General features: G+C 33.3%; 6 protein-coding genes across 6 annotated transcripts; 3 read left to right on the forward strand and 3 right to left on the reverse strand.

The window, feature by feature from the left end:
* Nucleotides 1–9776: 9776 nt before the first annotated feature.
* LOC110816551 (NAC domain-containing protein 43-like) lies at nt 9777–11734 on the forward strand. Its single transcript, XM_088223518.1, has 3 exons — nt 9777–10072; nt 10195–10466; nt 10661–11734. Exons 1-3 carry the CDS (start codon nt 9889–9891, stop codon nt 11516–11518), a joined length of 1314 nt encoding a protein of 437 aa, XP_088079644.1. The 5' UTR covers nt 9777–9888; the 3' UTR covers nt 11519–11734.
* Nucleotides 11735–27595: 15861 nt separating this feature from the next.
* LOC110816498 (uncharacterized protein At5g39865-like) lies at nt 27596–28916 on the reverse strand. Its single transcript, XM_022044713.2, has one exon. The coding sequence runs from the start codon at nt 28752–28754 to the stop codon at nt 27759–27761; it is 996 nt and encodes a 331-aa protein (XP_021900405.1). The 5' UTR covers nt 28755–28916; the 3' UTR covers nt 27596–27758.
* A 2366-nt stretch (nt 28917–31282) lies between these two features.
* LOC110816497 (protein IQ-DOMAIN 16-like) lies at nt 31283–33772 on the forward strand. The gene is made up of 5 exons (XM_022044712.2): nt 31283–31890; nt 31978–32289; nt 32368–32625; nt 32710–32850; nt 32928–33772. The coding sequence occupies exons 1-5, from the start codon at nt 31762–31764 to the stop codon at nt 33684–33686; spliced, it is 1599 nt and encodes a 532-aa protein (XP_021900404.1). The 5' UTR covers nt 31283–31761; the 3' UTR covers nt 33687–33772.
* Nucleotides 33773–43819: 10047 nt separating this feature from the next.
* LOC110816496 (PQ-loop repeat family protein / transmembrane family protein) lies at nt 43820–47063 on the forward strand. Its single transcript, XM_022044710.2, has 12 exons — nt 43820–44304; nt 44384–44426; nt 44703–44729; nt 44995–45093; nt 45185–45288; nt 45392–45560; nt 45801–45905; nt 46104–46199; nt 46334–46354; nt 46484–46542; nt 46680–46770; nt 46868–47063. Exons 1-12 carry the CDS (start codon nt 44081–44083, stop codon nt 46967–46969), a joined length of 1140 nt encoding a protein of 379 aa, XP_021900402.2. The 5' UTR covers nt 43820–44080; the 3' UTR covers nt 46970–47063.
* A 2547-nt stretch (nt 47064–49610) lies between these two features.
* LOC110816488 (putative galacturonosyltransferase-like 2) lies at nt 49611–51174 on the reverse strand. Its single transcript, XM_022044699.2, has one exon. The coding sequence runs from the start codon at nt 51050–51052 to the stop codon at nt 49994–49996; it is 1059 nt and encodes a 352-aa protein (XP_021900391.2). The 5' UTR covers nt 51053–51174; the 3' UTR covers nt 49611–49993.
* Nucleotides 51175–57814: 6640 nt separating this feature from the next.
* LOC148253234 (uncharacterized) lies at nt 57815–59351 on the reverse strand. Its single transcript, XM_088223141.1, has 2 exons — nt 59211–59351; nt 57815–58821 (listed from the first exon to the last, which is right to left on the reverse strand). Exon 2 carries the CDS (start codon nt 58810–58812, stop codon nt 58135–58137), a length of 678 nt encoding a protein of 225 aa, XP_088079267.1. The 5' UTR covers nt 58813–58821; nt 59211–59351; the 3' UTR covers nt 57815–58134.
* Between the last annotated feature and the right edge of the window lie 12738 nt (nt 59352–72089).

The raw sequence follows: 72089 nt of genomic DNA on the forward strand, positions 1-72089 counted from the left end.
TCACTAAACGACATCGTTTCCTCCAAACGACGCCGTTTCCTCATCATCTTCTCCAAACGACACCATTTCACTTATATAATTATCACTTTATACCCATATATTCATACATACAATTTTTTTTTTACATCCAGTTACTACATACTTCCCCCCCAAAAAAAGAATTTGGTCCCTCAAATTTTGTTACCTTACCTCCAAAAAGTTTCGGATAATTTCGTCTCATCTCGTCCTCTAGTTCCCACATTGCTTCTTCATTCGCGTGATGTCTCCATTGTATCTTTACCATAGGTATCACCATACTTCTCAACTTCCTTTTTTATCGCTCGAGAACCCAGATCGGTTCATCATCATAAAACAAGTCCTTTTCCAATGGTAACGATTTATACCTTATAATATGATTCGGATCCGGGTGATGTTTATGTAGTAGGGATACGTGAAATACATTGTGAACCCCACTATATCGAGGAGGAAGCGCTACCTTGTACGCAACCACCCCCACCTTCTCCAGAATTTCAAACAGCCTTATGAAACGGGGACTTAACATCCCTTTATTCCCAAACCTCAATAAACCCTTCATGGGAGATTCTTCAGCAACATATGATCCCCTACTTCAAAGTTCAAATCTCTCATGTGATTGTCTATGTATCCCTTTTGTCTACTTTGGGCAGCTTGTAAATTCTATCGTATCACCAACATCTTAGCCGTAGTTTCCTCCACCATTTCTGATCCCAACAACTGTTTCTCTCCCACTTCACGCCAACACACCGACGACCTACAGGGCCTACCATACAGAGCTTCATAAGGAGCCATCCTGACGTTAGTATGATAACTATTATTGTATGTAAACTCTATTAAGGGCAACATATCCTCCCAATCTCCCCCCATGTCGATGACACATGCTTGCAACATATCCTCCAATACTTGTATCGTCCTCTCCGTCTGCCCATCTGTTTGTGGGTGAAAACCTGTGCTAAAATTCAATTTAGTACCCAAAATCTGTTGTAAACTTCTCCAAAACCTAGAGGTGAATCGGGAATCCCGATCAAAAACAATCGATATGGGAATGCCATGTAACCTTACTACTTCTTTGACATACATTTTGGCCAACTGCCCCACTGAATCAGTCACTTTCATTGCTAAGAAATGGGAAGATTTAGTTAGAGAATCAACTACCCCCCAAATACTATCATGCTTCTTATGGTTTCTTGGCAACCCGGTCACAAAATCCATAGAGACATATTCCCACTTCCACTCGGGTATGGGTAAAGGCTGTAACAAACCCCCATGCCTCTGATGTTTCGCTTTCACTTGCTGGCATATCAAGCACTTTGACACAAACTCGGCTGCATTTCTCTTCATGCCCTTCCACCAGAAACTTTTCTATAAGTTTTTGTACAGCTTAGTACTTCCCGGGTGTATGGAAAATTTGGTGTTATGTGCCTCACTAAGTATTTATTCTCGTATCGTACGATCACTGTGAACACACATTCTGGTTTGAAATTTGAGTACTCCATCACCTTTCACCCCAAAATCTCTCATTGTCTCCTGTTCTACCCCTTTCTGGATCCTCTGCATCTCGATGTCTACCATCTGCCCCTCTCTGATTTTCTGAACCGAGGTAGGTTGTGCACTTAAATTAGTCACATACCTTCCATTATCCTCTTCTTGAATACATAGTTATTGCATGGCTTCTTGTAAACACCACTCAAACACCATTAAATGAGCCAGCACCCCGGTACTCTTATAACTGAGGGCATCTGCCACAACATTTCCCTATCCGGGGTGATACCTAATTATACAGTCGAAATCTTTCAACAGGTCCATCTATCTCCTCTGTCGCATATTCAACTCCTGCTGTGTGAACAGATATTGTAAATTCTTATAATTCATATAAATTTCAAAGGTTTCTCCATACAAATAATGTCGCCACAACTTTAAGGCATAGACTACTGTAGCCAGCTCTAAGTCATGGGTTGGATAATTCCTTTCGTATGCCCTTAATTGTCAGGACCCATACGTTATAACTTTCCCCTATTGCATTAATACATAACCTAATCCAATATGAGATGCGTTGCTATACACTGCAAAATCACCTTCTCCCAACGGAATGACCAATATTGGGATGGTAGTAAGTTTGCATTTCAATTCTTGGAAACTACTCTCACACCTCTCATCCCATTCAAAATTCACATTCTTTTTCCACAACCTGGTAAGAGGTGCTGCAATACTCGAAAACCTTTAAACAAACCGGCGGTAATACCCTGCCAACCCCAAAAAACTTCTGATCTCTATTATAGTCTTTGACATTTCCAACTTTACAACTGCTTCTACCTTTACTGGGTCCACCGATACCCCATCTTTCGACACAATATGGCCCAAGAATGCTATCTGATCCAACTAGAACTCATATTTACTAAGCTTTGCATACAGTTTGGATTTTCGAAGCATCCCTAACACAGTTGTCAGATGTTCCGCATGTTCCACTGAATCTCTTGAATAAATCAATATGTCATCTATGAAGACAATGATATAATGATACAGCAGGGGTCTGAACACCTGATTCATCAAATCCATAAACAGTGCGGGAGCATTCGTTAACCTAAAAGGCATCACCAAAAATTCATAATGCCCATACCTAGTGTGGAGCGCCGTCTTAGCAATGTCTTCTACTCAAACCCGTAGCTGGTGATACCCCGAATGCATATATATTTTTGAAAATACTTGTGCCCCTTGCAACTGATCAAACAAGTCGTCGATCCTTGGTAACGGATACATATTCTTTATTGTCACTTGATTAAGCTCTCTATAATCAATACACATTCTCATAGTCCCATCATCTTTCTTAACAAACAATACCAGGGGCCCCCACGGTGACACACTCGGTCGGATGAATTTCTTATCCAGTAACTCTTGTAACTGTTTACTTAACTCTAGTAATTCTAACATCGCCATCCTGTATGGTACCTTGAAGATAGGCTCGGTGTCGGGCTGGAGCTCTATGATGAACTCGACCTTTCTATTGGGTGACAGTCCCGGAAAGTTATCTAGAAACATGTTCGAAAAATCTCTCACCACTGGTATCTCCTGGAGTGTAAGCCTCTTACTCTCGTTCCCTATCAAAGACATATTGTAACTCATGCATATATTCTTTCTAACACATTATCTTAACACAAAACTTATTTATTCATTGATTTTCCCCATACAGTAAAAGGTTATTTGTTAGCGATCTTATACACTACCCTCTTACGAAAATAGTCTACATGAGTATGTTGTGTAGCAAGCCAATCCATTTCCAGTATTACATCAAAGTCTTTAATGTCTAGTAAAATTAAATCTACCTTTAATTTTCTCCCCTCTATTTCTACTCTACATGAGTTAAACATTACATCAGTACATAAAGCGCCATTAGTTGGCGTAGATATTACTAATACCCTATCGAACACCCGAGGTTTCATCCTTATTCTAGACGCGACCTAGGCGATACAAATGAATGTGTGGCACCAGGGTGGTCAATTAGTACTCTAGCAGGAATATTTAAAATGTAAAGTATACCTTGTATTACTTCTAAAGTAGCAGCTGCCTCCAGAACTATTATGGCAAACACCCGTTCTTGAACCAACGGTCTACAAGGCTCTCTCGACACAGGGCAATCCCCACAAAGTGTTGAGTGTTCCCGCATCGATAGCAGCCCCGACTGCCACCCATACATGGCCGATCCCCATGGTTCTTACTGCACCGCGTGCAAATCGGGTTACTCAGAGACATCTGATGACTTGGGGCTGCATCTTGTGCCATTCTCTGCCTCTTCTCTGTTTGGCCGGATGATGGTGGTGGTCTTCCATAACTAGAAGATCCTTTATTATTCTCAACATGTTCCTTATACAGTGCCTCTACTAACTGCGCCTTTTTGAATACCATCTGATATATAGGTAATGCAAACATAGCCACCTGGTGATACAATTCCGATCGCAACCCCTTCTCGAACCTTCGGGTCTTCTTTGCCTCATTCATCATAACCTCGGGCACAAACTTGCCGAAATCTATGTATCTCTCAGCATACTCAACCATAGACAATCTTCCTTATTTAAGTGAGGTAAACTCTGTTTCTTTTCGCTGCCTCAGGAAATCTGAAAAATACTCCGCACTGAAAGCTTCTAGAAACACCTCCCAAGTGAATGGGGAGATCAGAGCTCCTCTTTTCAATTTCCACCAGTGTTCGGCAGATCCTCTTAACATGAATGTAGCCAGTTGCACCTTCTGTTCTGTGGTCAGGCTTATCACTTCAAATAATTTTTCTATCTCTTTTATCCAATCTTTCACCACCAATGGGTCAGAACCCCCATTGAAGGCAGAAGGGTTTAGCCTTCGGTATTTCTCAATGTTGCTTGTATCCACTACACCTTGATGAATTCCTTGTTGTGGCACCGATGTTGTCTACGACCATAATTCTCTATCTCTGATCATAGTAGCCAGACTTTCAACTACTCTGCAAAGCCGGTTAAAGTCCTCTTGTTGCACGCCGGACTGCCCCGCATGGGTTGTCGATGGACCAGTAGCAGGTATTTGATATTCGGAAGGGGGCACAAAGTGGTACGGGCGCGACCCTTGAAATGCGGTGAGTGGCACCTGGTGGAACCCCGGTGTTTGTCGTGGGGCTCCCAGTGAGCCCTGTGCCCCCGGAACAGATTCACGACGGGGTCGGCCCCGTCCCTTCTTTGTCACCTCCCTTGATCTACCTGTAGAATAGTGACACCCATTAGTAGTATTCTTAGTTTACTCTAATACCAACTGTAACACCCCTTTTTTTTTCTTAATCGCGCAGTCTAAAATAATTTCATGACCAAATATGAAAGTTTCATTCCAAATCAATCACACACATAGAAATCTTACTGCAATCTATTATTCAAAGTCAAGATAAGATAAACCTGCAACCCTACATGTACATCACAGTGAAATACAACCTTATACATTTCCAACAGACACACTATCTACACAACTACTAATTTTTACACACTCTATTATGCCCATAAAAAAATCTTTACTCTATTGCTCTATACATTAGGCTCGAAAACCAGCAACTTCGATCTCGGCTCCATCCCTACTTCATCTATGAATGATAAAGAGTGAGTACATATAACTCAATATAGTAAAAATTAAGTTATAAGTATCATATGCAACAATAAGAAACCCAATATTTCTATATATACTATATTTCTATCTATATAACCTAAGTTATACCTTAATACCACCCTGGGACTACACAGGACTAATACTTACTCTTAGTAATTTAAATATTATGCATATCAAGTGTGACCGTCTCCCGACGTCACCCTAACCGTATAAATATTCTCACTCATCATTAGTATCGGCGACCATCAATAAACCTTCTAACTCTCAACCCCTAACAGGCCACAGACACACACAGATATCATTCTCTCCCATCACCAATATCGGCGACCCAACCCTTTGTCCGTCGGAGTCTCCCGACCATCACCACTATCGGCGATCAATTTACTCCTTCTAGGTAGCGATAACCAATATCAGCGTCCCCCTAATGCTACCAACTCAAAAACAATATCATCTCGTTCTCACTCCACCACATTGTCCTGAAGCTCTCCTATACCTTTAACCCGTATACCGAACCTACACGCGTCTCCCCATAGGACACACACTAACATTTAACACACACACACCAGTAATGTTCCCTCGCCAACTACTAAATTTACAGCAACTATACCAACATATATACAACTCACACCCTCACACCACATAGCTACACCAACACACCTCTATCCCGATACCTCACACCCACGCTCTACAGGTTTCCCTTTCCTACTCCCTAATTTCCAACATACACACACTCCACCCTTCCATGCCTACCTCTACGCACAACCACACAACACTTCTTCTCTTACACGAATCCCCTCACTCACCGAACTCCTCCTTCTCACTCCTCCCGTAGCCTACTCTAAGTATCCCCACTCATAATCACAAACTCTCCTCTCTCTCACGGACCTCACTCACACACCGTATTCCTCCTTTTCTCTCCTCTCGCGGCCTCCTCCATACACCCCACTCATACTCACACAAAATCTCCTCGCTCTCACGGATCTCACTCACTCACTCACCGAACTCCTCGTTCACTCTCTCCTCCCGCGGCCTCCTCCATGTAAAAAAAAGAAGTTAACTTTTAATAGAGTTATTATTATTATTATTAAATTTTTAATTGATATTTTCTATAAGTCGGTCCGTTTTATTCCAATTAGACTCAAATTAAAAGCAAAATTAGAATAGATCGAATTTTTTATTCCTCTTATTCATAAGCTAAGGATTAGACCAAACATGGTTGTGTTAATACTTCATATATGTAATATGATGATTGCTATATTTTGTTGTGGTCATCCAACACTTTTGTTTTTAATAAGCTTTTTACTCTAAAAAAATTCATAATGTTATTACAAACTTTGAATAATACTCAATCCTCATGAGCCTTATGATAATACTTCATATGTTTATAGTATAAAGAAATATGAGTGAGTCACACAACATATTCATAGCACTCTTTATACTTCGAACTCCATCACATAACATTCTTCCCCTCCACTATGCTGTGACAACTAAAGATGTTCATCGGTTTAAAATCAAATAGAATCATAATGTAATAGAAAATGAGAGAAAATCTAAATTAAGAACCAAACTATTCCTTCTTGATCCAAAGATAAGAAAACAATGATTTAGATATTGACGTGGCAGAGGAGACCAGTGGCCTATAAGTGTGAAAATAGTAATGTTGCATCACTGTAATATACTAAATAAGAGGTAAGAGAGGAAATAAGACGTATACTTAGTGAGTCGACATGTGAGAGGTAGTAGAGAATGGGTGAGGTAGTCAACAACATAATTAAGAGCTTGAGGTAGTCTTGAGCCTTAGACTGGAACCGAGATGCCAAAATTGAGTAGCTATGTGGCCATAATTCTTTATTTAGAGAGTTGTGGCCATGAGAACTTACTTAAGATTTACTTTTCGAATTTGGTTTCTAGTTTAGGGTTTTAAGAACTTTAATTTTTTTTATTTAACTTCAAATTAAAAAAAATTATTTAGTTTAAATTGCGATTGAATTAAAACTAAACTAACGTGAATAAGATTTTGTAGTTCTTAATATCATTTACAGAAACATCGAGTCATATTACTATTGATTTAATCCAGTATAGATCAAAGATCAATCCGAATTACTATTAGTCTAATTCAACCTAAATTAGTGTAGATTGGATAATTAATATCCTTAGCAACAAACATAAACATGTCATAGAAAGATGGCATGCAACAATATTAAAGTTAATTAAAAAGGATAATAAAGAATCAACTAAAAAGGAATGACATTATAATCAAAGTGATAAAATTGTTTTAATGGAAAATATGATCCAAAGTTTAGCTAATAATTTTATAAATAAAATATTATATTATTTGATTTACATATTATTAAAAAATTAACCTAATGTAATCGAATATAATAATATAATAATTTTATCCGCGAAATGCATAACAAGTTGAGGGACGAGATTCAAATAATATGATCATGTAAATTCAAAATTACTATTCATAATATCATCTAAAATAATCAATTTAGAACTTTTAAATCAAAAATTTAAAAAGATAACTTAATGATTAAATCTAGCTATTACGTAGTATTTATATTCAACAAATATATTATTCATAAAAGTCTCCAAACAGCTGGCCTCTCTCACCTTTTTTTTTCTCCCGATCATCTAAAAAGAGATTGATATACGTTGGGAATGGTGCTACCTAGCTTTAGGTTGATCCATATATATGTGTGTGTGAGTGTGTGTGTGTATATATATATATATATATATATATATGTAAGTGTTATGTATAAGTACTTGAGGGAGGAGCGCGATCATTGGGTGGCATTGTGAGAAAACACCTAAATTGGCAGCAAGGATTTTGGAAATTAGACAAAAAGATGAGTGATTATCACCTTTATTTTAGTGCTCTGTCACTTAAAGGAAGGGCCATACATTAATCGTGTAGGGATGTCTTATAATTCACTTTGACCCTCCATTCCACGACAAAATTACTATACTAAGATTCTCTCCCACTCCATATATATATATATATATATATATATACATGTATATAATTATGTAAGAACCATTCATCACTTATTATCCCTAAAAATTCGATCAATTATTTCTATTTTTACATGTTAAAATATTTGAAACAAATTTTAGAAGATATTATTTTGAAGTTACAATTATTGAAGATAAGAGAAAGAAGAATGAGAATTTAATAAAAATACTCAATTTTTTATTTATAAAAAATCCTCAAGTGTATGAAGAATATATAAATAATAATATAATTTTAAATATAATTAAATTTAAAACACGAATTACCCAAAAAAAATTCAAAAGACATATGTTTATAATTGTAACTTCTTAGTAAGATTAAAAAAAAAACTTTTAATTTGTAGATTATTATTTTAAATTTTTTATTAGCATAAAAAAATTTCTTAATTTATAAATTATTATTTTAATAAGAATTTAAGTATATAGTTATCAAAATTTGTCCAAAATTAGTTTTTAATATAAATTGAACAAGTAAATTTCAAATACTAAATTTTAACTTCAAAATTATTTTAAATAATAAACTAATCTAGTTATTTATATGAATTCTCTGCACGAGTGACCTAGCTGTGTCGTTTACAAAAACATTACAAGGAGGCTATATATCATATCGGTGTAAGTAGTAATATAATGTAGAGAAAGAGATCGTGTTCGACAAATGAAATATTCAGAAGTTGCCATGTAAAATCATGGAAGCAAAAAATTCAAAAAGTGCAGAAAGAAAGGAAAATTTGCAGAAGATATATATGTATATCCTTCATATATATATATATATATGTATAGGCGAGTAATGTGGACGGGATAGCTGTGGAAGGGCCAGGGTGGTCTTATCCAGTTATAATCTTCACCATGTAAACGGTCATGAATTCTTGGTGAGTCCTTAGTAGGGGCACGTGCACATATCCAGCTTATGTGTACAAGTTCCATTATATTATATATATATATATATATATATAATTAACAGAGCTTCCTGAAAGAGCATCAGATATATAGATATATATGTAAAGAAGGGGGGGGGGGAAAAAAAAAAAAAAAAAAAAAAAAAAAAAAAAAAAAGTCTGTCAAGAAAGCACATCATGTCTTTCTTGGAGAAAGAGTGGGGGCATGAAAGCTCAGTGCCTCCGACCCCATCATCCATTTCTGCGTTTTTGTCGTTGAGGTGGTTGCATAAGTTTTTTTTTTTTAAAAAAAAAAAATAAGAAGTAATGAATAATAAACATTTAAAATTAAAGAAGATTCTTTTAGAGGGAGGACTAGTAGAGTGGTGGTTTTCAATTAGATATTAAGGTCATGGGTCGTAGTTTTGGATGGGTGCCTGCCCCCCGCTCGCTCGCTCTCTTTTGTTTCCTCTAACGCATTTTTGCACTATCCTTACCCCACTTTCTTTTCTAATTAGTATTTTCAGAATAAATTTAGGGTTTTTTTTTTTTATTATTTGTTTGATACAAGTATATTTATGTTAATTTAAGGTGGTTGGCTTCTTCTTGATATCTCCATAGCTTTCTTTGATGACCCCACGATAAGTACAATAATGGCCATGATACCCTAATATACCTTTTCATGCAGATACATTTTGGACCCCTTAATTTTCTATGTCCTACCACCATTATAAATTATCATGACTGCATTACCCTTTACGCACTCTTAACCTCACTACTTTTTTTTCCTCACTTTCCCATCTCTCTCATCATTCTCTTCTTCTTCTTTTTCTTCTTCTTCACCTTCTTCATTTTGTCCTTCCTCACAATAATGCCGGAGGACGTAAATCTATCTGTTAATGGCCACTCTAAGGTCCCTCCGGGCTTTAGATTTCACCCCACAGAAGAAGAGCTCCTTCACTATTACCTCCGCAAGAAAGTTGCTTATGAAAAGATTGACCTTGATGTTATTCGTGAGGTTGATCTTAACAAGCTCGAACCCTGGGATATTCAAGGTAACTACTACTTTATATATACATATACATATACATATACATACACACACATATGTAGTATCCTTTTCTTAATTTTCATTTTCTTGGACGAATTTCTCATGGTTTTTGGTATACATATGTAGACAAGTGTAGAATAGGATCCACTCCACAGAATGATTGGTACTTTTTCAGTCACAAGGACAAAAAATACCCAACTGGAACTCGAACCAACCGCGCCACGATGGCCGGATTCTGGAAGGCCACCGGCCGGGACAAGATCATCTATAGTGGCTTTAAAAGAATTGGACTGAGAAAGACTCTTGTTTTCTACAAAGGAAGAGCTCCGCACGGCCAGAAATCTGATTGGATCATGCATGAGTACAGGCTCGATGATAATACTAATGAAACTAATAATGTAAGAACATATAAATATATAGTTATATATGTCTATATAAGTTTCCCAGCTAACTTTTCAAATCAATTATATAAATACATAGAGTTTGACTGATATATAATTAAATAATCAATGTTATTCTCTTATATTATCTAATCTTCTTTGTCTTACTAACTATACTCTCTCTCTATGTATATGTGTATATGTTTGTACAGGGTTCTGCTTCAATGGGAGAGTCCATGGGTGAAGATGGGTGGGTGGTATGCCGTGTGTTTAGGAAGAAGAACTACCAGAAATCTATGGAAAGTCCAAAAGGTTCCGCCATTTGTACGGACTCAAGAACACAGATGCTTTGCTCCGACAACGATGGAGTTCTTGATCAAATTCTTCTCTACATGGGAAGGAGTAACAATTCGAGTACTACATGCAAGACGGAAAACAACGACGTCGTTCCATTTTCAAGCAACAACAGCATGAGATCACTGCTTTCTGCAGAAAACTTGAGTTCCATTAATGGCGACGGGACAGTTTTACAGGAAAGGTTTATGGAGCTTCCGAGGCTAGAGAGTCCAAGTAGCCAGAACCAGCTTACTTCAGTACTTCCCATGGTCAACAGCTCACCAAACTTTGACCAGGAACAACAGCGTGTAAGCTTCAAGTCCTGCTACGATCAGTCGTCAATGGAGGAAATGTTGATTGCAGAAACAGATCAGTCGTACAAAGCAGCCGGGCTAAGCGACTGGGTGGCGTTTGACCGGCTGGTGGCGTCACAGCTGAACGGCCTAGCGAAAGACGACGTCGTATCCTGCAACGTTAATAAGCAGTTGTCGTCGTGCTTCGGTCTCGACTCAAATGCATGCTATGTTGTTTGCGGTGGTAATGATGAGCATGATCATGATGATGATGATGATGATACACATTTATCCCACTTATATGATCATAATCTGCAGAGATCAAATAATCATCAAGTGTTAGCGCAGGTATATAGCGAGAATCATCATTTATGGAGCTTCTGTACTAAGTCATCATCTCCATCATCATCTTCAGACCCATTATGCCATTTGTCCGTATAACACAAAGGGGTATATATATATATATATATATATATATACACACATCATTCTACGCAGACCCATACATATATTATATATTATATATATAAGTAGGAAATAGGTATCTTTCTTTTAAATAAATTACAATACTTAGTGATAATTAATTGAACTCATATATAATTTCAGTATGCTTACTGAAATTTTTTTTTCCATTTACTACACATTATCGTTATTTTGTAAGTAATATATATTATAATTAGTTGCCTATAGATATAAATGAATTTGCAAATTTTATTAAACATGATTGTTTTCTTTTAAATTTTTGCTAAAAACATTAATATACAAATTAAAGTTAAAGAAGAAAAAAAATAATGTGATATTGTATATATATATATATATATATATAATATGGGTGTGTGGCTGTGATAAGATAATATTTGTGGCGGTAATCATGCGAAAAGAATGGCGGAGAGGATGGTGATTCGTTAACCATATTGAAAAAGGTTGAGAAGGTAATTATAACACAATGCTGACTTTATAAAGAGATAGATATATATACATATGCATATATATATATATATATATTAGGAATCTCTCTCCCACGATTACAAAAATAATTACGCACAAAATGGGGCTGTTGGGTCGCGCATTGGCAAAGAGATCAAGACAGGATCGTCTTGTTATCCTGGTGTCGAGGAAAAGACTACTACTACTACTCTAATGGCCTGCTTTTATACACATACTTATATATGTATATATATATATGTATGTGTATATGTATATGTATATAAAAGATAGATAATCATATATCAGGAAAAGGTGAATCGGAGTTTCTTTTGGGAATCATGGATAAGACACTGCACATGCATGAGAACAAAAGCTATATAATGTAAACAACATATATCTCTTTAAGTATGCTAAACATCAATTGTTATAACCAATTATTTTTTAAACTTTATAGAAAAACTCATGGCTAATTATGCTAAAAATGTAATTAATTTTCAGTTAATTACGTATTAATTTCGATTTCAGGCGTCAAAAGTATGGTGGTGTAATTGTACGGAGAATTTAAAAAAAAAAACAAAACAAATAAAGACAAAACAAAAACGAAGCCAAAAATTTGAGTTAGGTGGGAAATTGAGACTCTTATATAGTTTTATTGCTTTACTTAATAATATTATTGACAAGACTGGCTAATCACATTTACATTGAATTTACATTTCAGTATTAATATATATTCCTAGGTTTATAATTATAATGAAGACGAGATCCATGGCAATATATAGACAATAACATATATGTATAGTTATAGTTATTTATTTGTACATAAGTTTTCTATATGTATATATAATATCAGTACTCTTAATATTTCCACATATTATATACATACATATATATATATATATATATATTAATCTAAATGGTTTCAAATACTATTGACAATTAAATTAAAAGGGTTTAAAAGGGTTTCAATTTCATTACTATATTTAAATAATAATATATATTTAAGAAGTGCATAAACTATATTAAAAACATATAAATCAAAGCTTCCGTAGCTGGACCAAGGAGGCAATTTGAAAAATTCCATATATATTAAAGTATTAATCATGAAAAAATTATATATAAAAAATTATATGTATCGTTTTCTAAATAAATACATGCATTTGATTTTCTAGTAAGGTGACGATGCGGAAAAGGAAATGTCATTCAACAACTCCAAACACACACTTTTCCATACTCTCAAGAATCTAATAAAATAAAGTAAAATACAACAAACGTGGTATGATTCACTTCTTGAATTTATATATCTATATATATATATATATGTCTGATAATTATAAATTTATAATTCATAAGTGCACACTAAAGAATTTATATGTATATATATATGTACATATGTTTATAAATATTTTTTAAAAAATTTATTCTATGTTTAATCTCATTTAATTTATATATACGAGATAATTGGCACGTTCATATATATATATATATATATATATATCTATGTTCGTGATCAAAATATGTATGTTTGTGTGTATATATATATATTTATAGAGAGAGAGAGAATAACTTACAAGATAAGAAGAAAAAGTACATCCAAATTAGGAGATGGACGGCATTGATTTAAAGAGTGTATATAATATTGGTGATGGGTTAATTTTCAATGTAATAATTAAGTTGCTACCAACTTGTTAATTAACTACAAAGTAGGAGTGCACACTTGTGATGTTGAATTCAACCAAACTTTAATTAAACTTATTTCATATTTTATTATTAATTAGTACATACATAATATATCACCTACAAAATAGACATATTTTAATTTATATCTTATGTAAATTAGGAAAAATAAATAAACATATGAAGTTCAGCATTTCTCTAAAATTTTATTATATACTGTTGTGTTCATTTGACTATTTTAAAAAAAAAATAAAGAAATTGAGATTATTATTTTCTCAAAGATCTGAAGTGTTTAGTTCACCTAATCTGTCAAAATATTTTGGTTTAGAAAAAAAATAAAAAAAAATTATTTTAAAATTTTAAAAATAATTAGATACAATCAATTTTTATATTGATTACTACTTAATTGGTAGTCATCCTCGAAGAAAATTTCAAATGTCTTACAATAAAAATATCTTCAGAACTCACTGTTTAAAAAAAAAATCTAAATCTAATCAGCCAACACTAAATCACCCAACAAGTTTAGGGTTGAGACCATGCTCTGACCAGAAGAGTAGCATAAATGTTTGTTGCATGGAGGCATAAAACAATAACATCTCCTAATATTTTTCAAATACTTCTTTTAAAAAACTACGCTAGAGTCTTAATAAATTTCTCACCCCTATATCTTTACATTGCTTGCACTATTTTTGTACATTATGAAAAACAAGACTTGAATTTCCACACCCCATAATTTCTCACATTTTTTGAACCTCCATTACTCTGGTTTTCTTTCTTCTACTATCTCTTCCACTAAAAAAAGTTTAGTTGAATCCCAACACCTCTAATTTCCCTTAGCTTTCTTTTTTTTTTTTCTTTCAGTTTCCCTTTATACAAGAATACTAAACCCAAAATTCTCTCCCCTTCTCAGCACTTTGTTTCTCATTCTTCATTCATTGCATACCCATAAACTTAGTTAAATTGTAACACCTCACACTCATATGAGGCACAATTTCTGCTCATACCATTTTTATACAATAAACTCACAAAATATATATATACACATATCAAAATTTATTATACAAATCTAGTATTCCATATGATATATACAATAATTATATATACAGAATATGAGGTCAAAATTTAGAGTTTAATAAAATAAAATAAAAATTTCTCGAATGTGCACAAAATATACATAAACAGAAACTCTTTTACAAGTTCTACTCGTCTAGCAGCGGTTCTAACTTTTCTTTCTCCTCTAAAAAATATCAAGGTGAAATTTAATGATTTTCATCAACTCAATAAGTATTTTCTTTCTTTCATTCTAGATAAAATTTAATGCAAAATACACAATATGAGACAAATAAAGTAGTGATATTTCAATGTAAAATTCATTTATTATTTTCACCATTTTACATGTTTCTGATCGAATTTCTGAATTCTCTCAAATATCATATATAATATTCAAGTGTATATCCACATACTTTCGAAAGAACGTAGATACACTCGAATATAAATCATAGCCTTAAAATATAACCACATATACATGAAAGATCACATATACACTCGAAAAGTCATTTCTGAGATTTCATTATGCGATGTCGTTTATGTCATTATCAAAGAGATGCGAAATGGATCTCCTCATATGATGGATAACACATACACAAATCTTATAATGGTTATAGTAGGTACGTTTACTAGGTGACCCACACTTACAAATACCTATCCACGTCTGAATTAGGTTTTAAACTATATCCATGTGTAGGTTCACCATGTCCGCTAAACTTTAGCCACACACACACACACACTCTCCTCCTCGATTCAGACTAAACGAAAAAGGCATTCAAAATCCATACCCTAATCACAGACTAAACGAAAAAGGCATTCAAAATCCATACCCTAATCATTCGCACCTACTTGTTTCTGATTTCTTATTTATTTTACTCTCATTCTATTTTCTCTAAAATTTTATTGACGGATTATTTCACAACCTTAATCATTCATTTTCATTTTTGTTTTTACTTCGTTATGTTATTTTTTTTTTCAACCTTCTAATTAATTAGTAATTTATTTTAGGTTTTAAATCATTTCTTACCACAGTTCAAGTATTCCTCAGTCCTTGGGTTTGTTTTTTGGTTCCATCACCTCATAATTTCTAATAGCTTAGGTTCACTTGTCATAGGTTCAAGTTTTATTTCTCATCGAAAATTGGGTCAATATCCATTCAAATTTTGAAATACTCAAATAAATAAAATACATGCAAAATTTCAAAAATTCTAATCTAGGTTTAGAATCATAAATACTTACACTTCTACACGACATTCTTCCTAAATCTGCTTGAACGTTCTAATTCCCTGTACGCGCACGACATAAATTAATTAATATAATTTAAATACTAAATAAAAGCTAATTTAACCAAAATCATGAATTTCAATGACAACCTGATGGAATACCTAAAAATATCGAGATCCGTACCTGAGGAAGACATTTCGACTTTCCGTTCGGTGGATCGAATTTTTGTACTCAAGAAAGACTTTTCAACTTCCTGAGTGGTGAATCAAATTCCCAAACGGGTGAATTTAGTCTCCATTCCCAAGGAATAACCTTTAACTTCAACGGGTGGGTCAGATTTATACTCATGAGGAAACTCCTCAGTTCTCGAGCGAGTAGATGGCCAGTCTGAGCTCCTGCGGCCAACCCGACTCCTGACCACCACTCCTCCTCGCTCAACAACCAAAACTAAAAACAAAAAAAGTTTTACCTTCCCAGCGTGGGACGATTTAGCCTTAGTTTGGCTCCTACGATTTCCTCTCGGCCACCACATAGCTCCCTTACTTGTTTGCAATTTGAAATGATGATTTTTACGCCTAAAAATCTATTAGTGTAAATGGAAAAAGAGTGAAGTTTCATAAGGGAAGAAAAGATAAAAAAACAAAATCGTTTTACCTTGCTCGCATTGATCTCCGTCGTCACATTGCGTCTTAGGCCAATTTCTCTCCATCCTCCTTCCTTTAGGCTCGATTCCACCACTCTCCTTCCTCCGCCTCTCTTCTCTTCCTTTTTCTTCCCTTACGGCAGCCTTTCTCAGCTCTCCCGCTTGGCTACTTTTTTTTTTCTCCTTTCCCTTCTTCTTCTCCAACCTCCCTCTTTTTTTCCTCTCTTTTTTTTCTTCCTCTCAACTGCCGCCCCAATCGACAAACCTTCTCCCTAATCGGCTCATCTCTCCTTCTCCCTCTATCTCATTTTTGGCAACTCTCACAAATGAAGAGAAACCCTAATTTTTTCCTTTTTATACTCGTCTTCCTAATCGTTGGATCTCCATAACTCGATCTGGGTCGTTCATTCTTCATAAAATCTTAACTATTTGATCTTCTCATACGGTTCGATCAGGATCGTTCGTTCCCTATTTTCTTTTTACTCCCTTCCACTTCCATTTATTATATTTTCACCCTTTTTTTTTCTTAGTTGTTTTTATTTTAGTCCTTTAAATTAAATAAACTCCCAAAATTCTCAAAACCCTTTCATTTAAATCCAAATTCTAATTTTTTATTTATTTTTCACATTTTTTTATTTGTTTAGGGGTGGATGTTACATAAATATCTTCATCATGAGCCCACTTTCTCTCCCATGTCATTTTCACATCAATGTCAAATGCTAACTTTGTCTTTACTAAAAAACTCAAAGCATCATAATGTAAATATGTGAAGAGTAGGTTTTGATTTACATATTGTTTTTAATTTTTCAAGCGCATAAGTTTGTTGATTCAATGAGTTTTAAGTTCATATTGATTTAATCTTTAAGTAGGAAATAAAGTGTCAAAGGTTTAGTAAAATTAATGATTTAATCTTAAAGTTTAGGAAAATACTAAAAGAAAACAATTATTCATTTAACTAAAGAGTATTTAAGTATATTGACATCAAACATTTTTTTTTTAAAATAAGAATATTTATTTTAGTTAGAAATAAAGAGTTTTATATTAAGAAAAATGGTGAATGAGAATGAAACATATTATATAGTAATAATATTGCAAAGGATGCTCGGCACCACTCTCTAGAGAAATGTAAGAGATAATCTCATGGAGCACATGATTAATTATACCATCTATACCATTTATGATAACCAAATAAAAAACAAGTAGCATAGATTGTGTAACAAAAACACTGACTATAAGGACAAACATCTCCGAATATGAATAAGATTACACTACAACTCCTAAGTGAGGCTCCTCATTTGAGGATGAAAATGAGGTATAAAACATATGCACCAACAACACAAGAAGACTGAGCTCCACAAACTGATGTTTTAGTCTATTATATTAATCTAGTTGGTTTTCATTAGCTTGTATTTCTACTCAACTAATAAGATTTATCTTTAAATATTTATTCACTATCAGCCCTCGAAACCACTCATAATACCAAATAATTTAGAAAACTCTTTCCTCTTCGCCAATCCGCCACGTGAAAAATTTTAAAGAAAATGAAGAAGTAGGACATGTGAACAACCCATCATAATCATCAACTTACCTAAACTACACATCTTTGTTTATAAAGGCGAAACACATTGTTAATAGTCTATGTTGATTGTAAGCAGAAACGCAATCTTTGAACATTTTTAGTCCACATCGATATTTAATATTATTAATTAGCCATAGGCTTAAAAGTCATTACAAATATAATATCAAAGTAATAACATGTGTGGCTATAATTTAGGACTCCTACAGATGTATATATGCATGACATTAATACACAAATTAAAATATGATTTAACATATAGTTTTCTAAACTATTGAAACCTTGACTTATTAAATCTACATATAAGTCCAATTTTTATATATGATTCTTTATCTTATTAAATCTATAATTTAGGATTCCTACAGTTGTATATATGCATGAAGTTAATACACAAATTAAAATATGATTTAACATATAGTTTTCTAAACTATTGAAAACTTGACTTATTAAATATACATATAAGTCCAATTTTTATGTCTGGTTCTTTATCTTATAAACTTAAGCTAATAGTAAAAGAATTATTTATATATTAAGATACCTCTTATTTATAACTTAAGGTTTAGACTTTGAACAATTCTAAACTCTAAGAAATATATACAAATAAATTAATAGCAAATAATACTATATACTATTTACGTATTACTTTTTATCTCAAAACATGTACGTAAATATATATATACATACTATTTATATATTAAAATATAAGATATGTTATTTTTTTATTAACAGTAACTATAAATTAATAGGAGGAACTTGTCATATATATATATATATATATATATATATAAATGGGACAAAGTGAGTCAATTCATATTAAAATTAAAAAATTACGAAAACAAATTCTCAATCTTATTATAAAGAATTTAATCATAAATAGATCCCTACAGGACCACTTTTACCGACAACTAATTAGTGATTAGTACATCTCCTATTTGAAATATTAATTATCATATCTTTACTTAATTTAATTAATTAATCAATTAATTAATTAATTCTCCTTCCAAACTTGTTAATTTGATGGTGCTTGGACTTGGGAGACTAGGCTACTAGCTCGCTTATCAGTTCATAATATATTATATATCAAATCATAGATTTAGATTTCTTACAGGGGGGAGGATTAGAAGTGTGTGTGTATATATATATATATATATATATATGTATGTATGAACTATATAAAAATTAAGGGAGAATCAGATATTAATGATTACTTTCCCAATGATAACTCACTTAGGCTTCCTACTACACTAGCTAGGCTGTATATTGAATACTAATTCTCAAGCTGAAAGCTGATATACATGACTGCAAATATAAATATAGATTGTTCAGGTTTATAAATTAAATGTAGAATTTTTCTTATAAGAAATGGTCCAATATGTTATTTAATTATATATACATGTATATATATATATTATATAATACATTAATGTTATATATTTATAGTATATAAGCTAATTTCGAATTTTACAAGTATACTTATATACTTATATAAATATTAATATAAAAATATTAGATGATGTTGTGTACATAAGTATTCCAACAAACTTATGAAACTCAAAAATTAATATTTGTGTACATTAGTTATATTTGAAATTCATCAATTCAATATGTATATTATAGATTTATAATAACTAAGTTATAATATTTTATTTAGAATAATTAAAAATTTAATTTATTACTGTATTTATGAGATTGCAGTGATCAAATTATATTAAATTAAATTATTACATTTGTAATATTTGAGTCAGAAATTTAGTTCGTAATAAATTTTCTTATTTATAAAGTATATATAAATAATTAAAAATAGTATTTCAATTTAATTTTATTAAATTTTTTATAAAAATAAGTTAGGGATGAAATTTAAATCAATTTTGGGGAAGAACGGTGAAATTTTGAGTTCGGTAAATATTTTTGAAAGAAAAATTAGAAATAAGAGGTTAACATATAAAAAAAATTCGACCACGTCACACGGTTCAATCAGCAACCACGCCGAACCAGAGCATGTCGCGTGGCAAAACGTGCTGACATCGGGGCCACGTGGGAGGCCCGCGGGCGATTCACGTGTCCAGCAATCAGACGGTCCAGATTTAATCTCGCGCGCGTGAACGGCTCAAATGTATTCCCTCTCTATGCGCGATTAGACGGATGAGATCAATCGCGATGAACGGTCCATATTCACCCACGCAATCGGCTTAAAGAAGCAACAATCAGACAACTCTCCTCGCTTTACGTCGACGCGAGATAGATATTCAAACATCACGTCGCAGGAGAACCCTAACCCTAGGCGCACCTACCCTCGCCGGAGAAAAAGGATCAGATGCCGAAGAATGAGACCAACCTCTGGCCGCCGCCGCATCGGAGCCATCATCGACCGCTGAAAAAAGTAAAATTTTCTCATCATCGCTCGGAATTCGATTATGATTCTCACTGTGGCCATATCGAAACAAAAAGGACGGCAAGTGAGCTGAAAACCGAGGACAAAGCTCGGCGGAACCACCGCGGCCGAAATCCTAAAACCTCTCCGATGAGCCCCTTCCCGTTTTTCGTTTTAGACAATTTTTCGACCACTGTGTTCACCGTTATTTTCTGTACAGATTAGTCGAAGAAAAAATATAATACCCTTAATTAATTTTTTTATAAATAAAATTTCAAATTAATGTATAAAATTTTATTTTTTAATCTATGAATTTTTAATTAATGTAAAAATTAGGAAAAACAATAGGTGGTGGATGAAATTGGAAACAATTTTGAAAAACAAAAGGCGAAAATTTGGGTTCTTATGGTGTTTTTGAAGGAAAAATCGGAAACTAGAGGTCAAAATACAATTTAAAAAATATGTGCCACGTAGGATCGCCTAGTCAGCAGTACTAACAAACCGGAGCGTGCCGCAAAGCAAGGCACGATGACATGGTGTCATGTGGGAGGCCACACTGGCAATCTGCATGTCGACGATCAGACGGTCCGGATTTGTTTTCGCACGTGTGGACGGTTCGGATCAGTTCCCTCCTCAGACGCGATAGGACGGTTGTGATTAAACGCGATGAATGGTTCAGATTCATTTCTTCTTTAAATGCGACTGTACAATCCAGATCAAATCGCGATGAACGATTCATATTCATTTCCTATTTAAACGCAATCGGACGGTCCAGATCAAACCCGATGGACGGCTCAAATTAAAAGGAGACAGATATAAATACCTCACTTCACACCAAACCCTAACCCTAGCCACCAGGGGGCCCCCCACCCCCCAGCCCACCGGAGAAGAAGAACCAGTCGCCGGAAAGAGAGTTGACTACCGCCCGCCGCCACGCCGGAGCCACTTCCGACCGTCAAAAAAGGTAAAAATTCTTCCAGTCACTCAAAATTTAATTTTTAACACCCTATGGCTAAATTGGAGCAAAAGAACTGATGGATAAGTCAGAAACTATGGGTAAAGCCTGGCGCGCGACCGCGGAAAAAATCGAAAGTTGCCTTCGATGAGGCTCTTCCTGATTTTTGTTTCGTATAATTTTTTCACCATTGTATTCTCCATTTTATTTTTCACATGTTGACCGAAGGAAAATGGCCAACCACGAAGGTGAGCCGGTGGAGCCACCACTCCAGAAAACTCTGCCACTGGTAAGCTTTTGTTTTTCGACTTTTTTGAACTAACCGAGGTCTTTTAACGTGTTTTCTCATATGGATGAGTACAAAATTAGCCAAAAATAGAAAACTCGAGACAAACCGCCCCTGCAGGCAGCGGTGTTGTTGCCGGAGCACGGCAGCACCGCCATGCTAGAATATCAAAATTGGTCGAAAAGTGTTTTTAACATCAATTTTGGATTTTTTCAGGTATTTCGAGATACTTAGAAGGTGTTTTAATCTCCAAAGAAACATTCAGGGAACTCGGAGACCGCCAGTAAGCATAGCTGAAAGTTTACCGTATCGAACATCAATTCAAGTAAGAATCTCTCACCCTATTCTTTGTTATGGAATTAAAGTTTAATTATAAATAATATGATATTTTGTACAACTTGAAAATTTTTAATAATTAATTATAAGTTACTAATGGATTCAGAACCGGTTATTATTCACTGTTGATCCTGTTTGCTTGATTTTAGTGTTTCAAATATATAATATTACACTGGAGTCGGTAAGATAATTAGTTATGCTTCCTTGATACATGTATTGCTTGTTTTGTGTGATTTACAGTTAGATTGTAAAAATAAAAATTAAATGTAAACGAAAAATTGTTTGATTAAGTGAGTGAATAAATGGGAGTCTCACTGGATATCTTAGGAGATGGTAGACAGACCGGGTATATAGAGAACCCTACTGTGAATGTTGCCTCATATCGGACGGGCTATGGAGGATTGGTATTTTGGCGCTCATACTGGACAAGGTATGGAGACGGCCCGTTTCACTCTCATATCGGACGGGGTATTGAGGGATGGTATGGTTGGCGATCATACCGGACGGGGTATGAGGACGGCCAGCTAATTGAAAATCTTGAATAAGGGTTTACACGTAGTGGGGACATCTCTATGAACCCCCATAGATACCAGTAGATAGATAAAAAAGGAAAGTTGTTATTCTAGTTAATTGAATATGAGATTATGATATTGTTTGTGCTATTGTCTCTACAGGTTAGTTTTGAAAATTTTGCTCAATAAGTGCACAATAAATTATTTTACTTATAATAAATGAATCTACTTAAAATAAGAGTTGTATTAGTTATTTTCATGATTTTTACTAATATTTATTTTTGTATCGGTGAGTAGTGTGACATTTTTGTTGGACTAGTGTAGCTCACTTTTTCATTAACCATTTCAGATCAAGAGGACCAAACTCCAGATCCCGATCCACAAGAGGATTACGAATAGGATGTTTAGTTGTTTATTTTTCATTTATTTCTTTGATTATTCGTTGTTCCTTTAAAAGGGTTTTTCCCGTACCTTTATTGGATATTCTAAATTAATGTGTAAAGATTTTAAACTCTTACGCTATTATTTCACTTCCGCATTTTATTTATAATTTATTTCTTTTTACGTTCTGAACCTTTAGAAAAGACCTCAGCTACGAAGGATAACCAGTAGAGCTGCCACATTCGGAGACCCCCCCACTGATAGGTTCGATTGTTTGTGATTTTCTGGCCAACCAAGTCCCCCTAATGTATTTTTTCCACATGGATACTTGTAAAATCGGCCAGAACTAGCCAGGTCGAAGTAAATCGCCGTCGTGGGCGGCAGAGTTGGTGTCGGAGTACGGCGACACCGTCATGGGCAGCAGAGTCAGTGTCGGAGCACGGCGATGCAGCCATGCCGAAACTCTAAAATTGGCTAAAAAGGATTTTTAACACTGATTTTATATTTTTTGGGTATTTTAATGTACGTGACGAGTATTTTGAACTCCTGCATAAAAAATTCAGAAAATTTGAGACCCGTTAGTAGGTGTAATAGATAGCATGACGTTTGAAAATACCAATTCGGATAAGGATTCCTCACTCTATTCTCAGTTATGATAAATTGAAGATTAATAATCAATAATTGTGTATTTTGTAAAAATTAGAAAAATTCTAAAAATATTTCAGGTCACTAGTAGAGTTAAAACTGGTTAGTTCACATTTGTTCTGATTCCCTATTTATTTTTTTGTACTGCCTAACTTGCTTACTATTATATTGTGCATATTTAAATTGATAGTTTTTTTAGTTTTCTCAATTATCTGGTTTATTTAGTTCCCCCTGCATTATTCATTCGATTATCTAGTTACTCGGTTATTGGTTATGATAAACCATATCGTTTGCTTAAATGTTGTTTAAATTGATCAGTTAATATGAAATGAAACATTGGTATATTTTAGTGGTTGTTTAGATGATGAGAATTAAAATAAATAAAAGCTTACTATCCATCCTAGGAAATGGTGGACGGAATTGGTACATAGAGAATCCTACCATGGATATTATTTCAGTCGAACGGAGCTGAAAAGTCCCATACCAGAATAATTTTGGGAGATATGGTTTACACTCATACCAGATAGGGTATCGAGGCAATGGTGTTTTTAGCGCCCATTATCGGACAAAGTATGGAGACGACTAGGTTAATTGTCAAATCTTGATACTTAGTCCACGAGTAGAGGGATATCCTTAAGAACCCCTAAGGGTCCCAATAAATAGGTTAAAAATAAAGAATTATTGATTTTATACATGAAATTGAAATGTCATTTGATTAATTGTTTTCATAGATTGATTTTGAAAAAAAAAAAACCGTAACGGTAAGTATCGAATAAAAAATTTTAAAGTTAAATGTATTCACTTAAAGTAAGGATTCCATTAATTGTTTTCTGATTTTTATCAATATTCGGTTTTCCATATCAGTGATTAGTATAATATTTTTACTAGACTAGTATAACTCATCATTTTATTAACTATTTCAGATCAAAAATACCAAAATCTAAATTCCGATCAGTAAGAAGGTTGTGAATAGTTCACTTTCCAAACTCCCTTAAAGTATTAGTAGAGGCTAACCCTTAAAATATCTATTTATGTATTTTTTTTATTATCGTTTGTCTTTTTATGAAATAATATAGAAGTAACATTCACGTAATCTTATTGAAAATATTAATTTATTATGTAATAAATGTAAAACTTGACTCAATTTATTATGTAATAAAATATTTTAAAATTAAATTTTCTTAATTAGATAGCCACAATAAGTTAAAAATAGAAACTTATCATTTAATGTTTCAATATATATACTCTCTCTCTCTCTCTCTCTATATATATATATACACAACAAAAGGGGGAAGAAATCACGTGTGCACATACTATTAGTCCACCATAGAGATTTATGCAGACAGCAGAAGAATCTGTATTCTGTATATGTATCTGTGCATATATATACAAGTACTTATTATATATATTATTTTCAGATATGCAAATATACTATTTAAGTAAGATTATTGTTTATAGCATATAGGAACTTTCATTATTAGACATAAAAATTCTGTTAATACTAATGAGAAAATTAGACATAAAAATTAAGATTATATTCGCAATAAATTTAGAAATAATATAAAATTAACTTTGAATTTTTTTTAGGAGATATAATTGTATTTTTCTTTGCAAAATAGGTACATATTATATTAGAATAACTAAAAAGAATAAAGTTTATACAGAATTTCATGTTAAATTTGAACAATATATTTTAAATTCGATTAATTTTAATGGAATTTGGAATGTACTATTTCATTTCATATAGAATTTATATGAACTTAACTTTAATCATTTTAGGCAAAACTCCTATAAATTTTTAGTTAAAAATAAATAAATTTATAAAAAAAGCCTAACTTAAAAAAAAGACCTAACTGCAATCTCAATATATATATATATATGTATATATATATGATCAAGACGTTCTTTCAAATATATCTATATATATATATATATATATGTATAATGAAGAAGAGGTTCAGTCAGTTCTTTTATCTTTCTATTTTTTATGAAGTTTGTCACAAACTGCTCAAACAAGAAATGATCTTGTTAGGTGCATAAGTAGGACAAGAAGTTAAGTCTAAAGTTAACATCTGGGAGATTGATATACAACTACAAGCACTAAACATTTAATTTTTAAAAAGAAAAATTGCAGAAGATCCAACCAGTTTCTCCAATATTATGTAGTATATATAATACACAAATAGGGATCCTTCTTCCTCATCTTTTCCAACTTAATGTCTCCTACTTACCAATGACTGAAAGGTAAATGTCACTGGTGAAAAAAGGGATTTGATTAATCAATCTAACCTCCAAGAACTTCCATTCTCCACTAATATTACACAAGTACAAATCAAACAGATCCACGATATTAAATGTCAATTGATTCACTTCCAAGTTCATCAATATATATATATATATATATGTATACATATGTAACTTCAGGACTATTGACCTCAAACTTGATGGAGCCAATATAAAGCAATTCCTGCCTTTACCTAACCTAATCTGCAGTTTCATAAAGCAGGACTCCCACTCTCAAATTGGGTTTCCTTGGTTCATCTATCCTATTTATGTCAATACAAAATAATCCAAGTAATTAAGAACAAAAATTAAGAAACATAATACATAAAAAGTTAGGATAATAATGTTTCTGATGTTATGCAGATATATATCTACATATATAAACGTGTCTATATATGCATCTTGGTTTGAAGAACAAAAACACCCACCTGCAATTGTCCCTCAATAATACCGTTAGCTAGACTACCCATCCACACTCCACTGTAAGAATTAAGAAAGACATTTTTATGATAATCAGTTTTAATGAAATCAAAGATTTGTGCGCTTGAAATTCTATCTTTTACCTGTTCCTAGATATCACTTCCACCAGTCAAAGAATAATTATATCAAACCACTTAAGAGAGGAAAAAGAACTCATTTTATGGCCACAGGCCGAACTGGGCAACCCAAAAAATCTCTTTTGCTTACCGGTTATCATTGGATCAAATCAATGTAATGGGCCAACCCGGTCCAATTGCAATTCAATGTCACCAATTCTCATATGGGCAAACACCAAAAGAACCAACATTACACAAAAAGATCTTGCATAAGAGTGCAGCTCCGGGGTCAGGAAGCTATTTTACACTTTGCTAGTAATTTCCATAAAGAACCTGGCCTGTGTCCTATTGCTTATAACCCATCATTTTCAGTTAAGTATGAAATAAAAGTATTCAAATTTGTCTTTAATTCTTATTTGGTTCATAAGTCATAATTTGTATAGCTTTCTTATTCATCTGGACTTGGTAACTAGGGAAGGTTCTCTATAAATAAGACTTAAAGAATTTAGGAACTCTGCTTAGGTGGAGAGAGTTTAGGGCAATGAGAATTCTAGTAATCCAAGAATATGATTGTCCTCACCGTTAATAACACCAACATCTAAGCCATGGCTACTTTATCAGGAATCACTGAGTATTTTTGGGACATAAATGATTTCTATTATTCAACATATGTGATTTATTCATTTGGAATCAAAAACTTCTAAAACAAATACTTGTACACTGATCAAATCAACGAAATCTTTTAAATCATATGGGTGCTTCATAGTTTTTCACTTTCATTATTAAGTAGTCTCGAGATTGGGTGACATAAACAAATTTATTGTATAATTGTTAAATATGAAAAATAAAATTTAGAAAATAATGATGAAAATAAAGCATGAGTTTTTAGAATCAAACAGCGCCATCCTCAATTAGCTATACAATTTACACAATTTGACTATAAAGATTTGTAAGAGTAAGTAAATAAATTAGGCAGGACTGATTAAAAAATAGTGTAAAAATAAATTAGCAGATTCCAGTGCACTTTAAATTTTGCTTCTATGTTTTTTAATTATTTGTTAGTATATTGTTTTTGGAAAGTTAATCATCAAAAATGAAAACCCAATAGATCCCAAAACATGATTGATCAGAAAAGCTTATATTCATATATATTAATATATATCAGCAAGAGTTGCAACAAGATTGATCATTCTCAAGGCAACTTCAGAGAGTGTAAAATGAGATATCTTACTACGAAATTGAAAAGAAAAGATCCTCATCCGAACGTCCATGGAGAATCAAACAATCAGCTGCAAATCGGACAGAGCACCAGCCCGTTCTCATTACAATCAGTACACCTGATCACAACAGTAGTATTTCTCCTCCCCTGAACCACCTTACAGCTTCCATTACAGGCAAAACACGGCAAGAACCCAACACCTCCGCACCCATCACAAGCACCTAGAGCTCTCTTCTTCGGCAGCCCATGAACCAGGTCGCCGAACCATCCCTCTTCCACAATCCTCATAACCTCCTCAGCCCCACCCACGTACCTCCCCTTCACAAACACCCTGGGTGGTACTACAGCTTCTATCTCTTTCCCTTTCATAAGATCCCGCAACTCCTGCTTAAACCCACGATCCATCGACACGTCTCTCTCACAAATCGATACCCCGAAGCTCTCCACCGCAGCCCTAACCGCATTGCAAGCCTCGAAGGTTCTACGTATACCTCTCAACGTTGTCGTGTAGATCACCACTTTGGCTTCTCCATTTGGTGGGCATAATTTCTCGAATCTTTCCAGTGAATTGTGGTTACCTTTCGAGGAAACCGATCTCAAAACGTTGTCGTTTAACGGCTTTGTTGCCAAATTGGGATTAGCGTTCTCCTTGTTGAAACCAACAGAAACAGTAACGGGTTTGGTTGGGGTTTTAGGAATTGGAGAGAATCGGAAACTGTCTGTATCGAGGCCAGACATAAGCTCCCACGAGTTGATCACCTCCGGCTCCGATCGGAAAAGCTTCGGTTCCGACCAGAGGGACCTGGATTCAGACCAGACGGACTTGGTTTCAGCTAGCGGGGTAGGGAAGATGGTGCCGAAGGTGAATCGCTGAGGTGGAGTCAATGGAGTCGTCTGATCGGAAGAAGGAGACTGTTTCTGTTCAGATTGTGGAGGAGGATCGAGCGTGAGAAGGCCATACGTAGTGGAGGTGAGGGAAACAATGTGGTGACTCAGTGCTGAGCTACCGAGTTGACCGAACTCGTCGTCTTGATTCAGCAAATTGGAGGAAACACAACCCATCTTCAACACCTAATCGTATGATCACCACCAAAAAATTCAACTCTACCTCGAAGATTTCAATGGAGTGAAGAATACATGGGAAGAGAAACGCGAGAGAGCGTGCAAGAAATTTCAGGCAGTAGAAACTGAGTGAGGACAAAAGCAATCTAAACAGGGCACAGCTTTTGTAATTAATGAAGTTTAATTAATTAAAGCGAGTAGTTTAGTATTTAATTAATTACGGTTCACAATTCACAGAGGATAGAAGAGTCATTTACTACGTTGGTTTCAGTTTTCAAATTTTGGTGGGGACTGTTTGGCTCACGAAGTTTGGGCGCTAAAATTTAATTCAAATTAACAGAGACATTATGATGAGGCCGCCATGGTTGTCATGTAAAAGTGGACTCAGAATTTAATGTTCAGACTCCTAGTTTAATTTTCTTTTTCCCTTTTTAACCATTAAAAAGATGATAAATAAAACCATAATTTGTTAGGTCCGAATGAAATCATCAATTTATGCAGCTAGCTTCTTAAGTAGTAATACTCTTTGTTGATTCTAAGAACTAAGTGATAGATATATTTTTACCGATAAATAATGTTCCACTTCTCACGAACATCCATGTATGTAAAGAGTTAATTGACGGAAAATTTCTTAATATTTTTTTTTCTCTTCCTTTTGACAAGCGAATTATGTAGAATTTGAATACGAACATCACTGTACATGATATTTACCAGTTCCAAGATAATTTTTTCAATAACTGATTGACTTCTATAAAAATAAAAATATTAAATAATTTTCAATAATAATAGTAAATTCACTTATTAAACTAGTTCAAGAAACATCAGACGTGTATTGGAGTACCAAAGTATCAAGAATCAACATTTCTTTTGTCATAATGATTTTATGAAATAATATTAAATTTTTTAAAAAATCTTCTATGATCGATTAGCACGATGTTAATAAGGATGATTCGATGCAGTAACATTCAAACTAAATGATTACACGAGATCTTGTCGGAATAATTCTAATCGCTGAGTGTCGTACTATAAAATTATTCTCTTATAATTATAAATGTCATATCTTTTATATTTATAGAGAAGACAATACGTATATTTGATCGTCTAACTTTCTACATCCACCACATCACTATGGGATACACTAGAACGGAGCAACCTCGATACGTCCTCAATCATTATTTATTCATAGACAAGTTTGTTAATTTCATTGACCGCTAATTGTTTGTTTCTTTTATTTCAATTAGAAAAAATATATTTATGATTACTTCATTATTATTCAATATTATTATCTTCATTGATGATTAAATTATATATCTTTGTAAATAAAATACGTATGAATATAGAAAATAAATGAGAGAATTTGTTAGCTGATAATAAAGTATATAAATATATATTGTCATGACCATGAAAATCTAAATATTAAATAGTTAGGGAATGTTAATATCAGCCCAAGAATTTGATGTTGATAATCATCCCAAGAAAAAATAATGCAACCTGCAATTTTCCAGGGAAAATAAATTCAAAATGTTGCAGAGAGACTAACACTGAAAGAGTCTCAGACTGAGGATGCGGGGCTATTATTGGGCTAAATGACACACCCCGGTGGGGACTGCATACACCACCACAACCTGAAACTGAAATCACCCTTTTACTTTTTCATCTTTCACATCCTATATCTATATACGTACATACATATATATATATATATGTATGTACGTCTGCATGTATGTGTGTATGTACCGTAGGCATCACCATTATGATTGTCAGCTCATTGAAATGTCTTGCCAATTCATGGGCTAATGCTGCCAAACCTAAATCCATACATCAACCATGCAATCATGTAATGTCCTTTACTTATTATGCATCGTTATATACCAACTAGTTGTAAGTTAGAGATTACTACATCACAGTAACTGTGATGTTTATGTTTTCCAATTGGGGATTGAAATTGAAAACCTTCTTCGATGCTAAATAAGTTAAAAGTCAAAACTCAGAACTCTTATATAAAAGAATAGAAACAGTCACCATACATAATTTAGTGTATATACCACCATTCACACAAAAGATTAGGGAAAAGAAAAAAAAAAAAAAGCTGATATGCATGAATTCAATTATGAAGCTTTTAACAATCCATGTAACATCATATCAGAAATGTATAGTATATTATTGTATAGTACACTTAAAACAACAAAGATTTTGGGACCCAAGAGGACTAATATATTTTTTGAAGGCATGATTTTTGTCCTATACATTTTTTTTTGTTTTTGGGAAAGTAGAGACATAAACAGTTTAGGAAAGTAGAAAGGAGAACATGTCCCAGTTTTGACTGGTCAACACAAAAACTGGATTCCTTTTCACTTTTGATGTGCCCTCTCTTCTAACTTGAATACTTCTTCGTCTTCGAGGATTAACCCAATTCCCAAAACTCTCCACCTTAATAATAACACGTGAAGCCGATTGGGTTTGGTCTTTGTATTTTTCACATTATATTTATATACATGTATAGGAGCATGCATATTGCTCAAAAGACAGATATCTATTTTCAAGAATACTTTGGATTCTTATGTGAACAATAAACACTCTACTTCTCTTCTTCTCATGTCATCTTCTTCTCACAAACGATTTTAATATTACAAATTTGTGTAGATATATATATATATGTAGAGTAATTACGAAGCTATTGACAAGTATCTGACACTTCCGCTGCTCTTTTTTTCTTATTTTTTTCACCATGCCACAAGCAAACACTCCTAACCCTTAGCTCATATGTTGGACCTTGTACCCTTAATGAGATTCTGCACCATTCCACACACACACACACACACATATATATATATATGTAAAGACCAACTTAGTCTGTCCATCTATCTCATTGATTTGGCTTCTCTCCTCTACAGACAAAGTTGTTCAGGAGCTTGTCATGAACATTACCATTCTCCACCTCTTATCTTCTTATCACTCCGTTCTTGCAGTAATTGACTGAGAAAAAGTTTAATTTCTTTTATTCTCCATGGGGAAGAAGACTAATAGTTCTTCCTGGTTAACAATGGTGAAAAGGGCCTTCAGGTCTCCAACTAAGGAGAATCAGAAGAAAAGTAGCAGAAGAAGAGAAGAAGAGGACCAAGAAGACGATGAAAAGGTATTTCTTCATACACACACACATATACACATACGGTGTATGTCTTAAGCTCATTTTATGAGAATTTTTGCGCACATTTTATTGCAGAAAAGAGAGAAGAGAAGATGGCTTTTCCGGAAGCCAAATATTAACAACAGCCACCATGGTCAACAATGCGAAGCAAAGTCAACGACAGGGCATCATCATCATCATGTTGCCTCACCAGTGAATCCTATTTTATGCGGGAATAATGATAACCATCATGCAATTGCGGTGGCAGCAGCGACAGCCGCAGCCGCGGAAGCGGCGGTGGCAACCGCGCAAGCGGCTGTCCAGATTGTCAGGCTCACCAGGACGCCCAGTTTAGTCAATCAGCATTGGGCCGCGATCGTCATTCAAACAGCTTTCAGAGGCTACCTCGTGAGCCACAACACAAAAATTTCACCGCCCAATAATCTGATTCTCTTGTATTATTAATTAAACCTCTTATTATTTCAGGGAAGACGAGCTCTGCGTGCGCTCAAAGGGCTTGTCAAGCTTCAAGCTTTAGTGAGAGGACACAATGTCCGGCGGCAAACCAAGTTGACGCTCAAATGCATGCAAGCTTTGTTGAGAGTTCAAGACAGGGTGTTGGATCAGCAACGTGCCAGGCTCTCGCATGAAGGCAGGATAATTGGTAGAAACTCCATGTTTGCTGAAAGTAATGGCTTGTGGGAGTCGAGGTATCTTCAAGACATTCGTAGCAGAAGATCAATGGTGAGTTATAATTATAGTTAGCTACAAAGTTTTAAGCTTTAATTTCAACATGGGTGCTTACTGCTTAATGTGAAATTGGGCCAGTCGAGATCAGATATGAGTTGGATGGCTGACGAGTGGGATGATCGCCCGCAGACAAGCGAAGAAATTGAAGCTTTGCAGCAGAGCAGAAAGGAAGCTGCCATGAAACGGGAGAAAGCTCTGGCTTATGCTTTTTCTAACCAGGTTTAATTTGGTTTCATCTCTCACTCTGTGTTTTGACTGTTAATCTGGTAGCTGATCTGTTTTCTACTGATGTAAAGATATGGAGGAGTGGAAGGATGAGGAACCAATCAACCGGAGATCATGAGAAGGAGATTGAAGAAAGAACCAGATGGCTTGATCGATGGATGGCCACAAAGCCATGGGAGAGTTACACTAGAGCTTCAACTGATAAAAGAGACCAAATCAAAGAAATAGATGTAGCTAAACCTTGCCCTTACACTACTCGAAACTCAAGAAAATTAACCCAATCACCCGAAATCCGCCACCAACAATCTGTTCCTTCTCCCCTCCATCACAACCAATCATCACCAGCCACGCCATCTCCCTTCAAGACCAGGCCTCTTCAAGTCCGTTCTGCCAGCCCAAGATGCCTAAAACTAGAAGAAAGAATCTCCCATTCTGCAGCACAAACTCCTTGCTTAAGCTCAATGTGTGGGCAGGGACTGAGCCAAGATGTGATTGGCAATGGTGGGGCTACACCTTTGCCTAACTACATGGCCGCCACGGCGTCAACCAAGGCTCGGGCTCGGTCGCAGAGTACGCCGAGGCATAGGCCATCGACGCCACCGAGGGAGCGAATTGGATCGGCGAAGAAGCGGCTATCATACCCTGAAGTCGGCAGAACTGGTGGTGGGTGCGGTGGTTTTAGCCAGAACTTGAGGAGTCCGAGCTTCAAAAGCGCTTATGGTGGGTACGTTGGGATAGAGCAGCAATCCAACTATTCTTCATGTTATGCAGATAGCTACGGCGGTGAAATTTCTCCATGTTCAACAACTGATCTTAGGTGGTTGCAATGAGAAAAATAAGCATGGAAGAACTTGTATTTGGATTCAGATTGTTGGGTTTGTGTTCTTTTTCAATAATGAAGGTTGCTGGTTATTTACTTCTGTTATAGAAATTTTTTGCCTTTGTTGTTAAGGAGACATGAAAAAAAGCATAGTAAAATTGATAGATTAAATTGGACCGCGAACCTCAATCCCATTTATGAACAAAAATAAAATTAAAAATTTTAGATTAGGGCAAATTTGATTTTTGTGTCACATAGTCAGACTATCTTTTCTAATAAAGTAAGGTTTAAAATAAAATATAGTCAATTTCAATTCATACCTTATACAAATTTACTATTTAATAATTCTCCTATTAATAACACATTGGTACGGAGATTAAAGTCTTTTACGTTTTATTCAAAGATTATGCATTTAAATCTCTACACCTTATTACTTAATAGGTTTATTATTGAGATTATAGTGATGGAGATGAGCTAAATCTCAACAAACTTTATGTTTTTAAAACAAAATAAATATTTCGTGACGATTCGTCAGGATATCCCGAATGGGTTAAGAACCCGACTTATATTTTTATTCAAAAAAAAAAAAATTATTACTATTTTAACAATTATTTTTAATAAAATGGATCCACAAGTTAGAAACAAAAGCCCACTTCATCCATTCACTATTCCTTATGCCACTTCTAATTTCTAACCCAATTCAATTGCTCAAGTCCAGCTTCACAGATTTTTTTTTTTCTTTTTAAAGTATTTTCAGGGAATAAGGTCAATTATTATTTTATATATATATATATATATTTTTTAATTTTTTATTTTTTAAAAAAAATTAGAGACTTTTTTATCAAGTGCTTAATTTTTTTCAAATTGAGTATTATTATTATTATTATTATTATTATTATTATTATTATTTTAAAAAAAATAGAAGTTCAATGAATCATCCCTATTACTATTAGTGCAAATTAGCTACCATACTTCTAAGTGCAATGAAATTGATGAGACAAGTTTTTGGAGCAAATAGATCATTCGATTCAAATTGAATTCGTACTTTTATAAAAAATATATACTAAAATTAAATTAAGTGAATTCGTATGTAAGTTGATATTCAAACTCATTTTATTATAATAAAAGCATTAACTATCTAACTTATAAATTATATATATATATATATATAATAATAAAACTTTATCGTGTTAATAATATGTTACAAGTTCTTGTGATTAGCATAACTCATTACCATTTCTCTGAAATTAAAAAAGAAAAAAAGCATGTAGCTCTAATTCACAACCTAATCTGCCATCCCACGTGAAGTACACCTTTCATGGTGTCGAAATGTATATGTTTTATATACTTGTAAATAATATTATAACACATACCATTTTAAGTAAACTTACCAATTAATTGGATACGAACATCACATCACATGGCTTTGCTGGTTTTGGATAACTTAATTAATCTTCCTTGCAATCAATCACTAGATAAGATTTTTCTTTTTAATAAAAAATAATAATAATTAAATACTAAATAATTTACAACCTATTTTAAATAAACCAAATTCATATGACAAATTATAATAAATCACTAAATTATTTGTTAAAATTCAATCTGATTCTCAATATTTTTTATTATAATTTAATTTTTGTTTTTTTCATATTTGTTTTAAATGTATAATTTTTTAATTAAAATACTTAAACTATCTTTAGATATTTTAGAAAAATGATTATAATTAATTAATTAAACTAATTCATTATTAGTTTTTTAATAAAAAAAAAAATGTTTAAATATAACTTTTAAAAATATTTTAAAGGTTTATATAAAATTGAGGGAGGATAGGGATGAAGTGTTAATAAGAAAGGATAGGGCATGGGGCCCAAATCCAATCCTTAAATACGTGCGATGATTGACAAACATGTGGCGATGCGTCGCCGTTTTTTGTCGCTTTCCCCTCAAAGGAATGTGAGTAATACAAATGTCTCTCTGTGTTTTCTTTGGATGGTGACCTAAAAAGATTAATTAAAAAATAACAAATTATTTTACTAAATGAGGTTCCAGAAGAACACGTTAACATATTTTTATAATTCAGATTAAATTTAATTATGCAACACAAAAAATGACAAAATAATTGAGAATTTCATAAAATATATAATTCTGCCAATTATTATTAAAAATTCTCATTACGTAATTTTTTAATTAAATTTATTACAAACATACCCCTTAAAAAGAGAGAGTGTTTTAATGAAGTGGGAAAATATGGAGTTCCGTAACTTTTTTATTATTTGAAAAATAAATAGATGAAAAACTTGTCATTAGAACATGTCTAGACAAAACTTTTGTAAGTTTTTACAGCATGAATCTAGACGACCTTGAGGATGGTATTCCACTTTTGGAAATTTCAAGTTAATGTGAGTATATACATATATATATATATATGCATGCATATCAATCTTGTCAAAATGTGTCACTGATCTTGCAGTTCTAGATTGAATTCTGCCATTATAATGGCCTTGGTTCATGGAGATATCACCAAAGGATACATACATACATATATATATATATGCATGCATATCAATCTTGTCAAACTAGGTTGAATTCTGCCATTATAGTGGCCTTGGTTCATGGAGATATCACCAAAGGATACATGCATATATATATATGCATGCATATCAATCTTGTGAAACTAGATTGAATTCTGCCATTATAGTGGCCTTGGTTCATGGAAATATCACCAAAGGATACATATATATATATATATGCATGCATATCAGTCTTGTCAAAAATTCTAAATAGGGTTGTAATTAGTTTTTGAAAAATAAGTGAAGAATATATTTAAATAATATTTTTATTTGACTCATAAACTTTTCATAAATAATAAATATTTGGAATAAAATATATATGACTTAAATTTTTTGGCAGATTTTCTTGAGGAAACATAAATAAAATTCTAATAATTTGATTAAAAATTACAAAGAGGAAATAAGTTGTATTGCGTATTCTAAAAGTTAAATAAATAATTATTTTTTTTTAAAAAAATTAATATTTAATTCTAACCCAAAAAAAAAAAAAAACCTCCATACCAAACATCGTTAACAAAAATCTCCCTCCCCTCACCATACATGCACATAAAGGTATTTATCTGAGTGTATACTGAGACTTATCTTCTGTCTTTTGCACCATGGTCATCATCCATAGCCAGCTTTTCTCCTTAACAATAATTGAAAGTTAGTATACATACATATATATATATATATATAATATATGTTATATAGTGGAGGACAGTTGAGATGGGAAAAGGTAAATGAATATATATATAGTGGATCATGCAGGCAGCTGCAGAAAAAAGCACTAAAATGGGTATTTAACAAAACCAAAAGTAATGCAAATTGCCAAGTGCATGCATGTGTTTCAATTATTTCTTTATCTAATCGAAAAAGTGTGTGAATAGTTAAAAAATTACCCAATGCCAGTAATTTAAGACATAATTAAGAGTCAAAATTTTGATCATTTATTGTTTTAAGAGAAGGTATGTTTTAAAGCAAAAATCTTTAAGAATGATTTAAGTCAAGTTTACAATAAAGTAATTGTAAAGATCCGGAACTTAAAAGAAAATAAAGTCATAAATTAAATGTAGAAGTAAAATAATAGAGTATAAGATTTACATTTCTTACACAATAATTTATGATGTCTAATAAGACTACGGGAATGTCCATTCTAAAAAAACAAACAAAAACTAAACAAATAGCAAATAACTGAACATTCTAAAATGACCTTCACTAGCTCTTGAAGAGAGTCCGGGTGGTGAACTATTCACAACCCTCTTATTGATCAGGATCTGAATCTTAGTTCTCTTGATATGAAGTAGTTAATGAAAGGGTAAGCTACATTAATTCGGTAAGAATATCACACTACTCACCGATACAAAAATTAAAAGTTAGTAAAAAATCATAAAAATAACCAATAAACCTCTTGATTTAAGTAAATTCATTTATCATAAGAAAGTTCATTATAAACTAAGATAGGTTGTGTGTCAGGCTGAAGGTCTATGGTGAACTCAACTTTTCTGTCCATTAGTAGTCTGAAAGTTCATTATAAAACATATTCGAAAAGCCTCAAACTACTGGGATCTCTTAAATACAAATTTTTTTCTTAAGTTTGCACAGTATAAAGAAAACAACCGAGTTTAAGTGCTATGAAATAAGAAAATTGCTATAAGAGAATAATATTTAAAACTTTTATTAGCTTGTAAATTACTATTCGTTAGGAAACTTAAATGTAATTTTTCTCGTGGAAACAATCCACAGTGGCGTATCACGCCACTAACCAATTCATTATTATAAATACATGAGGATCTTCCGTGTCAATCTTTATCAGGTCCATCATAGGTGAAATCGAGTCCCGTGGAAGAGGGGTCAAATGTTGCTGGGGAGGGATCGAATGGCCCTGTAACGGTCCCGGATGATAGGGTGGGGGCTCCGAATTGTATTGTGACGGGTCACATGATACGATAGAGGAGCATGGTTGCATCGAGGTGGCCTTAGATCCTGTCGTTGTATGAGCGGCTTATACTGTGTAGCGCCCGGACCGAGGAGAAAAAAAAAACCACGTCGGCAGCCACGTCGCAGGCCCGGTCAGCAGTCCCGGCCAACCAGGACCTGCCACGTGGCAAAACCACGTCGTTCCAAAAAGGGCCACGTTGGCGATCCGCGTGGGCGCGATCGGACGGCCCAGATTTAAACGCACGGACGACCCAGATTTAATCAAAAACGGACGGCCCAGATTAAAACAAAATGGACGGCTGAGATCAAAAGGCAAGGGGTTATAAATAGAACCCCCACACCAGACCACAAACCCTAGCCACCTGCCACTCGCCGGAGAAGACGAACCAGAAGCCGGCCGCCGCCACCCGCCGCCGCACCGGAGGAACTTCCGACCGCCGATCGAGGTAAATTTCGTACCCCCGACTCGTTTTTCCACGCTGATTCCTCCTGTGGCCAAATCGGTGCCAAAATCCCGGCCAAACGGCCGGAATGCACGGCCGAAGCCCAGCGGCGCCGCCGCGCCCTTCTCGGTTTTTGCCTCCGATGAGGCCCTTCCCGGCCTCCGTTTGATGCAATTTTTATATCACCGTGATCACCACTTTTTTCTTTACAGGTTGACAGGAGCCGAATCACCAAAACACGAACCTCGCCGGAGAGCCGCCGCACCCGAGAGCGCCGCCGCCGGTAAGCTCCGTTTTTTCGTGATTTTTTGGCCCCCCGAGGGCCCTAGGATAGTTTTCTCGCAGGGACCGATGCGAGTGTGGTCGAATTCGGTCGGAAACGGCCGAAAACAGCCAACCCGAGGCGAATCGTCGCCGGAGCACGGCGGAGCCGCCGTGCCGGAGTTGCGATTTGGGCCGAAAGGGGCCCTGGGCCTAATTTGAGATTTTTTTGGAACACGTGCAGGTACCAGTAGTGCGTTTCAGTTCCCCGAGGAAAATTCAGGGAAAATTAGGGACAGCCTGCAAGCGCACTGTGAAGCCGTGTTCGGACCCCGAAACGAGTAAGAACCCCTCACCTTATTTCCAATCACGGTTTTAAAGTTCAATAAATGATAAAACGATATTTCATGAATCAACGAATGTGTGAAATTGCTTAGGGTCGCTAATGGAGCCCGAGTCTAGTGTGTTTGTCGGTTAATTGTTATTTGGACTGTTTTACAGTTTTAAACGTAGCATGAGGTTCGATGTTTTCATTTTATAGTTTCGTGTGCGTGTTTTACTGTTTTATTGATTATGGATTAAATGACCGGAATATTGATGCTGTATGTTGTCTGCTTAGCATAAATTATCGTTTTGCTTGCTTGTATGTGGATTAATGATGCTGATTGAGGAAAAAGAGAACGAACAATTATGTGAATGGATAATGGTATAATGTGATCAGCCTGACTAGATATCCTGGGAGATGGTGGACGGACCGGGTCCGTAGGGGACCCTACCGGGATTGTGGTCTCCCATACCGGACGGGGTATGGAGATCTTATGTGTTTTGGCGCCCATACCGGACGGGGTATGGGGACGGCCCGTTTCACCCTCATACCGGACGGGGTAATGAGGTCTATGGTTTGGCGCCCATACCGGACGGGGTATGGGGACGGCCCTGGAATTTGATTTCAAGTATTACGGATTTACGGGTAGCGGGACCCCTATGGATCCCCATGGATACTAGTGGGCTGGTGAATTAGGAAAATATGTTGTGTAACGATTGAATTACGAAAAGTGTGATAGGTATTATGTTATACAGTTCATATATATGTTTCCATGATGATAATGATGTTATTGCTTTCGTATATTGTTTTATGAATTTCACCGAGATAAGTAAATGGTAAAGGTTTTATTTATCGATAAAAGGATTTGTTGTAAATTATGCTCCATTGGTCGTTTTGTGTTTTCTACCCACCTTTACCTCCGTGACGGTGAGATATCGTGATGTCTTTACTGGGCTAGTGTATCTCATTCCTTATTTAATCATTTCAGATCAAGAGGACATCGTTCCCGAGCCGATTCCGCAGGAGGACGACGAAGGGGACGCTTAAAGACTCCATAGTCACATTCGTAGTTTTTACTTTCAAGTTTCTCCTTTAGGTAGTTTAATCTTTTATATTTTGTGAGCACGTTTCGGTTTCAGTGTAAGGGATGTTATTCAAATTTTGACCTCGCTTCCGCATTTGATATTTTTGAATATAAAATTCAATTTTAAATTTTCGGGGCTGTTACATACTGTGGAAGTGGTAGATGGTCAAACAGTTCCCTCCTCTCTTTCATGGCCTACTGGACAGAGATGACTCTCGCTAAAATCTCAAAAATCGATCAACATGCTATCAAAGCGACCTGTCTCGTGCTGTTCTATTCAGTAAGGGACCTCGTATTCTCGTGTCTTTGTACTTATATTTCACAAGAAATGATTGGGCAATAGTTTGTATTCGGTATTTTTAAGTTTTTGTGTAACGAATGGTTCTGAGGAACGCGACTCTAATACTAATTGTAAATGCGTAATAGAGATACGAGAATGTCATTTCTAAAAGAACAAACAAAAATTAAATAAATTAATTAATGACAAATAACTGAGAATTCTAAAACTACCTTCACTAGCTTATGAAGAGAATCCAGATGGTAAACAATTCACAACCTTCTTGTTGATTGCGATCTAGATCTTGGTTCTCTTGATCTAAAATAGTTAATGAAATGGTGAGTTACACTAACTCAGTAAGAATATCACACTACTCACCGATACAGAAACTGAATGTTGGTAAAAAATCATAAAAACAACCAATGGAGCTCTTGATTTAAGTAAATTCATTTATCATAAGAAAAACTATTTATTGCATATATTTACCGTTGCGAGATTTTTAAAATCGACCTATAAATACAATAACTCAAATAATATTCTAATTTCATATTCAAGTGAGTAAGAATAACAACTTTTCATTTTTATTTGCCTATTGGTATTTCTGGGGATTCATAGGGAGTTTTCACTACGCGTGAACCAATATCCAACATTATCAACTAACCAGGCATCTCCATATCTCGTCTGGTATGAGTGCCAAAAATATCATCCCTCAATATCTGGTCCGGTATGAGGGTGAATCAGTTGTCCCCATATCTCGTCCGGTATGAACGCCAAAAATATCATTCCTTGATACCCCGTTCGATATGAGGTAATGTTCACGGTAAAGTTCAATATGTACCCAGTACGTCCGCCATCTCTTAGGATATCCAGTAAGTCTACTATTAATTCATATGACCAAACAATTTTCCGTTTGCATATTAATTTTCAATTTTACAAATCAACCGTAAATCACGCAAGACAAACAATATATATATCAAAGAAGTACAACTGAATCATTTAACCATTCCAGTACATCATCATGTATTTGAAGCTGTAAATTCAACAATCAGTTAAACAAGACAAATAAATAACTAACCGATTCTAGATCCATTAGTAACCTATAATTATTCTTAAAATTTTTTAAACTACACAAAATACCATATTATCAATTTTTAAGCTTCAATTCCATAACAGCGAATAAGGTAAGGGATTTTTACCCGAAATACTAAACTTTCTACTGCACTTACTGACGGTCCTTGTGTTTTCTGAATTTTTCTGCGAAAATTAAAACAAGCTTCACGTATTTAAAAATACCCCCAAAATCATAAATCGGTGTTAAAAACCCTTTTTTGGCCAATTTTGGGGTTCTAGCATGGCGGCGCCGCCATGCTCCGGCGACGACACCGCCGCTTGCGACGACAATTTGCCTCGGTCTGGCCTTTTTTGGCTAATTTTAAACAATTTCAGTCGGCTTTTCACTCATCCCTACGAGAAAACACGTTAGGGGGCCTCAGTTGGCCTAAAAAAGTCAAAAAAACAGAACGGTGAACACAATGGTTGAAAAATCGCACGAAACGGAAAACGAGAAGTGGCTCATCGGAGGAGGTTACGGATTTTTTTCCTGCGGCGGCACCACCGAACTTTGCTCGTATTTTTCAGCTCACCCGTTATTCTTTTTGCTCCGTTTTGACCATGGGGGTGCTCAAAATTAAATTTCGAGCGGATATGAGAATTTTCACCTTTTTTGGCGATCGAATATGGCTCCGGCGCGGCAAACATGCAGCGGTCGGCTCCCTTCTCCGACGACTGGTTCTTCTTCTCCGGTGGATGGTTGACAGCTCGGGCTTGGGTTTAATGTGATGCGAAATATTTATACTCGTCTCATATTAATTTAGGTCGTTAATCACGTTTGATCTCGATCGTCCGATTGCGTTTAAAGAAGAAATGAATCTAAACCGTTTATTGCGATTTGATCTCGATTGTCCGATCGTGTTTAAAGAGAAAACGAATCTGGACCGTTCATTGCATTTTATTACGACCGTCCGATCGTGCCTGAGGAGGAAACGGATCCAGACCATCCACGTGCACGGGAACGCTTACGGGTCGTTCGATCGTGGAGCACGCGGATCGCCAGCGTAGCCTCCTGCGTGGCACCGAGTCAACGCATCTTGGTACGCGGCGTGCTTCGGTTCGTCGAAGCTGCTGACTTGATGGTTTTACATGGAAATTTTTTTTAATTACGTTCTGACCCCAATTTCTTATTTTTATTTCAAAAATACCTTACGAACCCAAATTTTCACCTTATTTTTTTTCAAAATTGTTTTCAATTTCATCATTAACTTTTTTTTTTCATAATCCATATTAAATTAAAATTTATTAATTTCAAAAATAAATTTTTATATATTTTTTATTGTTAAAATTAATCTCATGCCAAATTATGAATCCAGGTATTACAGTCATGATACAGAGTGACTCATTTGTGCTTCTTTATTGTGTTATGGTTCTTCTATACATACAACCAAATTTTGATTTTAATAACAAAAATTAGGTAACCAATTCAAGAGATGTTATTATCTCAAACATTCTGAAGAGATCATGATTTAGCAAAATTATAGGTTAACCGAGATCTTAATATAATGGTAAGCAAAAATCGAATCAGAACAGAAAAAACTAGTCGAATGAAGTATTAGAGAAGTTCAAAATCATAAATTTCTCTTATCCCATAAATATTTATACATTCAATTTGAATTTTATATTTTTATTTAAAACTTATGTTATAATTAACATTATCTTATCATAAATTTCTACTTAAAAAAACATTTTATTATTAATGATCACATCAGAGCAAAAAATTTGATGATCAATTATAACAAGGTGATACAATTTTATTTTCATGATCAATTATGGAATGGTAAAAATCAAAGAAGTTTTGATCAGGATTAACAATAGAAAGCTCTACGTTACATATATTACTAAAATTCTCTCACCACGAAAAATAAATGTCAACATCCTCTCCACATGATGATCCTATATATATACACATATATATATATATAAAACAATATCAGACTCTTAGGAGTCACTTATCTGTTTCCTATTTCATTTTTTCTCATCATGACTCAAATTTTCTCGGCCATTCTGGATCGTCAACTTTAATCTGGCCCAGGACATGCCAAGGCATCACAAGAAGAATATGCGTCCTATAAATTCACTACCCCATCTGTTTCTCTGTCTTTTCTTCTTAAATTCTAATTTACAGATATATACACCTACATACCCACATATATATACATACATATATATACGCAGGTCAGCTAGCCAAACATGGCGCTGCTCAGATCCATCTCTTATTAAAGCTTTTGGAAGCTTACCCCTTAATTATAATAAACCTGTTTCGCCTTCTGTCCACTCCATATAATACTCCAAAACGCAGCCCACGCTTCTCCACAGCCATAAAAAAGAATTCATTAAAAAAACTCACCAACCAGACAGATCGCATCATTTTTTTACAGAGCAAGAGAGTAAGAGAGAGAGCAGAGAAGAAGATGACTCAAGCCTATTGTTTCAAGGAGAAGAAGCCATGCGTTAGGTGGGTAGAAAAGTACTTCAAAGATTGTCTCTGCAATCTGCGAGACGACTTCTCTTTCGCTTTCGGCCTCACGAGTCTTGTCTGCTGGGGACTCGCCGAAATCCCTCAGATTATCACCAACTTCAAAACCAAGTCCAGCCATGGCGTTTCCCTCCTATTCCTCCTCACTTGGGTTGCTGGGTATTTAAATTTCTCTCTGTTTCTTTCTAAGTTACCCATGGCGTCTCACTACTGATTTATATTCGTACTCGTGTTGCAGTGATATATTCAATCTCGTGGGTTGTCTTCTCGAGCCTGCAACGGTGAGTATGAAGACTTGTTAACTCGGTTACAGCCTTTGATGTGAGTTAACTCGTTGTCTTCTTCTTCTTCTTCTTCTTCTCGTTTGGTGGTCCAGAAACGGACTTAATCTGCACCGGCCATAATTCAGTTTCTTGCTTTTTAGTAATCAAGTTGCAGCCTTTATCAGCTTTTTTCATTGTTTTCTTTACGAGTTTTTACACTTCTTGTTCTTACTCTTTGTTTTTTCTTTTGTTTTGTTCCTCCGGATGATGATGATGATGATGACGACGACGCAGTTGCCGACTCAGTTCTACACAGCTTTGGTAATGACGCATCGCTACGTTAACTCACACGTGTTTCTTAAAATTTCGTATTTCGAATTCCACCCCTTTTTCTTTCTATAATTTGCAATTCTGTCCAGAAATTCCTTCGATTTGTCCAAACCAAGTAAGGCTGGGCCCCTTATTTAGTTTAATTATCATTTTTAAAAAAAAAAAAAACCAACAAAATAATAATTATTATTTTTAGAAAATTAAAATAATAATAATAATCATTATAATGTATAGATATATTTTTTATTTTTAACAGCTTTATACGGCGAGTACTGTAGTATTAGTACTGCAGAGTTTATACTATGATCACGTCTACAGATGGTGGAAATGCGGACGAGTCAAAGCTAGTCAACAGGTGGGTACCATTTAATTTGTAATGTTTTCGCCATATAATCTTAAATTAATTTAACTTAATCATTGCTTAATTAATTTTTAATATGTATTAGGAAAATGATGAAACTAAGCCATTGAAGGCTGAGTCAACTAAATCAGGCATTCCCATACCAAAACCACCACAGAGAGGATCTCAACGTAGGGAATATTACTACACGTACGTATATAATTAAGGTTTAATCAATAATTAAGTATTGATAGTTATTGTTAATTCGGTTTAATTAAAGGTTTCTTCTCTTTTTTTTACAAAAAATTTTCAGATCAGCTAGATCTATGGCTGGTAGTGGAACGCCGCCGTTTCGGACATACTTGAGGACAGCAAGAAGTGGTCCATCGGCAACGGGAGTACTTGACTCTGATTCATCGTCGGACGAGGAGACGGCCCATTCCGCCAAGAAAACTAGCCGGCCTAGGCCCATCCCAAGAACCGTGAGTCATTAATTTTAATTAAAATTATATATGAAGATTCAATATAAATAGATACATACATACATAGTTATTATACATTATTTACGCATGCATCATGCATATATTATATGTAAATTGCGTGTATATAGATACTCTGTTTTTGTTTTTGTAAAATGCAGTTTGTCCGTATATTTTTATTAGGTATATGAATACACATATATGGAGTTGAGACTTGTATAAATAAATTAATTGAGTTTTCAGACTGGTGCATATGGGACATTTCTAGCTGCGTCAGTTACTCTACCCCTACATAGCGACGCCTTGAAGGAAGCTTACACAGGGTTTGCTGCTAGAAGACTCTTGCATGTATGGTTTTGACTTATTGTTATAAATATATATATAGATATAGATATATATATATGTATGTATGTATGTATATGCATACATACACACTTATTAATTCCACGGGTTGTAAATTTATATATAATTAATTATATTAGTTTATTTAATTAAAAGTAGGCTAGAGTTATAATAAGTTGGTTTATTCAAATTACAATTAATCAGGAACCAGCTATGGAGCACAGTGCATTTGGGCAATGGCTAGGATGGCTAATGGCTGCAATATACATGGGTGGTCGACTCCCTCAAATATGGTTAAATGTAAGTTACTAATGATAATAATTAATTAATTATAAAATTTTAATTTACTTATAAATATATTCCATAAATTATATATATATATATACATGTAGTTTAGTTTAAGAACTTGATCTAATCATTTAATTATTGACCAGATCAAGAGAGGGAGTGTTGAGGTAATCTCCTTACTTTCCTTGCTTTTCATTGATAATCAATCTACAACTAATACGTAATTAACCTTAATCTTATGGTTAAGAGTAATAATTTTTCGAAAACATAATAATTAGTATACTCGTACCGTGCAGGGTTTAAATCCTCTTATGTTCGTGTTTGCGCTCGTAGCAAATGTCACTTACGTGGGAAGGTTCGGCTTTCTTCATTTATTTTTAAAATTACTTTCGATAGAAAATAAATAAATATTTTTAGTAATTTAATAAATACATAACCTTTTAATAATGAATTAAATCTAATTAATTTATTTTATTATGTGGGATAATGCAGCATTCTGGAGCGAAATACAGAATGGGAAAACATCAGAGCTAATTTCCCATGGTTACTGGATGCTATAGTTTGCGTATTGCTTGACCTCTTCGTATCCTTACCTATAATCAATATTAATTATTTTACTTAATTTCTCATTAATTAGTGATTAATTAATTATTTATTTACCTTAACAACTACCCCAATAGATCATACTGCAGTACGTGTATTACAGGTATTTCAGGAAGAAGACTGCAAGTGGTAGCCATGAACGAGACTATGTAGAAGCAAGTAAAGAAATGTTACGTTAATTTTATTAAATTAAATTCTACTTTTTGCCCGTGACGAATTTCTTCTTACCAAGATTAATTCGATAATTTTTATAGACGAATTTTTGTTGCCAAACTTCACTATAACATATATATATATATATATATTTAATGAATGATGTTTACTGTAATTAGCTAAAATAATAACCGATGGAAAATTATAAAAGGCTCAAATCAGAATTGAGATTAATCCAGGCTAATTGGTTAAATATATCAAAAAACTCATATCTCCAGTAGGTGTTTGTAATATTTTTGTATAATATGTATGTATATATGTATATGTTTTTTTGGGCTCGGGCCTCAATTTTTAAGCCTACAAACCAAACGAGCGAATTGTATCCGTCAAGAACCCATGACAACTTGGGCTTCTGGTTTTTGGTCTTCTTGGCATCTTTTTCTCTTGTGGATCTGTCGAGGTTTGATCATATATTTTATCTATAATAATTAAGATTAAATTTGTATTCACAAAATTCCACACTAAGATCATATATACATGTATATATATATATATATACACACAATATTGACGTAATATTTCAAAATTTCCCCATGTTATGGCTTTGATTATAAGTTGACTACGAATAAATAAGAATACTCTTGTTAATATAAACTTCGCATGTGTAACAAATTAAGAAGGCAACATTTACATGTGTTATTAATATTATTTAATATATTTGTATACAATCCCAATGGGTTGACTGAGTATCTATCTATATATATATATATATATATATATAGTAGTACCCAATACCAGCATGGCTGTGATTACTGAAATTCTCTAATTAATACGCCATAGATCTGAAGCAAGCTAAGTAATTAATGAATCAAACAAAAAAAATAGAGAGAAAACCTAGTTCCAAACAACGCTTGGATTTCTCCTAGATTGATTAACTAGCACCTTAGATCGTTACTGGACTAGGCTACAATGCCTTGCCTCCTTTATTATATATACATATATATATATATATCAGCATTTAACTCCTATATATATATACCCATCTTATATATATATATATATATATGAAAATTATTAGAAAAGCCACAGAAAAGTATCAGCTCATTAATGCGACGACTTTCGTGCTTCTTGTTCACACTACTTCGATGAACATGGCTTTTCTTTACATATTCTCCCTCTCTCTCTTTTTTTTCCCCTTAAACGCAGCGTTTTTGTATGTGGGATTTAGAGGGAGGAGCCGACAGAATTCCATTTAGCCTTCTTTTTCTAAAGAGTAAAAATGATTGAACAAAGTCGAGATATAACGCGCTTTCTAATCGTGTTTTGTTTAATTTAATCTGTTTTTTTTTTTTTTTTTTGACTTTCCCTTCTTCATATTATTATTATGAGGTGACCATGTCCCCATTTTGTAGTTGCTTATAATATATATATATATATATGTATATATATGTTTGGTTTGTATTATATATGTGTATATATGTATATTCATGTTCGTCATTTTAAGATATCCTTAGATGTGAATATCCAAATTTTTTATCGGTGTTCAAACGTCAATAAGGCAATATGTTCATAGCCTTCATGTAATTCATCATATATGTGTGTGTATATATATATATATGATAATTAAGCAAATATAAATGATGTTTAAAAGTATTTCTGGGAAACTGCTTCCAGTGAATACAAGATAATAAAATTAGTCAAAAGGTTGACCTTCTTAATTATTTCAAGTATTCTTATCTCTAATTAAATAGGCTACAAATGAATTAAATAAATATTTTTCTCATACATAATTCATAACTCCAACTTACATAATTAAAGAAAAAAATAAAAGTAGTAATCTTTATTATATACAAAAATATTTAACTTGGTAAATGATTATTATTATTTTTTTACATTGAAATTAATTTAGACCCCAACAAGTTTATGATTTGGTCAAATGATGAGAAAAGTGATACCAAAAAGGAAAAGAAAAAAAAAATAGAGGCATATAAATTCAAGCACTAATAAAGCAAAAGTGCTGAATCTATTATAACCTACTATTACATACAGTCATTATTAAATTAAAAACTATATAGTAAAAATCGTTATATATAATATATATTACACTTATTTATCAACATAAATTTCGAAATAATTGTTCATAATTTGTAATTTTAATGAGGAAAACAAAAATTAATGGTGATGTTATGTCAGTTCTATAAATTACGTTGGGTACAATTAGCATTTTCTGCATAGACATTAATTAATCACCCAATTTTTGTATTGAAGAATTGGCCTCCCCCCATAATTAATGTTAATTAATCACAAGCTAATTTTAGCAGTATATAACTACCCAAACACCTGTAACACATATACACACAGTTATAACATAATATATATATATATATATATATGTACACACGCATACAATCTGGTGTTATTGAATTGGATATATTATCCTAAACAAATTGCTTACTACAAGTTTTTCTCAATCGAGGAAGTCGTGCTCCCCACTATTTTTAATGGGTATTAATAGTAGAAGTTTTTGGTGAGTAGATGTTAATTGTTTTTTAAAGTAAAAAATTTAGAAATGTAATACAATGATTATAGGAATAATCAAATATTTAATTCTGGGTTTGCAATAAGACTACATCAAACATAGTATTTGATGAAAAAGAAAAACTCAAATTAAGTGTGAATTAGTTTTCCTTCATTATCCACCTGCTTCTAATAATTGAAGAAAGGAGAAGACATGAATGGATTAAAAAGTTTTATCCTTCTTCTTCACTACCCAGCTGTATATATAATCAACAAAACGTTCTCGATCGATCGATCGATCGATCAGGTATACATACAATTATACATATATATATATTAGATAGATAGATACAGATAAAACGAAGTTCTAAGATTAAGTTGTTCAATGGCTGCTGCTGATCTCTATATCGTATGCACAGTATCTCTCTCCATTCACCATCAAAACAGAGTGACCGTTTACCTCTTCGATCTCTTATTTTTACCCGAGAAAGTGGGCAAGAAAATAATTTGAAGAACCTGAGAAATGTACACTTCTAAGCGTCGAGCGAAAATGGCGTCTGCAACAGATCATAAGGAGCCCATAGAGCATCCAAAGGACATGGCCGGTTGGCATCGAGCCGAACCCACGGCTTCCCTTTCCCACTCCAATGCAGCAAACTCACTGGACCCGGATGCAGGTCTCTGCACAGTCCTCTGTAATTGTCTCCGCCGAGCCCGTGTTGGTTCCATCTGTGATCAACAGGCGCGATGTTACCTGCAAAAACCAGCAAAAATGGCGGCAGAGACCCGAGTTCGTAGATCCGGATTCTCTTTTGGAGCTCCATCCACTCCACAATCTTCGTCGTATACTCTCCTTCTCTCCATCTAACCAAATCCATAACCATAACTCCGGTGTTAAAGTAACAGGGCTCTCTGTTCCGACCCGCGAAGTTGAGGGAGAGGGAAGGGTTTGACCAGAAAGTGGGAGTGAAGTAAGTAGTGAAGTTGGCGTTGCAGTATTCCGGCGCTGCTAAAACGGCGTCGTTTGGGAGTGACGTGGCTGCCAGCTTGGCAATATCGTCGACGAGGATGACGTCAGAGTCGAGGTAGACGACGCGGCGGACGCACGGCGGGAGGAGATTGGCGAGGTAGTTGCGCGCGTAGTTGAGAGGGCAGTCGAGCGCGGAGCGGATGGAGGTTGAGATGAGGCCGGAAACGGCGTCGTTTTGGAAATAGTAGGTTCGGAAGTTGAGGTAAGGGAAGGAGCGGGTGATGATGGTGAGGAGTTCATCACGTCGGACTCCGTCGGCGGAGGAGACGAAGTGGAAAAAAATGTTTTGTGGGCAGGTGGAGTGCTGGAGGGCGGAGAAAATGGCAGCCATGGAGCCACGGAGGTAAGCTGCATCGAGGGTCATGGCGACGTGGACAGCCTCGTCGGAGCAAATCATGGCGTTATCATTTGCTGTGTCGAGAGTAGGGCACGCCGGAGAGTTGTAGAACTCTGGTGCTTCTTTGAAACTCTGGGTTGCGGAGGAGGCAATGCCGGCGGCCGAGAGGAGGAATAGGAGGAAGAAGAAATGACGGTGCGGTGGCGGTGGCGGTGGCGCAACCATTGCTATATTTCAATTAATGAGAAAAGGAGAGAGAAAGAGAGAGAGAGAGAGAGAGAGAGAGAGAGAGCAAGCGAAAGAGAAAGAGAAAGAGAGTTTTGTTTTGAAGTTTTAGGGAGGCAGGGACAACATGTATTCATATATATATGTGTGTGAATAAAAGCCAAAAATGTGTATTGGGCACACGTTGGTTCAATTCTGAGCATCTAAAGTCAACGTTTTCGAATGTAAGAGTCTTTGTATTTCCGTTATTCCAAATTTTGGTTCTCTATGTGTGTACTTATATAATACGTACGTGCTCGGTTTTCATTTCCATGCGGATCTAATATCGTAACTACACGATATATTTACTCCTAATTTTTTAATCATCCATAAAAATTAATTATATTTAAAAATTAAATATTTGCTTATAAACAAACTGAAATTATAAAATTTATAAACAAAAATTTTTGCAATCTTATTTCATAAAAAAATAAAAAATGTCATCTACATCATCAATATTTGATATAATTTCTATATTTACCTCGATCAAACTCTTTCACAAAACTGATCTTAAATTATTTTATATAATAACATATTCGAATTTAATAAATTAATAATCTAACAATTATAATTTCATGAAAATAATTTTAATTTAATTCTAAATGTTTAATGTTTAAACTTAATTCAATAACTTTTTTTAGATCTACAATCTTCGAATCAAATATCGTAGCATTATTATTGAATATAAAAATCACAAAATTCAACATAAATTATGACTGAAGTTTAATGAATCATTTAAATTAAATTAAAATAAATATGTATATAAATAAAAACTTAAGTTTTTAAGTGCAATTCAATAATCGTATGAAATAATTTTAATGAATCATTTACGAGTACATTGATTATTATTTTGCAAAGTAAATATATATATATATATATAAAAGTTAAAAAAAGTAAAAGAAACGATCAATTGTACTTAGACTAAATTGATTTTTTTTAGTTTAGAATTACAATTTTTTTATGTTATGGATATATTTATACTAATATTAATAAATTTAATATGATAGTAAAAATATTTTTAATTTTTAATATAAATATAATAAAATAAAATAATTAAATTCAGAACGAATAATCTATAAACTCAACGCGGTCTTCAAAATAAAAGCAAAAACACCAATCTCACCGTGGGCTCGTGATGAATTCAAATTTGTTCTTCATATAATCGGATCACATCGAAACTATTTTATTGTTATTTTTAATTTTAGATTCAATAAATATTCTAAAGTTTTTTATTAATAAAAAAAATATATAATAAAAAAAAATTAAGTTAGCTAGAAACTCCCGGATATAAATACAAATAGGCCTACCTGTATCAACTTTTATGTAGCAGGAAGTGACGACATGGCAATTTTGTAATTAAGTGGCCACGTCACCTGATTGATCCGACCGGACGATTCGAAGGGGCCAACCATTAATTGGGGAAGATGTAAGGAAAACGACAAAAGGGTTTGCGCCACGTGGCTTTTCGGTGGGACCCAAAACTTGCCACGTAGGCCGAATATCCTTAAATGAAGACGCACAAGTTTGGTCATCAAGGGACGATGAACAAGTAAATTACCACAACAATAACTATTTTTTTTTTTTTTTATATATATAAATAATTTTAACGAGTAGATTTTTTTGAATTAATTAAATTTTTTTCTTCAAATAATTAGGTATTTGTTTACTTAATAATAATTTGGTCCGTCATCACATTGGAAAAAAAATGTTTCTAAATTTCTATATTAATGTTTAAGAGGATGTGAAATTCTACCTAACATAATACAATATTGTAGTGACTTACTAATAGTTTTGACCAATTAATTTTTTTTTTTTTATATGGCTTGTAGACTTTTAAAATGTTATTAAAATTAGATTTGATTATTTTCCATACATGTTGGATTAATTTAGTTGGTATATTTGGGTTTAATAAGATATGTTTTGTTAAAAAAAAAATTAAGAGTTTGAATTTCACCGTAGATAAAAAAAATTATTGTTTTATAAGTATATTAATTTATGACAGTAACTGACTTATAATATTTAATTAAGTGTGATTGAGAACTTAATTCATTAATATATACAATATTTTTAAGCGGTGAAAGAAATTATTTCATAATCGTTAACTTTCTTTAATTATGGTAACTACAACGAATAAAAAAACTCTGTTTACAAATTTTTCACGTGATTTAAACCATTAGAATCGAAAAAGATTTTAAATCCATTGACATATAATTTGTAGAGGGGCAAATGCACGAGCTTGCCAACTCTATGATTGAGTGGCATGTGAAGCTCACATGTTCTTCAATAAACACTCTTGCCTTTTACAAAATAGAAAAGTTAAGACTTCATTATTATTTGGTTTTTGATAAACTAAAATTATTTTAATATAATTAAGAATAGCATGTGCTACACATGAATAAATCCTTTTAATAATTCATAAACATTAATTTCTTTCTTCATCTTCCTCTTTCTTTTGCTTCTTTCTTCTTCACTTCACATTCAAACTCAAACTCAAACCTCATTATTAATTATGTATGCTTACATATATGTATAGTTACCTAATATATTTACATCTACTTTGTTTTTTTTTTTATGTATATATTCATTAATTATGTACACGCATATACTAATCATAATACAGTATAAATAATTTTTAAATAAAAATTTATTTAACTCGAATATACAAATTGTTATATAAAAAATACCATAATAATCATTCAGATACACTATCTACTTTGTTAATAAAATAAAATTTTAATAATATATGAATTCAACACTTTGAATTGTCTACCATTTTCAATTAATTCTATAATAAATTAGGTACAATTAATTACAAAAACTGATATTGTTATATTATAAAATTAAATTATTGATAATTAGTCTTCTTAATTACATTCTAATTGGGTTTTAATTTTTATAATTTAAATTTAATATTTAATATTTTTGTCACATTTTTCAAACAAAATCAATTGTTGCTATTTTATAATCACATCATCATAATATAATGCAATTTTAACAATAATTTAACGTGTAATACAAAAATAAACCAAAAGTGATAGATTTATTTATTATGTAGTTAAATACTAAATAATTATTTCTTTCGTAAATTCTTAAATTTGATTATAAGTAGATGAATTTCCAAATATATAAATTTTCATGTAAATTCTTATAAAAAAAATCCCATGTTGATTTATACTAAATTTACAGTACATTCATGGCTATCCTATATAAACAGATACATATAGAAGTACATGCGTGTGTGTGTATGTATACATATTTTCGAAAAATATGTTCGTTGTATCTGTACGTGCATATATATATATATATATATAGTAACCAGAAGATCCTAATAACGTAGCCACAGTACTCTATAAACCAGCCAACTAGTGAACCCATTTTTAGTAAATTAAAAAAAAAAAAAAAAAGAAAGGAAAAAGTGACAGTGGGATTAGCCAGTAGGCTTACTTAGCTGACTAAACGTCGTCGTCTTCCCTTCGGTGTTCCCCACCGACAATAAGTCGGGTAAGGCGGCTAATAAAGTCAGCCAAGTTTATAACCCTAGCCGTGTCTGTTTGGGAGAAAAGAAAATTCTCAGAAAACAACAAGAAAACCTACTTGATTAATATCATGATAGCGCGTATAATTTCCGGTCAGAGTTCCTGAATTTTTCATTTAATTTAATTATTTATTTACGCACGCTGAAAAGGAAAATCCAAACCATCGAGAAGAAATGGCAAGAGAGGAAAATTTTAAAAAATCAACTTCTAAAAGTTGAATTCATATTAATTAATTTTTTATTTTCAAGAAAATGCTCAGATAACTACATTAATTATATTAATATCATTATAGATTAGTTGACAAATTACAAAATGATTGTTAGTTAAACTCGAACTTATTCCGCATTCTTCTAAAAAATTCTCACCTTTAATATCAAGCAAAATGACCTTTTGACAATAAATAAGTTGTAATATGTCTTTAAAAGTATTTTAAAACTTCATAAAAAATTCGACGAAAAAATTAAATTTTTTGCTAATAAATATACAGTGGTATAGTAATTGATATTTTGATGTTCTGATATGATGTTACGAATTCAAATCTTACAATATTCGGTTAATATGTCGATAGAATAATAATAACTAAATTAGATATAAATTTAACGAGTCAATTATGTATCTTTTGGGGGGGACAGAATGAATATTATGGAATTTATAATCAACCACTTCAATGGTAATGGAATAAGTAGGAGATTAGTAGTAAAAGTATTGGTGACCCACGGAAGCATAGAAGATCAAAAGAACCGTACAATACATAAATAAAGAACAGAAAAGTCAAAAGGAATTTGGTGGGGGAGGGGGTCAGACCTTACTGTACGGTTCCTCAATTGAATTTGAAAGCCACCCATTGATTTATTCGTAATTTCCAATCCAATTTGGTAAAAAATCACACGCTCTCTTAACTAAATGAAATTGAAATTGAAATCCCAGTTGAATAAAACATTGACGAACGACACCATCATTTAGTTTCAGCAGCGACTTGTGTCTACAAACACTAATTTCATCGGACGTATTCTGTTTAATGTCATCTCCTTTCGACTTAGAAAAATGACTTCGCGCATACAAGTTTGACTCTTTCTATATGTTCCTCTCCACAGTTGTAATAACTGGGAAAAAGTGTACGCAGGAAAATAAATAATCAACATCCAGAATTCATTTATTTTTGGTAGGGCCGAAGATTTACTTCTGAGTTTACATAGTTGAAACTTGCACAAATTTAAAAACAAACTAGAAAAAAGAAAATACATATTACATATAAGATACATAGCCTAAATATTCTCCTGCTCATCATTTTGACAGAGTTGGGAACAATCATCCAAAAGAGCCAGAGAGGATTGTTGCGGTGGACTAGGCTGTCCTGTTACTAATACACTCTTGGATTAGCAAATAATAACAACAGAAGCAAGACAAAAGTACAACCACATGTCTCCAAAATTAAGCATAAGAAATCAACACTTCACCAAAAACCCTTTTCACTACTTACAACACGCTAATTCTATTCAATTCCAAACTATGTAGCTTGTTGGTATGGTACGCTAACCGAACACCATCGACAGCAACATATTTCCAACAAAATTTGGCAATTGCCAAACCAAATAGGTTTTCATAGGCTGTTCTTGATGTCAAACAGCAAGTATTCAGGTCTGGTTTCAACATCGAATTACTAATTCTAGACCCATAAGAAAAGAATGGTAGGAGGAAGAGGTCTCAATTATCTGAAGTAGGAAATTATTCGAGATATCGATTCAAAAGTATGACTATAGAATTATCAAATTTCTACTGGACACCACACTTCCACTATCATTTTCTGAGCTAATTTATATTCAACCATTATACATGCTTTTCTATATAAGCATTTGAGATAATAGAAAACGAAAACCAAAAAAGTTTTCATATACCAAACTATGCCGAAGTTAGACATTTCTTCAGACCAGGAAAAATTTCCAATAATCTTCAGAATATTCCTTCTCTTTCACACCCCTAACCCACAGTGCAAACTATCTAATATTAGCCCCAGAGCATGGGAATACTAATCGAGGATCTCAAGTAATTCAGGAATCCTGATATGCCACATCACAAGGTAGTTCGAAACTTTGTACTTTCACGAGCATACATTTATTTCCATCAGTGCTGAGCTTGAACCTTATCGCTGAAGAGACAATACTTCTCTCCTGAATAATTCTACACAGTGATCGCATTTTCACTACCTTAAAAGTGTGCTTTTCTGTGATCTCCAATCTCATCCAGTTTAGAACCAAAGAACTACAAACTGGTAAATCAATGAACATTCTTTCAACGATACTAATATTGACAATGACAGTGTTGACACAAACAACATGTTGTCGTGCAGCAGTTTGCTGACATATGTTCTCTCCACTAACAATAAACTAATATGAAGACTAGATGATGATGTGAGAAAGAAAGACCCATGATTTTAGGAATGAAGAAAGCAAGGGTTAGGTTTTTAACCTGTTATGGTTTCTCTAGTTAAGAGAACTTAATTGTCATAAAACATTTAAAACATTCTTTTCGCCCATAAACGTAATGAGATTGTTAAGATTCGGCCAACTTAATTATGACAACTCTACCAGTACGCTAATGAGTCAACCCATAACTTATAAATAACTCTTCAAAGATTCAAAATTAAGGAACCTTGTTTTCTTGGGACATATTAGCGAAGAAACCCAAGTAAAACCACTTACCTAAGAATAATAAATTTAAAAGAGTTCCCCATAACAAATCTTATATGCAGAGGAACAATTAAGTAATCAACATAACTTATACCCTGTTAAACTCATTTTATAACAGAATGTAATTTTCCTTTTAGTACAACGTAATATATATATATCTCTTATGTTAAGTAAAAGCCGAACTTCCAACTTGTTGGTAGTGGAGAAGTACGAGTCTAACCCCAAAGTCAAGTGTGTATAACATAATCTAACTTAATTACAACAAAAATCACTCTTTTTTCTAGATAGTGCATTTTGCTCAATGGTCACTCTCACTGGAGAAAATCTAGAGCAGAGCACTATAAGCTATAGACATTCTCCAATCCTTTTATGTAATATTACTGTAATTATGTGGCACCCTCTTGTGGCCTTGCGAATGAATTTCTTCCTTCAAAATAAAATTACAGCAAAAATAACAATGACTAAGATATAATCTAAGTTACCACTGGCTTCTCCTATCATAAGTCACAAGACAACAAATGAAAATTATAACTGATACAATCCTTTAACCTTTTTTTCTCAAACTAGAAACAAAAGAGCTTCCAAGATTAAAGGAGTGATACAATGGGATAGAGACAATGACCAAACAAGGACAAGAGAACGGCAAATTACGAGAAAGAAACCGTCCCCCACAGATTCGGAGACACGAAACCAAGTACTGAATGGAAAACCTTTTCTCACTTATGAAGAGCGACAATCGATGCTGCTAGTGTATTTACAGATAAAGAGAAAACATTGAACTCTAAGAGGAAAATTTATTAAGTTCATTAAAGCAAATCGATTACCAATAAAGCAGTGCAAGGATTACCAAGAAACCAATGAACATAAGAAGATTCTTCAAAACATTATCTGCCTGCTGTCCTCGACTTGTAGGCTGAGGAAACCCATGAGGATGACCACCGTGGTAGGAATGGAAACCACCGTAAGGAAAACCAGAAGTTGTCCCATAAACAGTAGCATCAGGGAATCCATGAAATTGAATATTAAACAAAGATGGAAATAAACCACCAAAACCCATCGTGAAGTTACCAATCCTAGCTGTGGCCATAGGCACAAAACCTCCCATCAATCCAAACCCGTAATTCATGAAGTTATTCGGTTCAGGGGGAGGAGCTGTCTCCGGCCTCTGTCCAGCAGGCCGGCGAGGGATTTCCATGCCTGGATATGTTTTTGACCGTGGATCTGTTTGTGTTTTGCCCCTGCCATAAAGAGGCACCAGTTTCTCTTCTTGAATAAGGGCCTTGCAAACAGGGCATTCATGAGAATGGGAGTGATGGTGCAACCATCTGTACAGACAAGGCCAGCAGAAGAGATGACCACAGAGCGTGACGATTGGGTCTTGAGCTAAATCAAAACAGATATTGCATTCGAAATCGCCTGCATCGCTGCTATTGTTGGCTGAGCAAGACGGACTTTGAGGCGACATGCTTGTTGATTCCCCATCATACTTACTTTCCATTATCCACCACTGAAATTCAAATCAAAACGAAACTCCAATATATTTTCCAGTATATCTTTAATCAAATCACATAATAAGGAAGGAAAACAACTCTTTCATCCTAAACACTGAAATTCCATAAACAGATAATCACCTAAACACACGAAATCTTAAATCCATCAACCTATAATCACACAATCGAAAAAACATGAACCGTCTCCGCTCACGCACACAACAATAGGACTCGAGGAAATCAAGATTCAAAATTACAGAGTAAACTTGCAGGCTAAAACAAATTAAACACCAAATATTGTAATCAACAACTGTAATCTCAACAAACCCACATAATTATAACCTAAACAACTTCTTCCTTAACAAACTAAATAAAAAATCTAATGTAGAAACAAGAGAGAGCTTACCTTGCTAGATCAAATCAGTTAAATTACAGAAGCGAAGATCCCAAAAAACAGAAATAGTAGTATCGGAAGTCTGTGGAAGATTCGAGGCTATTTTGATTTCTTTCAGTAATCAGGTCTACGCTATTTCATTGTGGCCTCCCTGTATTTTTACCAATTCGCTCGCTTGCCATCTTGCGGTTTGCGTGTGTGACTCGGCAAAGTATCGGACGGTTCTGATTGGTCATTGATTTTTCCAATGATGGGATCTTGTACGCCGTCTAATATGGAGAAGTTTCTTCACTTCAGTGGACTAGAAACCGGGCCGGGCTTGTTTCGGGTTTGCCCATGGGCTTCCGGGTAACAGTTGTTGGATTTAGACAGCAAAACAATTTAATTGGGCCAATAATTAATTTATATGATCATTAATTAAATAAGGCCTTCGTTCGTCCATTAATAAAGATGCAATTAATTTAATTATAAAATTTATTTATATTCTGTAATATAATTTCTTTTATGGTATTTTGAAATTTAAAAATATGTGACATATTATTTGTAGATAACGCGTATTAAATGTATAATTTATTTATTAGTTAATTACTTTTTTTATTTATGATCAATAAGTTAAATTTGATTAATCATTTAATATTATTTTTTATATAATTCATTTAAATTATATTTTGTACATAATATGTAATATCTTTATGACCAAGAATGACGAGTCAGTTATATAAGTGACTGTAATAACTGAGGTTATAAGAAAAAATAAAAATATAAAAGAGGGAGAAGTGAGTAAAAGGACGGTGACGATTAAAGGAAGGAAAGGGACGGCTGGGATGATCTAACTGGGCTGGGTATAATAAACTGAAGAAATGAAAAAAAAAAAAAAGGAAAAGAAAATGACGGACAAGGAAGAAGAGAGAGAGAGAGAGTTTGAGAGTGAGGGAGGAACATGTTGCCGTTTAACTCTCTGTTTGGATCATGATAAATGATAGAATTTTAATGTATGGTATTTAACGGGCGTGAGAAAATCATATTTGTTTAAACTTTAAATGATAACAAATAGTATTTGACTGATAAATTTTAGAATGAATTTTTAAACCACTAAATTGGTAGTATTTAGTAGGCATTCTATTTGTTTCCCATTATATCCTCATCTAATTTAATTAATTTCGTATATGTCCTGATAATTAAAAACTCATTAAATTAATGTGATAATATAAATAATTATTATTTATTTTATTAAATATAAAATTTTAATTTAATTATGTATAATAATTATTTATTTAAATACAAATATAATTATATGAATAAATATATATTTTTTCTTTACATACTTCTTTTATACCATTTACTATTACATATAATATGTAGGAGTAAATTAGTAATCTAGCTAAAAATACAACTGTATCATCATATCATCCAAACAAAAATATGTCATTAACATATATTAATATACCATCATCCAAACGTAAAAAAATTTTGTCATTACAATTCTGTGTTATTGTCATTTAATTACGGTCATTATATACATTAATTAACCATCACTGAAATTTATCCAAACAAAATCTAAGGTGAGACTGAGGAGAATTGTTGCTGAGTCGAGGACGATGGAGACAAGAGGCAATGTAAATTTAGACTTTCAAACACTATAATGGCATTTTTTAGTTAATTTCGTTCATTGCAATGATTGATTGCGTAAGGGACGTTAGAAGAGACAACAAGCTAGCAGAGTGGGATAAGGGTTTGAGGAAAGAGTAATCACTCGTCTTGGAGCTTCGATTTGGAATTAGATAAAGAAGAAATGGAAATCTAGGAGATGAAACATTGGGGGACTTGTGCGGGAGGGATGAGTGGAAAGAAATGAAGAAGAAAAGGTGTATATATATGTATGTAGGTACCAGAACTGTCACCAAAGAGAGAGGAAACTAGAAAATTTTGGAATTAGGCGTTTATAAGGGTGTCAAAGGGGACAGAAACACCAAGAGTTTAGTTATGGTCAGGAGTACGGATAGGAAGGAGATCGGGATTGATACCGGTGTGAGTGAGGGAGATACATGTGAGGAAATGACGGAGAGGGATAACTGTGTGAGATGAGAGGGAGACACATGGGAGGGAATGATGAAAACAATGAGTAGGGGGTTGATTTCAGTAAAAGTGTGTGTGTGGCTAAATAGTGGTGAATGAGTATTTGAAAACTGTATAGGCTCTGTTGGTTGCTTATGTGTGTGTTAAATTGAATTATTCTGTGTGTTTGTTAAATATACATGATCGAATGGTAATTGAGCTGTGATGGTGAAAAATTGTATAATTGTGGTTGTGGTATTACTTTATGTCGGGATGCCGATGTTGGCTATTGTTGGTTGGATGAATGGAGGTATGTTGGGATGCTGATATTGGTGATGGCTATGGGTTATTGGAATGGTGACGGTGTGAGTGTGTGGTCAATTTATGATCGAACTGGCATATAGATGCGATTAACTTATTGATGGCTGTAACATATTGTAGTGAGAATTATTATGTGATCTGATTTGTTTTCTTTTAAGGGTGGTTGTGCTTGCGATAAATGTATAAGAATGGTTGTGTGCGTGGGGGAGTAGAGAGGTTAAGGGAAGTAGGGGTTTAGGGAATGAGAGATGGTATACATGTAGGGAGGTGAAAATGGATGAAAAGCAAGAAGGGGAACGAGTTTGAGGGCGTAGATGAAGGTAACACTATATAGATGGAGTTTGAGCTAGGAGAGCAAGTACTATTGGGAAGTAAGGGAAAGTAGGATGGGGAGTGAGTGAGGGGGTATTTGTGTAGGCAATTAACTGAATTTCATGATTTATTTTATGTTTAAATTTATTTTATTGAGTTTGTGTATGCTCATTACATATCATTTACAGATAATATAGTACAGGAAATTAGACCAAGATTTCTTTCATCCGAGTTTAGCACTTAGAGTAAGACTGCTTGAGAAATGTGGATATTAAACTTGAATACTTGTGCAACTAGTTGAAAGTAAAATTTTTAAAAATTAGAAACTCATATATGTCATGTATGATGTTGATAGATGTGTAATTGAGAAAATTTAATATTGAATGATTGGATTGAAACACTTTGAATATACATAACGATATTAATACCAATGATTTTAATTGTAAAACAAGTGTATGATGTATAACGAATATAGACAGAGTGGTCGTAACGCTTCTGAATTCAGGATAAAGCATTATAGTCACTCTCATACGTATACCATAATCACAAGTTTTCATTTTTTTCTTTTTTTTTTTAAATATTTATAAAATATAATGAAATAATTTATTATATTAATTTAAAAGGAAAGAAAATAAATAGCTTATTAAACAAATAATCATTTGCGGGTAATGAAGACTTTGACGTATACTGACCGGAATGAAATTATAATAAGGATGATAGTGATTTTTTTTTTTTATAATTAAGATTAATGGTACTAATTAAATGAAAATTACCCCAAGTGTATGCATTTTACATTGAAACTATTATAATAATTTATGCTTTAATGATTATAGTTTTTCTATTTACATAAAATTTCTTTAAAATGTTTATTTAAAAGTTGGATTTAAACTAACAAATACTTAAAATAATACGAATCAAGAATAGGATATAAAAAATACAACAAATAATTTTCATAATTTCAAAATATATACAAAATTATGTATACTGATTATTTTTTATAAATGTATAATATTTATTAGTTTGACCAATAATTTCTATCTCGTAATATATGGACTGAAGTGTATGGCCGGCGGCTGTTAAACTTGTACGTCCATCTTCAATCTCCATCTCCATCGCCAACGTGTCAAAAATTTCAGCATATTCATTCAACGGATGCTCGAGATGCCGCTCAAAACGACAACGTATTATTGACCAATCATCTACCATCACTTCTCCAACGAAATCCCACTACCTTAGTCAATAATGGGAAATAAATTAGCTGAATTTTATTTTGTTAAAGACAATGTGTTTGGAAAAAAGGGAGGAGAAGTTGTCTTTTTCTTGTAAGAACACTTTCTCAATTATTCTTTGTTGATGTGTAGGTCCATACCTCTTATACATCCATATATATGTCACGATTAAGGAAATTTGTTTAATCAAATATAATTCTTTTAAAAAAATTTCATAGTACAAGCCTACGACAAGTGGTTGAAAGTCGAGTTTGCATAGGTCGTGTCAATAATATAGTAATGATAGAGATATCAAGATAAACACTACTCTACATATTATCATATATATTTCTCGATGTTAATTTTTAACGTGAGTAACCCTTTTAACCCACTTCACTATTGCTTTTAATATTATAAGTATTTACTAAATATATAAATAGGTGTAACTTATTTGTTGAATAAATAAATTTTTAGAACACAAAATTATTATTCGTCATATTTAATTTAAGGAGAACAAAAGAAAAAAATTGGCAGAAATATGTATTGATCTATTGTGAAATTGATTGTTCTTGATAATTAAAATTTGATTCTTTAAATTTAAAATAATATTAAGAGTTTGTAAGTTTTTCTATTGAATGAAGAAAAAAAAATATCAATATTAGTGTTTGTTAATTATAAAATTAATTATACTTTAAAATAACAATAGACATTAAATCACATATATGTGCTTATATATTAAAGTTTTTTTCAATATTATTCACACTCAATCTTGGTGAGTTTATTGCGGTCCACCCAATTAATTATGTAAATAATTTGTTATTTTAAAATATATATATATATATATATATATATATATATATATATGGTGGATTAATAAAAGAGATACTTAATTCCAACACATAAAAGTTAATTAAAAAATTCTTCTACCAATAAAATAAGAAACAATAATTAATATATTTATATTCCAGTACATTACAATTTACAATTCATATAATATATTGGGAACTAATAAGTAAGCGCACACTATTCATGTGCGTATTATATACGTATAAAATACATATAATAATACATATAGTTATATGGGAAGCAATTAAATAATGTTCCTTGAAAGAAACATGCAGTGCTCGTGCCTTTCCTTTGGTCAGCTTCCATTTCTATTTTTATAATTCAATATCATGCATGTCATTTACAAATACCTCAATCTTGTCTTATACTTTATATATATATATATATACATATGTGTGTGTGTGTCGAGAAATAATGATTCTGTCATATGGGCATAGGCTAATGAATAATGTACAAAAGATATGTCTCTTTTACTATTTTATTAATGTAATTAAAAACTAATTCCCGTAATTATCATATTATTTGACTATTATATAACTCCACGAAACTACTAAGTTTTCCATGACTTACTTAAAATCAATTGGTGCACTTTAATTTTTCAATAATAAAAAAATATAAAGGGTACTGATTATATTTATAATACTATTTAACTCGCTTTTTACCCTTTTTAAATATTTAATAATTTTTTATAATTCTTCTAGTAAATTAACTTAGTTATAATAATCAAATGTATTCATTACGTTGTACTTTTAATTAAGTATTTACAAACTTCGTATAAATAGTTGTAAGAAATATTGTTATTTTAAAAAGTACAAAGTGTGTGTTTGATGAATATGAATTTTGATATTTTTAAGTGTAAATTTTTATTAAAAGTCAAAATTATTTTTTAAAAATTATAAACAATAGCTTTTGTTTTTTAATATAAATTTTAATTTTGACATTTGCTAAAAGTAGTATTTATTTGGTAGCAAAAATACGTTTAAAATGTATATAAGTTAAAATTAAAAAAAAAATTCAAGCCATCTATTGAGCTCAAATTGACATAAATGATACAGTGTAAAGAGATATGACAAATAATTACAACCAGTAGCTTCCTACCAAAGATGTGAGTGTTGAAAAATATTTTTCCCTACTGATTAAATCTAACGAAGATAAAAACACTGCCCGACCAAAACAACTATTTGAAACCATCTTCAAAAAAATATGAACTTAGAAAGACTTATTGTAAGTAAGCGTATAATAACCGGATCCAAAATTTGTTACAGAATTAATTTTAAAATTAAAAAATATATATATTTGTAAAATTATAATGTTTTAAATTTATAAATTTTTATTTAATGTAAAATTAAGAAAAAATATGTAGATAATGAAATTAAAAATAGTTTTAAAAAAACGGGTGAAAATTTGGATTCAGTTGGTATTTTTGAAAGAAAAATCAGAAACTATAGGTCAAAACGCAATTAAAAAAATTGCACCACGTAGGATCGCCAAGTCAACAGCCCCGACGAACAGAGCGCGTCTCGTGGCAAGGTACGCTGACTCGGTGCCATGCGGAAGGCCACACTGGCAATCTGCGTGCCTGCAATCAGACGGCATGGATGTGTTCCCGCACGCGTGGACGGTCCAGATCCGTTCCCTCTTCAGGTGCGATCGGACGGTCGAGATTAAACGAAATAAACAGTTCAAATTTGTTCCTTCTTTAAACAAGATCACATGATCCAAATCAAATTACGATGAACAGTTTAGATTCATTCCCCCTTTAAACGTGATCGGACGATCGAGATCAAATCGTGATGAACAGTTCAGATTCATTCCCTCTTTAAACGCGATCGGACGGTCGAGATCAAACGCGACGAATGACCCAGATTTAAGGGAGACGGATGACCCAGATCAAATGCGATCGGAATTTGATTTTGAGAGCCACATGGCTAAATTAGAGCAAAAGGAACGACAGTTGAGGCGAAAATTGCGAGAAAAGCCCGACGGCACCGCCGCGGGAAAAATAAAAAAATTACCTCCAATGAGCCCCTTCCCGATTCTTGTTTCATGCGATTTTTCCACCATTGTTTTTACCATTTTGTTTTCTACAAGTTGACCGAATAAAAACACCGAGCTACGAAAGTGAGCCGACAGAGCCGCCGCAGCGAAAAATTTCGCCGCTGGTAAATTTTTACTTTTCGACTTTTTTGGCTAACCGATGCCTCTTAATATGTTTTCTTGCAGGGATGGATATAAAACCGGCCGAAAATGACCAATATGAGGCAAACCATCGCCGCTAGCAACGATGCCGCTGTGCCGAAATTCTAAAATTAGCCGAAAAAATTTTTAACACCGATTTTAGATTTTTTGGAGTATTTCTAGGTACGTGAAGTGTGTTTTAATCTCCGCAGAAGAATTCAGAAAACCTAAGGACCGCTAGTAGGCACAATAAAAAGTTCAGTATTTCAGTCTCTCACCTTATTTCCTGATTACATAATTGAAGTTTAATTATAAATAATACGGTATTTTGCGTAATTTAAAAAACTTCAATAATTAATTACATATTACTAATGTAGACGTAACCGATTATTTATTACTGTTTATCTTGTTTTAATTAATTATTTGATTTTACAGTTTTAAATGCATGATAATACACTATAAACGGATAAGATGATTTAGTTGTATTTCCTTGATGCATGTATTACTTGTCTTTTACAGTTAAATTGTGAAACTAAAAATTAAATATAAATGAAAAATTGATTGGTTAAGTGAATGAATGAATGATAGCCTTACTAGATATCTTGGGAGATGGTAGATGGATCGGGTATATAGAGAATCCTACCATGAACGTTGCCTCATACTGGATGGGGTATCGAGGATTAGTATTTTTGGCGCTCATATTGGATGAGGTAGGGAGACAATCCATTTCACCCTCATACCGGACAGGGTATTGATGGATTGTAACGACCCCGGAATGTCCAAAGAAATAAATTATAACTTAAGCGCGGAACCGAAATAAATAATTAAGGTTTACATTATTTACACATAAACTTAAGGTCCCAAATAGTGATATGAGAATTAACTTTTTGAAGGAAATACAAAAAAAATAAGGAAATAAATGGAAAATAAATAAAACTGGTATCCTACTCGTAACCCTCTTGTGGATCGGGCTCTGATTCCTTATCCTCTTGATCTGAAATTGTTAAATAAGATATGAGCTACATTAACCCAGTAAGAATATCCCATTACTCACCGACATATAAATAAATGTTGGTAGAAAATCAAAACAACTAATGGAGCACTTAATTAAACAAATATATTTTTTAATAATAAAACTATTTACCATCCACTTACCGTAGCGAGATTTATAAAAACAACCTATAAAGACAATAACATAACACTTATCATTATTCCATATGCAACTGGTAACAGGCACACATTATAAATCTATATCCAATAATTCAAACAACAATCTTTCATTTTATCAGCCTACTGGTATCTATGGGGGTTCATAGGGATGTGCCCGCTACACAGGAACCCTTTCCTTCAACATTCTCAATTAAATGACCGTCTCCATACCCCATCCGGTATGAGCGTCAAACCACTAAATCTCAATAACTCATCCGATATGAGAGGAAAACGGGCTGTCCCCATACTTCGTATGGTATGAGCGTCAAATTACTAAGTTTCGATATCTTGTTCGGTATGAGACAACGTTCATGGTAGGGTTCCCTATTGTACCCGGTCCGTCCACCATCTCCAAGGATATCCAGTAAGGCTGTCATTTCATTCATTCACTTAATCATACAATTTTTCCGTTTTTTCTTTAGTCTCCATTTTCTAAATCAACCGTAATAACATAAACAAACAAACATGCATAAAGGAATGCAATCAGATCTCGGTTTTTCAATTTAACAGTAGTCACGTAAAGCAACAATACATGCATTCAAATCATAAAATCGATCAATAAAATACTATCATGCAATTAACTGGAAAATAAGTCAATAGAAATCAACAGAGAACAATTTTCAATTCTAGTTCTATTAGTAACCTATAATTAATTATAGATATTTTTTAAGTTCAATGAAATACCATATTATTAAAAATTAAACTTCAATTCTATAACAGATGATAGGGTGAAAGATTCTTACTCAATTTGATACTTGAAAAGCTAAACTGTTGACTGTGCCTACTGACTGTCTCTAGTTTCCCTGAATTTTTCTTCGAGAATCAAAACGTACTATAAGTACCTACAAATGTCCCAAAAAACTAAAAATCAGCCTTAGGGTCCAATTTTGGCCAATTTTAAAATTTTGGCACAATAACTCCACCGTGCTCCGGCCACGGTGCCGCCACTCGCGGCTGCGGTCCGCTTTGGATTGACAGCTTTTAGCCATTTTCAGTCAAATTTGATCGATTTTACATCGATTCCTGTGAGAAAATACGTTAAGGAGCCTCAGTTTGCCGAAAGAATACAAAAAACTGAAACTCTCCTGCAGCGGAGCTCTCCAGTGTGGTGGCTCCTCCGGCTCACGTTGTGGTTGGGTGTTTTGCTACAATCAACATATAGAGAAGGAAACAGTGATAACAATGGTAGAAAAATTATGCCAAACAGGAATTGAGAATGGCCTCAACGGATGCGTTTTGTGAAATATTTTGTGGTAGTGCTGCCAGGCTTTACCTGTAATTTTCGGGCAATCAGCCAGTTATTTTGCTCTGATTTGGCCATGGGGGTGTTTAGAATTGAATTCTGAGCAAATGAGAAATTTTTTAGTTATTTTGGTGGTCGGGAAGGGCTCTAGTGCAGTGGCGGGTGGTGGCAGTTCTCCTTCCCGGCAGCTGGGTCTTCTTCTCTGGTGAGGGCGTTCGGGCGGCTAGGGTTAGGGTTTGATGTGAAGAAAGTTATTTATATATGTTCTCATTTAATCTGGACCATCCATCATATTTGATCTGGACCGTCCGATCGCGTTTGGGGAAGGAATGCATCCAGGCCATCCGTACACGTTGGAATGGATCTGGGCAGTTTGATCGTGGAACGTGGATCGCCCGCATGGCCTCTCGTGTGGTACCGCGTCAGCATCCGTTGCCACGTGGTGTGTCCTGATTCGTCGAGAGTGCTGACCGGGCATCCTACATGACAAAAGTTTTCTAAATTGTATTTTGACAATGGAATTTCGATTTTTCTTTCAAAATACCCCAGGACCCAAATTTTCACTTATTTTTTCCAAAATTATTTTAATTTCATCATCTATCACATTTCCTTCATTTTTATACTAAATTAAAATTAAAAAAATTATATTTATAGTTAATTTGATTTAAAATTAAATAAATTTGGGCATTACATGGATTATATTTTTGGCGTTCATATGGGACGAGATGTGGGGACTATCCGTTTTACAATCTTACCAGATGGGGTATTGAGGGATGATATTTTTTGCGGTCATACTAGACAGAGTATAGTGACAGCTAGTTAGTTGACAAGTTTTGATATGGGTTCACGCGTAGTAGGACATCCCTATGGATCCCCATAGATACCAGTAGGCAAATAAAAAGGAACAGTTGTTATTTTTACTTACTTGAATATGAGATTATGATGTTATTGAATTATTGTTTCTATAGGTCGGTTTTGAAAATCTCGCAAAGATTAAATATGTAATAAATAGTTTTATTTATGATAAATGAATTTACTTAAATTAAGAGCTCTATTAGTTGTTTTTATAATTTTTACTAACATTCATTTATGTATCGGTGAGTTGTGTGATATTCTTAATATGCTAGTGTAGCTCACCATTTCATTAACTATTTTAGATTAGAAGGACCAAAATCCAGATCCCGATCAATAAGGAGGTTCTGAATAGTTTACCACCCGGACTCCCTTCAAATGTTAGTGAAGGTTGTCATAGAATATCTCATTGTTTACTTGTTATTTATTTCTTGATTTTTTACTTGTTCTTTTAGAAGAGTTATTCTCGTATCTCTATTGGTTATTTTAAATTATTGTGTAAGGAATGTAAACCGTAACTTTATTATTTTGCTTCCGCATTCAATTTATAATTTATTTCATCTTAGATTTCAAGCTGTTACAAAACGTTATAATAATGTTTAACAGATGAAACCTAATTGAAATAAAAAATAAATGTATGATGGAAAAGACATGTTATGAAGCATAAAATAAGGTTTAAAAAGATTATCAACATAACCTACTTGATTACTCATCTCATTAAGATGAAAACTTATAAAGAAACACCTTGGCAAAGTAATTTGCAGGTTGTAAAACTATATTTCCAGAAGATCAACACTAACCACATCAATCAATTCATTGTAAATATGATTTCTAAAAATTTGCACCCAAAAATAAATGTTACAAAATGAAACTGCCCCCTTTCTTCCCTAAAGTGGGCGGAGCATTTCTACTTTTACCTTTGAAATACTAGACCAATGGTTTCTTCTATAACACTCATCCAAACAACGATCTATGCTATTCATTTCAAAATAACCAATATTATGACTATTATGCTTGACTAGTTTCATTAATCAAGAGGGGGATGACCTTAATATATCGTTTAATATTCAAATACTTTTTTTAAACGAGTAATTCGATTATTTTATTGAATTAAATATTTACTCATAATTTGTACTATAAAAAAATAATTATAAAATTATGAAACAAGAAAAAAAAAGTAGAGATAAAGAATTTATTTAAATAAAAATTGGGATGATTTGACCCATAAAATATTGAAAAATATTATCTATAAAGATGATAAGAATCACATATCAAAAATTAATGAGTTTACAAAAAAAATCAATGATTAACTTTTCAATACCATTAAAATATATTATTGAATAACTCGTCCCATCGATAACTAATATTTTAATTATTTTATCTTATACTATTGGATAACATAATTTTAATGAGTACTATAGATAATATTTTCTATAGAGATAGTATAAACATCTTAAATGTCACTAGTCTCATAGCTTAAAAAAAAAAGCTCTAATAGTTAACCTCCCAATTATACTATAATACATATTCGAGGTTTTAATCCTTCTCATATTCCATGCTTCGATGACAAAGACTTCAAAAAAACTCGACAATCCCACATAACTCTTTTTTAACTATCTTTTGTATAAAATAATAATAAAATATACCATCATATACTAGCATACTTATGTTTAAAAACCAAGTATTGTTACTCGACAAATCTAATATCATAATGTTAAAATTTTCTTAGTATATAATAAGAGCTGCCCAAATAAAAAAGATTTATTCTTGATCTACCATGGGGCTCCTATAATTAAATCATATAAATATTTTTCAAATAATAATAACAATAATAATTTCTACCTACTTTTATTTTTCTCAAGTTATATAATTTTTTATTTAAAATTATTATTTTTTCTCTGTTATCAAATAACAAATGATGTATACCATATATCGAATGACGAATGATATAATACTCGAATATAATGTTCGAGAATATGAATATAAATATTAATTATTTACATAAAATATAATTGATAGAAGTTTAATAATCTGCCCTAAAAAATTATAACATGGCATTCACATCATCAAAGATTGAATTCTAATATATAATTTTATTTCTAAAAAACTTTGTAGAAGAAATGATTGTTTTCAAACCACACCACAACAATAATATACAAATATAATTTTGTTATCTTCTAAAATTATATATGTATATATATATATAATTTCGTTGCGAGACCATAAGCACTTCATACTTTATATGTATATATATATTTTGGATACACAATATAAAAATTAAATTTAATAAATATAAATAGCCGACAGTTCTTCAAACAATGTTTTCAAAGACTACATAAAATGAAAAGAACAGATTTGTTTTTTCGATAAATTTATGAATGTTTTGAAGCGACCTCTGGAGTTGGTGTAAGTAGGTGAGGATGGACATATGTATATATATATGTGTGTGTGTATGTATATTTTATGATGGAGGAAGGACGTATTTATTAATTAATATGGTGATTTTATGGCTCTGATTGTGAGTCCCCACCGTCCAGAGCCATTTATGTGGAAGATGCGGCCATGCCACCGACCCATACCAATTCCCACAATTTTTATAAGCCTATATATAAATATATAAACCCTAATTTTATAGTTTATAAATTAGACTTATCTAATTTAAAATAA

The sequence above is a fragment of the Carica papaya genome, chromosome 6, assembly GCF_054855325.1.
Source record: "Carica papaya isolate Zhongbai chromosome 6, ASM5485532v1, whole genome shotgun sequence".
Classification (NCBI taxonomy): domain Eukaryota; kingdom Viridiplantae; phylum Streptophyta; class Magnoliopsida; order Brassicales; family Caricaceae; genus Carica; species Carica papaya.

What these genes read in the sequence shown, in the direction of transcription:
- LOC110816551 (XM_088223518.1), top strand. Translation starts at nt 9,889, where the DNA reads ATGCCGGAGGACGTAAATCTATCTGTTAATGGCCACTCTAAGGTCCCT. An exon ending in CGAACCCTGGGATATTCAAG is followed by an intron (nt 10,073 to 10,194) that starts GTAACTACTACT and finishes ATACATATGTAG; the next exon opens with ACAAGTGTAGAATAGGATCC. An exon ending in ATACTAATGAAACTAATAAT is followed by an intron (nt 10,467 to 10,660) that starts GTAAGAACATAT and finishes ATGTTTGTACAG; the next exon opens with GGTTCTGCTTCAATGGGAGA.
- LOC110816496 (XM_022044710.2), top strand. Translation starts at nt 44,081, where the DNA reads ATGACTCAAGCCTATTGTTTCAAGGAGAAGAAGCCATGCGTTAGGTGG. An exon ending in CGTAGGGAATATTACTACAC is followed by an intron (nt 45,289 to 45,391) that starts GTACGTATATAA and finishes AAAAATTTTCAG; the next exon opens with ATCAGCTAGATCTATGGCTG. An exon ending in CTAGGCCCATCCCAAGAACC is followed by an intron (nt 45,561 to 45,800) that starts GTGAGTCATTAA and finishes TTGAGTTTTCAG; the next exon opens with ACTGGTGCATATGGGACATT.
- LOC148253234 (XM_088223141.1), bottom strand. Translation starts at nt 58,812, where the DNA reads ATGGAAAGTAAGTATGATGGGGAATCAACAAGCATGTCGCCTCAAAGT.
- LOC110816498 (XM_022044713.2), bottom strand. Translation starts at nt 28,754, where the DNA reads ATGGGTTGTGTTTCCTCCAATTTGCTGAATCAAGACGACGAGTTCGGT.
- LOC110816488 (XM_022044699.2), bottom strand. Translation starts at nt 51,052, where the DNA reads ATGGTTGCGCCACCGCCACCGCCACCGCACCGTCATTTCTTCTTCCTC.
- LOC110816497 (XM_022044712.2), top strand. Translation starts at nt 31,762, where the DNA reads ATGGGGAAGAAGACTAATAGTTCTTCCTGGTTAACAATGGTGAAAAGG. An exon ending in ACCAAGAAGACGATGAAAAG is followed by an intron (nt 31,891 to 31,977) that starts GTATTTCTTCAT and finishes ATTTTATTGCAG; the next exon opens with AAAAGAGAGAAGAGAAGATG. An exon ending in CTTATGCTTTTTCTAACCAG is followed by an intron (nt 32,851 to 32,927) that starts GTTTAATTTGGT and finishes ACTGATGTAAAG; the next exon opens with ATATGGAGGAGTGGAAGGAT.